The sequence below is a fragment of the Musca autumnalis genome, unplaced genomic scaffold, assembly GCF_047663935.1.
Source record: "Musca autumnalis isolate F117 unplaced genomic scaffold, ASM4766393v1 scaffold_4, whole genome shotgun sequence".
In the NCBI taxonomy this organism is placed as follows: Eukaryota; Metazoa; Arthropoda; class Insecta; order Diptera; family Muscidae; genus Musca; species Musca autumnalis.
The window spans coordinates 26,396,343-26,468,431 of NW_027411977.1; the positions used below are offsets into that span (position 1 = coordinate 26,396,343).

General features: G+C 36.6%; 1 protein-coding gene across 1 annotated transcript; it reads right to left on the minus strand.

The window, feature by feature from the left end:
- Positions 1-981: 981 nt before the first annotated feature.
- On the minus strand, positions 982-42,467 carry l(3)mbn (lethal (3) malignant blood neoplasm). The gene is made up of 6 exons (XM_073979930.1): positions 41,646-42,467; positions 41,439-41,559; positions 13,589-13,726; positions 4,839-5,102; positions 1,762-1,881; positions 982-1,684 (listed from the first exon to the last, which is right to left on the minus strand). Exons 1-6 carry the CDS (start codon positions 41,676-41,678, stop codon positions 1,239-1,241), a joined length of 1,122 nt encoding a protein of 373 aa, XP_073836031.1. The 5' UTR covers positions 41,679-42,467; the 3' UTR covers positions 982-1,238.
- Positions 42,468-72,089: the final 29,622 nt, after the last annotated feature.

Consider the following 72,089-nt stretch of genomic DNA (forward strand, 5'->3'; position numbering starts at 1 on the left):
CTTACTGATTACCCTGTGAGAGGAAAAAATTATTTTTCGGAATGAAAGCCGCAATTGAGAACGCCAAAGGATCCCATAGCTGAAATTTCTGAGTTATCACATAATGAATCGATATTGTCACGTTTTCATTGTCCTTTATCAGTTTTACCCGTTACTTTCTCATGTTTTTATATTTCGGTAAATTTCGCATAATCTATTAACTATATATGACATTCGGATGGTTATGCTTCTGAATTAGGGCAACATTAATTCGTTGTTGGTCAACGACAGATTCATCCCGCCATAACTCAGAAGTCTGACAAACGGCGAATCTTTTTTCTAGGATTTATTATATACTCAATGAGGGCTTTATTTGTAGATATTCTAATAACCGGATCTGTCCGCAGGAACAGATATAGTTTATGTGTATCCGAGTTTTCTACACAATCAATAGCATCTACGAAATTGAATGAACTACATAATCATAGAGTTTTCATGAGAAAGGATCGGTTAAAAGTGATAAAGGTCAATGAAAACATGACAATATCGATTTCTTGTCCTAGTGGAAAAAGCCTACATATAAAATTTTTCCAGCAACATTTTCGTAGAATATTTTCATGCACGAAATGTCATCGTGTGCTAATTTTTCAGTTCCATAAAACATTGCTATTTTTCAATGTAAGATTCGCAGGAAACAGTATTGATATGTTCGAATGTATTCATTTTTAGTGGTATAGGAATTTACTCTCGGATTCGACCCGGAGCCGGAGTCGTGAAAAAACTCGCATGGAGTCGGAGTCGAGCCAAAAATACCTCGACTCTGAAACCCTGGTTTTGAGTCCTGGAAGTAAGATTTATTATATAAGAACCTCTTACACTTGCATCGAAAAGTCTTTATCAAACACAAAACCCACTATATCTTGTTTGAAGAATTTTCTCTCGCATCAAAACTTCCATTCTTGTGATTCAATCGATTTGTATAAAAACGCCTAATAAAATATATTGCTCAACTGTTTACAGTTGTCGTCCATTTTGTAATTCGTTTTTGTATATTTTTCGTAAATAATTTAATAACTAACGACTACAACAACACTAAAAAATAATAAATTAAAAATAATAAAAAAACGCATTATACAAAATGTTTCTGAACACAAATTCACAATGAAAATTATATCGGCTGTGTGTGTATTTGTTTGTTTGTGATGTGATTTCAACTAAGTCCTTTGGATAGACGAATAAATGTTGTGCTGTTCCTCCGACTATTTGTCATAGAACCAAATAAATTCATATTCCTTCAAGGTGTTCTCCTTTGGCAGATTATCCTTTTCAGTTCTCTTGCGCCAGTTGATACGTGGCTGGTAGCCATTTTCATTAGCCACGTACTCAATGGTACGTTCAACGTCGTCATCGCCAATGGCAAAGTAATTACCCTCTTTGTTACCGTTGCGTTTTCCAGTCTCCTCGTGACCGTGATAGTCTAGGATATATTTGAAATGATATAAATCACCATCACCGCCACCGACAACGACGCTGCCGCTACCACTGGCAGCGTTTGATGTTTTGGGGTTGAAATTGGCATTGACTCCTTTGCCTCCAGCAAGGGAATTACCTCCACTGCCTCCGGTTGGTGTTGAAGCTTTGGAGGGTGTTTTGCCAGGACTTCCAATTGGAATTTGTGGTTTCGAAGGAGCCTTACCAGATGGCACTGCGGTATTAAAAGAAATAAATTATGGTAAAACATTATAGTAAATTATAAAATATCCTTTTTTATGGCAAACTTACCACTGGATGGTTTCACCACAACACCCTTTGAACCCATGGCAGCTGGCAATACCTTATTGACAATCAAATCCATAATATCCTTTTCCATGGTTGCTGCCTTTGCTGTCTTTGTAGTTGTGCCTATGAAATAAACAAATAATTACAAATCTATTATCCTGTGTATCCTTTTTGGTGGTGCTTATGAAAACTACTTAGATTGTTTGTGCCTCCGCTAAGCAGTGGTGTTAGTTGTGTAGTGTTGGGAATAGACGCAACTTTACGTGCAATTATTGTAACAGCAACAGGAGTTGTAAAGGGAGTCTTAACAATTGTGGACTTGGGTTTGCTAGAAACCTCGGAAACCTTATTTACGGTATGTGAATTGGCTGTGGAAGTATCAAAGTGTGGTGTTGTTTTGCTTTGGCTAGGTGCCACTTTAGTGGGTTGTATTGTTTTTGTTTGACCTTGACTTGGTGTTGTTTTTGTAGTTGCTGTATTTGTTTCGCCAAATCCTTTTGTGGCAACCGTTTGTGGTGTTGTGGTTTGTGTGGATTCTACTTTCGTTGCTTTGGTTGGTTTGTTAAATCCTGTGGATTGCGTGTGTATGGGTGCCTTGGTTTGTGTAGATGCTACTTTTGTTGCTGTTGTTGTGAATTCAGTGTGTGGGGGTGTATTGGGTTGTGTAGTTCCTACTTTTATTGCTGTTGTTGGTTTGCTAAATCCTGTGGACACAGTGCTAACGGGTGCTTTGGTTTGTGTTTGTGTTACTTTTGTTGGTGTACTTGTTTTACCAAATCCTGTGGAAGGAAAACATTGTGTTGGGTAATGTGTAAGAATTGGTTTAGATCAGAGTACATTAACCAGGTGAAAGAGGTTATATATTATAATTTCTTGCTAAATGAAAGAAGCTTACACCTGGGCAATTTTTGTGACCTGAACTTCTATATTTCAACAAGTAAACAAGTGTCAGTCGGCTTTGCCGACAGATATATACCCTCATCCAATATGAAGCGAAACTTTCACCTCCGGACAGATCGAATATATTTAGGATCTCTCCAGAGACCCTTTTGGCCCTTTTTGGACATTTGAACTTGCCGACAAAAATGTGGATTAGGAATTAACTGCACTAAGACACAAATGTTGAACTCTTGTAGGGCAGGTACCCTTAGGGAGGACCCATATGGGCCATTTTAGAATTTAAACTAAATGTTGGTAAAATATTAGGAAATCCAATGTTTTGACCAAATTGGTTGCCTAGCATTTTAGTGACATTTTTTTAATATTTGGGAAATGTACCGAAAGTTGTGGACCGATATTGACCATGAAACTAAGTTTGGACCAAATCGGTTGAACAGTTAGAGAGTTATCGTTCTCTCCGACCGCCACATTTGGTGACATAGTGGTTTTTACACCTGTTTACCCAAGAAATATGGACTTGCCCCTGAAAAAACTTTTACCGTCGTAATGGAGGTCGCGAATGCAAATCGCTTCAACAAAAATCAAAATGATTCGAGAGCAGGCCTTAAAGCAAACTTATCCGAAATTTTGTGTGAGAGGCACGTACCAGAAGGAGTAGACAAATATAGTCCATATTCGAACATAATCTATATCTGGTAGATATTTTAGGATGTGCAAAGTATAGATTACATCGGTCACTCCCTTCAAGAGTTATCGTGCGCACAAATTTTCCGAACATTTTGGAACGTTTGTGAGGGAGGTACCGGAAGGAGTGGACCGATATAACCCATCTTCCAACTTAAACTAAGTTTGGACAAAATATTACGAAAGCCAAATTTTGGACAGAATCGGTTCATCCGTTCGAGAGTTATCGTGCGCACCAGCCAGCCAGACAGACAGACGGACATTGCTAAATCAACTCCAAATTGTCTGAAACACATTTCGTCGAAACATACTTTGGGTCTAAAACCATTATTTCGATGAGGCACATTTTGCCCGTACGAAAGTGTATATACCCTTTTTAGCCTAAAGACTGAGGGTATAAAAACGGTAAAACGTAGGAACAAATCATAACGACCAATCCTCTATAGAATTTTCACAGCTACAATATTTTCTTTAACCCTATTTCGATAGGACTTGCGGTTTCCAAGAAAAATCGCTAAAACCTAAATAAACCCTAAAAATGTGAACTTTTTTTATTTTTCTCATCTATGAACATTGTAGTTTCAGAATACGCAAAAACTTCCCAGGTGTAAGCTTCTTTCATTTAAAGTTGGATCTAGAGCACCGTGGGGGTTGTTCGGAAATTAAGAATTATCCTTATTTTTTATATTTGAAAACCACTTTTTAACTCAGAAATGAATTAAAAAGTGGTTTTCGATTTCCTTTAGTTTTTGCTGTGGTGCTGGTCCTCAGCAAAACATTTTAGGAATTTATTTTATACAAATTTTATACAAATTTTAAAAAAATTAAGAAAAAATAGTAATCATTCAAATCCCACCAGGACTTTAAATTTTTGTAATTAATCGTAGTTTAATACAAAAAAATCAAGAAAATCGAAGAGTACAATCATTGTTAAAAATTGAATTGAAATACTAAATCGCGAAAATTTCATCTATGTCCACTGTGCATTTTTCTCTATTTCTTATTATATAGCTGATATAACAACAGAAAATACAAAAATACAATTTTGTTTTTAATTGGACCAATATTAAAGAAGTTATGAGTATTTCTTTGCATATAGTTTTAACAGAATTCATCCTTTTAATGGCGAGTTAACTCTGGAATCGTTAGTGAAAAAAATCGGAAAACAAACTAGAATGTTTTGCTGATGAGCAGCATCAGCAAAATTTCAGCATCCGATTTCACTCAGAAATCCCCATTTATACATATTTTGGTTCACCTTATGTGCCACCTCGTGAGTGTACCTTGTAAGATGATGGAAATAATGTGGTGAGAAATTTGTGAATGAAATTGCGTCAGGAGAGGCGATGTGTTTAAGTTAAGGGAGAACATGCTTAGAGTGGTCTCCTATGGACAACGAATGAATTTCAATTTGTTGTAAAAATTTTTCAGAACATTTTCTATATTTTTTAAAATTTTCTTTCGATTCCTTGACAGTGTTGAAAATGATGACTCACCTGCAGTGTTTGGTTTTCCAGCGTTTGTTTTTGGCACAATAGCCTTTGAGCCTGAATTTGTGCCAGAACTAGGTAACTCTTTCGATAGCGTTCTGATTCCAGTCTTCGGTGTTTCTCCAGATCCTGCTGGTTCTTTATTACCATTAGTCAGGAAACAACCGGAGCAGGCTTCATTGTAAAAATTATGCCGAGCCAAGTCTTGCTTTGGTTTTTCCGTTGTTGTAGTTGGTGAAGCTTTAGGTTTCACATCGATATTCACAGTTTCTGTAATAAAAATTGAATTGGGATTTTATTAACACTATGCGACAAAAAGTTTTTTAACAATATTTTTACACCGCAAAAAAAAAACCAGTAATTCCGGTGGAACACTGTGACTAAAACCTTTAAAATATCGAAAATAAATTGGTAGATTCTATGGGGGCTATATCAAACCGTGGATCTGTACCGACCATTCTCAGCGTGATTGTTTTGTACTCGCACCGGATAATGCCACTAAAAACCTGAAAGTACCGAAATCAGGCCGTACAGTCCTATATCAAAAAGTGGGCCTGTAGTGACAAATCTCTGGGAGAAAGTTCTGTAGCCTCAAAGAAGACAAAATACTAATTTTAACCCATTTCGGTGTGCTAATAAATATTAAATGACTAAAACTATTAAAATACAAAATTCGCTAGGTAAGACCTACATCAAACAAGTAAGAAAGGCGTTAAGTTCGGCCGGGCCGAACTTGTTATACCCTCCACCACGAGTTGTATTAAAGTAAAATGGAACAATTAATTTCCTTTCGTTACTGAAAAAGATTAATAACCAAATTTCAGCAAATTTGGTCAATCTATACCGACAAATTCCTGCGAAAAGTTTATAGACTCAAAGAAGACTAGTTACCAAATTTCCGATATTTCGGTAAGAAAAAATTCCAAAAATCAAGAGGTATGCTTCTATGATGGATAAATTAAGACGTGAATCTATACTAATAATACTAATTTCAGGAATACTTTATAACCCCCTGAAAGACTAAATACCCAAATTCAGTCATTTCGGACGTCATAACCTTTGGAATTACGAAAATCGGGAGGTACCGTTAGCTATATTAAGGCGCGGACCTATACCGACAAATTTCATATGGGATTTTTTTTTGCCCCAAATGAAGACTAAATACCAAAATTTATGTAATTCGGTGGAATATTGACGCAATAACCTTCAAAATACCGAAAATCGGGAGGTACCGTTCAAGGCCTATGTGAAGGAAAGTTGAATACCCCAACGAACACTAAATACCAAATTTCAGCCACTCGATGGATTATTGTGGTCATAACATTCAAAATATTGAAATTCGGGAGGTACCGTTCTATGGGGTCATAATAAGGCGTGGACCTGTACCGAAAAATTTCTTGGGGAAATTTCAGCCATTTCGGAGGAATATTGAGGCCACAATATTTAAAATGCCTAAAATCGGGAGGTACCGTTCTACGGTGGCTTTATGAAGGCGTGGACCTATACCGACAAAATTCTGGGTAACAGTTTTATACCCACAGCGAAGACTAAATACCAAATTTTAGCCATTTCGGAGAAATATTGAGGCCACAACCTTCAAAATACCGAAAATTGGGAGGTACCTTTCTATGGGGACTATATGAAGGCGTGGACCTATACCGACAAATTTCATATGGAAAGTTTTATACCAAAAAATATGACTAAACACCAAATTTCAGCCAATTCGGGGGAATATTGAGGAAACAACCTTAAAAATACCGAAAATCGGGATATACTGTTCAAAGGGGGCTATACGAAGGCGTGGACCTATACCCACAAATTCCAAATAGAAAGTTTTATTCCCCCTAATAAAGACTAAATATCAAATTTCCGCCATTTCTGTAGAATATTGAGGCCACAACCTTCAAAATACCGAAAATCGGGAGGTACCGTTCTATGGGGGCCATATGAAGGCGTGGACCCATACCGGCAGATTTTAGGTGGAAAGTTCTATACACCCAACGATAACTTAATACCAAATTTCAACCAATTTGATGGGATAATGAAGCTAAAACCTTCAAAATACCTAAAATCGGGAGGTACCGTTCTATGGGGGCTAGATCAAGACGTGAACCGATACCGACAAAATTCTGGGGGAAAGTTTTATACCCCTAAAGAAGACTACGTACCAAATTTCAGCCATTTTGGTAGGATAATGAAGCTAAAACCTTCAAAATACCGAAATTCGGGAGGCACTATTCTATGGGGGCTATATGAAGGTGTGGACCGATACCTACCATTTTGGTAAGATAATTAAAATTCTTTAGTTCGACTCAAATTGTAGGGTAATCATTTTTTTGTTTAATTTGCTGGATGGGCTTATTAACCTGTTTATCGATACAGAGTCGGCGGAAAAGGGAACTGATGAAGTTGTTTGGTGACAACTGAAACTATAGTATTCCCTACCCTCCGCCCGCAAGTAATCAATTTCATATCCACTGTAAAACATTTTGTTGTTATTCAAATACTTGAATACAACAAAATATGGACTAAAGCTTAAATAAACACAAAGATGTAAAATTCTGCAGTCCAACAATAAAAAACGCCAACAACTAAGATAATGAAGCTAAAACCTTAAAAATACCGAAAATCGGGAGGTACCGATATATCCCATAACGTGGACCGATATATCCCATTTTCAATACCAACCATCCTGCAACTAATAAAAACTTCTGTACCAAAATTGCGAGCTGTATCTTGATTTCAACAGACAGACGGACGGACATGGTCAAATCGACATAGAATTTTATGCTGATCAATAATATATATACTTTATGGGGTCTCCGACGAATATTTCGATGTGTTACAAACGGAATGACAAATTTAATTATACCCTCCATATGGTGGAGGGTATAAAAATGGACCTGTACTAATAATTTTCTGGGGGGAATGTTTTGTAGCCCTAAGGAAGACTAAATACCAAATTTCAGAAATTTCGGTTAGATAATAACAAAAATCCCTAGAAAATAACAAAAATCGGGCCGTACCCTCCTATATGAGCTATTATATCAAAACGTGGACCTGTTCTGACAATTTTATGACAGAAAATTTTGAAGCCCAAAAGAGACTTAATACCAAATTTTTGCCATTTTAACTCCTAACAACACCTAGGGGTAGGCCAACGTAACACTCCGAAATTACATGCACAAACAAATTTAGCTATTTCAGTTAATGAAGCTAAAATCTTCTAAATACCGGAAACCGGAAGCTATCGTTCAATAAGGGCTATCTATATGCATATATGTAGCCCCAAAGAAGACCAAAAAATATATGTCATTCATTTCAGTGCGATAATGAGGCTATCAAAACGTGGTCCCGTACTGACTAATTTCTGGGGAAAAAATTTATACCCTAAAGAGGTGACAGGTAAATGCGTATTCCTCAATGAAAAAGTTGGCAATATCAGTTAAGAGGTAGTTTACACTATCTATCAATGTCGTATGACACGAAATAAAAACATTCCATATTTACCCACGGAGGCAATGTGGAGACGTAGTTTTTTATTTTTTTTTAAATTGCGTAAGGAAAATCTCTAATATTACACATATTAGCGAATATATAACGATGGAAAATTTCATGTCATATGACATTTACATATAGTGTAAACTACCCTTAAATAGGAATTCTGCCTATTTTACATGTGGGAAGATACCTGACGCCAAGATCGTACAATCATTCGCTTACGTTATAATCTCAATGCCATTTGGTGTTCCCTATGGGGCTTGGACTTCTTGTTCCTGAATTCCAGGTACGAATGGCATCCACACGGCGAAGTTTGAAACGTTGGATAATCATGTTCTGCAAAGACGTCGCTCAGAAAATTTTAGGTACGGCTCTCATTGACAACTAAACGATATTGTCTGAACAAAAACAGGGTAAATGCAAAACGGACCATGAAAGCCCGACAATATCGATTAGTTGTCATTGAAAGTCGTACCTAAAATTTTCTGAGCGACATTTTTGCAGAATATGTCGAAGCTGAAAAATGTCATCTTGTTGTACTTTTTTGCGGTTCTTGAAATAAAGGACGAAAAGGACACGGAAGGAAAAGTGTTAGAAGGTCGAAATGTTCTACAAAAAGATCCCCATTAGATTTGACTGAAGACATGTCATATCCAAAATAAGCCAAAACAATAGCGAACAAAGATATAACGCTAATTTCTAATGGCTTATAGGATCTCCAGTGAAAAATTCGTCACGCCATAACTCAAAAGTTCGATTCACGGCGGATGTGCCCTCAAGGGCTTTCACCCCCAAAAGGAATTTTCCACCCCCAGACCTCGAGCTCCATTTTGTTGCACAGTGTTATTCGACGTTTGAACCTTGGGCGGAGAGTTGTCGGTTCAATGTCCTCAAATGCTTTTGATAATTTGAGTGCCACCAACACTGTCCTATCACGCGGCTTGTTCTTGTTGAGTTCACAACTAATATGTGTGGAGATGACGTGCAGGGGTGTTGTTGTGCTGTGCGACAGGTTTAGAACTTTAGTGAGGCTCCCGGTTCATCCAGCTGTTTCAGTATTACCATGGAGATTCCATACGGGCCCAACGCTTTGATTTAGCATTCCTGATGGCATTCGCAGCTTAATCCATTGTGAATTGTGGTGGTTCTTACTCGGCAGGAAGAGATCTAGTGCGACGTGGCACCCTTCTCTTCGCGCTGTCACTTCCGTGCTGCTTGAAAAACCAGTCGATTAACAATCAACGTAACGTCGCCAAACATGACTGAGGTACTTTTTTATTTCTGTCCATGGTTCGAGAGGGACTTATCCATTGCCAACAATTCACTTAATCCGGTTGCAATGTTGCAACTCCTCAGATGATTTAGCCACTTGCTCCGCTTTGCTCAGCAATCATCTTGTTAACTTCTAGCTCCCTGACTCTTGAGACCCTGGGGTTAACTCGACGAAGCTCATCACACTCATTTGCTAATTTCGTTGCCTCCACAGGAAAATTTGGTCTCATTTCAGGTATTCGACAAGCAGGTATATGGAGAGCGGCTGCAGCAGTGATGATGTCTCGGAACGGTCTTTCTGTCACCCGAATATCGAGTGGAAAGATGTCTGAAGCGGTGATTAGTGAACTCTCCGAAAGGCCAATTAGCTTCCCATAATTGATAAAAGTGCTGCATTCACAGATGATGAAATCGAACGGTCTACTGATGGAGATAATAACGGGGAGATGGTGTCATATCTGGCGAATGCCAGAATTCATGAAGAGTATTATAATCCCCCAAGACAAGACGGTTATAACCTTCCACAAGCGGGCTAGTGTTGGGCCTATAACCTGGTGTACTTATCGATTGAATAAATATGCAAAGCAGCTCTACCTACGCGTACATTCCATGTACGGGTCATTAAGGACAGGCTTAAGCGAAATAGTTGTTGTTGATCTTGGTTTCCTGCACCACTGCGACCATGATATTCTTCCGACTCATAAAATCTACTATGTTCTCGATCTTACCTCAAAGTCCTTTGCATTTGCAGGGATTGGAACAGCAATGACTGGTGTTAAGTGCTGCGTGTGCGGGTGCTGTAGAGGGAACGGCGGGGGCGTTTCGAATTCTGATGATGACGACTCACGGGAAGCTGTCACATGGACGAGTCCAGAGTAACACCTGAGATGCAGCCACTCCCGGGATCTATTGCATCTCACGGCCGCCGTGGGGTTGCATGTTGTCCTTGTGATAATGACTACCTACTTACTTAACTGGCCCCTTAAAAAACATTTGTTCCATTGGGCGAACTAAGAAAAGATTTCCATTTCCCTCTATTTGTTGCTTCGCACTCTGGAATACCGCGCCTTTTCATCTCTTCATCCACTTGTTTGCGCCATCTATTCTTTGTCCTGTCAATTCTGCGTGCACCGCCAAGCGGTTCGTATTTATACGCCTTTTTAGCGGGTTTATCTTCGCTCATTATTATGATATGGCCTACACAACGCAATCGCTGCATCTCGATACGTTTACCTATATTGATGTCGTTGTATAGCAGATACAGCTCGTGGTTCATGCAAAGTTGATAATCGCCGTCAACGCAGATTGGTCCGTAGATCTTTCGAAGAAATTTTCTCTCAAACACACCGCAATGGACGCATTGCGCGTCGACACCATTAACTTAGTCTTCTCACCGTTTACCGCCAGAACCACTTTAGCAGATTCTCCTTCGACCTTCATAAAGGTATCGGTTACTTCTATTACTGATCGTCCCATGATGTCTATATCATTAGCATAAGCAAGTTACATGTGGCTATTGGTGTAGATTGTGCCACTTCTTTTGACGTTTGCCTCTCGTATAACCATTTCCAGCAGGATGTTGAAGAGATCCTTGTCTGAAACCTCTTTTGGTACAAAACTCTTCGGAGGGGTTCTTTCCTATTTTAACTGAGGACCTCGTGTCAGTTAAAGTCATTTTACAAAGCCGGATGAGCTTCGATGTCGATCTGCATCTCTTGGGGATTGCAGGATTTACCGCAGGGTAAATATCTTGTCAATGGTGGACCACATTGGCATCGTCCAATTATCTCGTTGATCATAGGCTTTAGTCGTTCGGACAATATCCCTGACACGATCTTGTAGACAATAGCAAGTAGACTTATGCCCCTATAGTTAGAGCATACAGTTTTATCTCCCTTCTTGTGGACGGGGCACAGGATACTCAGGTTCCAATCGTCGGGTACTCGTTCTTCCTGCCAGATGGTGCTAACTAGCTGATGAATACACCTTATCAGCGTGTCGCCTCCGCTTTTAAACAGCTCGGCTGGTAGGCCATCGGCTCCTGCTGCCTTATTATTCTTCAGCCGATTTATTGCTGTCTTTACCTCAACTTGGCTGGGCGGTATACATTCAATACCATCTTCTGTGATTGGGTCTGTGGTATCTTCGTCGTCTTCGCTGCTATTGGATACCAGCAGATTGGAGAAATGTTCCTTCCATATCCTGAGCACGCTATCTGTATCTTTTACCAGATTACCTTGCTGGTCTCTGCAGGAGGATGTGCCTGTACCGAAGCCATCTGTTTGATGTTTCATTTTTTGGTAGAATTTTCGTACTTCATTCTGGCTCCTGTACATCTCGATTTTTTACACTCCCGCTTTTCCATTTCTCTCTTTTTCCTGCGGAAAAGACGTTTCTCCTCTCTCCTTTTCTCCCGATACCTCTCTCATGCGCTACGCGTTGCTACTGGTTGTAAAGCAGCCCTATATGCCGCATTTTTCTCTTCGGTAGCAGCACGACACTCCTGCTCATACCATGAATTCCTTTGTGGAGGTCTCTGGCATCCAAGTATGGATTTTGCGGCTGTTTGCATGGAGTGGGCAATATTTTGCCATTGTGTTGCTATGTTATCGGGACAAGGAGTGCTGTGGCTATCTGTTGTGTTTGCAGCCTATCGATGTCCAACTTCCGCGTTGTGTCTGTTCGTGCTTTATTTGCGACGTTTAGACGGGTACGTACCTTTGCTGCAACAAGGCAGTGGTCCGAATCAATGTTTGCGCCTCGGAACGATCGTACATCCAACAAGCTCGATGAATGTCTTCCATCTTGCTTGTTCTTTGATCTGGAGAGAGCCAGGTGCCCTTATGAATATCAAGATGATTAAATCTGGTACTGCTAACTACCATGTTTTTTGCAGCTGCAAAGTCTATCAGTCTGACAATGGCATTGTCAGATGTTTCACTGTGGAGACTGAAATTCCCGACTGTTGGCCCAAAGATATTCTCCTTTCCAATTCTGGCATAAAAATCGCCTAGAATAATTGTCACGGGCAGGGCAACGGTCATATGTTTCTGCTAAGCGCTCGTAAAATATATCTTTGGTCTGTTCGTTCTTTTCTTCAGAGGGAGCTTTTATTCGAATTGCAGCAAGTCTTTCATTCACTGGGGTGAAGCTGGATACCAGATGTTTTAGTCTCCGACTAACTACAAATCCGCAACCAAACCCATGCTTTACGTCATGGCAGCTATATTACAGTGCGTCACCTTTAGGTGTTGTTGTGATGCCTTTCCCGTTCCATCGTATTTCCTGTATGGCAGTAGTATCGGCCTTGTACTTTTCAAGTACATCTGCCAATGCGTAAACTGCACCTTCCCTATAAAGAGTGCGAACATTCAAGGTGCAGATTCGCAGATCATGGTCCTTAAAACGTTTGCGGGGTTCGTTAACTTAAGAGGGTTTTTGTTTCTTTTCTTTCGTTTTTTCTAGCGGAGGGTTACTAACCCGTCGCCCAAACCCAAGTTTTTAACGTTCTTATGGGTGATAAAAGCACAGTAAGAATTATATTTTTTGAAAAGATAACTGAAAGAATGGACCCACTTAGTTAGTGGACTTGGGATTTGACCTGCTGACTAGCCATTTTAGTTGATCACCGTAAGATGTTTTAACAGCTTTGGGACCATTATGTTAGGAAGCATGCACTTGAACGCGAGAACATTATATCGTTGCCAGACTACAAGGACTATATTTGATAAAAATCCAAAATGATCCTCGAACAAAACTAAAACCCTTAAATGTACCCTTAGTCCGTCGACCACAAATTATTTTAAACGCTGTTGGTCTTCATTTTAATTTTGCATACTTATGGTCGTGTATTAGAGTAAACCGTAAAGCTGAAGGTATAAATGAAGATAGCCACATGTTCGTTACATTTAACGTATTTAACTTTGTACGTGTAAATAAATAGGACGCTTCAAAGAATTGTTTTCATTCTTCAGTGTACTTACTTGGTGGCGATTCATAGGGATAACTCTTCATGGCCAATATACGAAATCTGCCCTGTTCATCTGTGGCATAGACGGTCACATGGTAAATGCCATCGGCAGTTATGAAACCAAATTCACCCATAACAATGCCTTTCTCATCTGCAAAAGAATGGAAGAAGACAACAACAACAACCATCAATAAATAAAATAATTTATGAAAATCAACACGCTCACACATGCTCCATTATGAATGTTAAAACAAATAAACGATAAATTTCATAACATTTATATTAGATATTCAAAACTACATAAAGTATTCTATGGTTTGGATAAATTTAAACTAAACCAGATGGACCTGCTTCAATTTTCGAACTGTCTCTAATTGCCATAGAAATGGTTATTGTTTAAGGTTTAAATTAGGTGATATGTTCTGGCATGGACAACATGCTATACAGCTCTGCACATAAATATGTTTGTATATATGTACCGGTGTAGCGAGCGCATTTCTAGTTCTTATGATTATAAAAACTTTATTTGATTTTCTATGGCCGTTATTTATGAATATTAGAGGATTTTGACAACTTAAGTGGAATAGTCGTTTATAAAGATTCGTGTTTGGATACAACTAAAGCAAATATAATACAGAAACCAGCGTTTTTTTTTGTTATAATTTCGATTGACATTTAATTTTTTAAGCATAATCATTTTCGAATTATGCATCCATAATAATCATAAAACTAAACATAATATGTAGTATATAATCATTTTCTTAATTAAATTATATTCATAAATAATGTACGTACGTGTTTCACAACCATCACACATATATTTTTGAACTATTAATAGTATTGTATATTTGAATAATTTTTCTAACGGTAGCAGAATAATCACAATATCATAAAAATCACTAAAATCATAATAAGATCATTATGATTATTGAGTTTGTTTATAACTATGACTATTGTGAAAATTTGTAGTACGAAATACAATGCAGAATTTCGAAAGTAGAAGAACTGAATATCGAAATGTAGATGCACGGGGCACAATGGTTCAGAAATCGCCAATTTGTTATCGTCACCGATTGTTAATTTCTATACTGAAGCTAAGGAAACCAAAAATTAGGTTAAAATATTGGAAGGTTTGGGCGTGGCGTGCTCCTAAAAACGCTCATTTTTCCCCATTTCGGAAAATAAATATTTTCTGTAAATTTCCGGAGAAAGAAATAGCAATTTGCCGGAAACAATATATTGCACGGTGCTCTTGAAACAATTTTAAATGGAAGGTGCTTACACCTCGGAAGTTTTTGCGGATACTGAAACTACAATGTTCATAGATGAGAAAAATCAAAAAACAAAAAAAAAAAAAAAATAGCCGTAGCGCTTTTTAAATAAATCGCGATTTAAGTTGACATTTTTAGGGGTTGTTTAGGTTTTCACGATTTTGTTTAGAAACCGGAAGTCCTATCAAAATGGTACTGAAGAAAATGTTGTAGCTATGAAAATTCTCTACAAGATCGACCTTTACGGTATTTTCGTAGTTTTTAGCATTTTTGAGATATAGAAGTTCAAATTGGGACAATTCAAATTCAATTCAATTCTGTATCGCCCCCTTATAAAACAATGTCATGAAAGGTGCGCCTTAACTGACTTTTGATGAAAACCGCTTACACAAGGAAAGTTTTTGTGAATTCTGAAACAGCAGTGTTCATAGATGAAAAAAATCCAAAAACAAGAAAAAATCGCTGTAGGGATTTTTAAATAAATCGCGGGAAAATTCACATTTTTAGGTGTTTTTTAGGTTTTCACGATTTTGCTAGACAACCGCAAGTCCAATCGAAATGGAGCTAAAGAGAATGTTGTAGCATTGAAAATTCTCTAGAGGGTTGACGTTTATCATTTGTTCCCAGCCTGTATCATTTTTGAGATAAAGAAGCACAGTTTACATTTTTAGGTTTTTTTGTTAGGGTTTCGCAATTTTGCTTGAATACGGAAAGTCTTATCGATATGCGACCTGAGAAAATCTTAAAGCTGTGAAAATTCTCTACAAGACTGTCTTAAGTAACCTATCCTAAGTTGTAACATTTTTTTAGATATATGAGTTTAAGTTGGGAATTTGCAGTCATGACATTGTTTTATAAAGGGGCGATACAGAATTGGATTGAATTTGAATTGTCCCAATTTGAACTTCTATATCTCAAAAACGGTATAACCGTCGAGAATACCATAAAAGTCAATCTTGTAGAGAATTTTCATAGCTACAATGTTATCTTTAGTCCAGTTTTGATAGGACTTGCGGTTTCTAAGCAAACTCGTGAACCACTGAAATATGTAGATGGTAACCACTGAAATAAGTAGATACTGAGTAGATTCTGACTACTTATTTCAGTGGTAACAAAATAACCAGATATTTCGCGCGACATGCCCTTGTTAAAATAATGGGTGGGAAAGGAGGTTTGTAATGAGGATTTTTGCTGGGGTTTATTCTTTTTTTTGTTTTTTTTTTCATTTATTCTATTTTTGTTAGATAAGCTGTCTTTAAGAAACGCTTTGTGAAATTACCGTAGCGTTTACACAAATTACCGTAGCGTTTTATTTTTCCTCAGGTACCAAATTTTAGTGAAATTCCATCTTTAGTGGAGTTGAACTTTTGGGAACAGTATGGAACAAGGTTTGGTATTCACAGAAAGATGCCCTAAAATATCCTCTTTCAGCCCTTATATACTTTTGTACCAGTCCAGTTCCGTCCGTTAAAAACTTTTTTAAATTTATTAAAATTACATGGGTAAAATACGTGTTTTTCCATACCGTTTCCCATTTAATTATCACGGTGCGCCTGAACCAACTTTAAATGGAAGCTGCTTACCCCTGGAAACTATTTTCATAGCTGAGAAAAATAAAAAAAATCCCCAGATCGTTTTTTAAATATATCGCGGTCAAAGTTGACATTTGTCTGTTTTCCTATCGAAATAGGACTAAAGAAAGTGTTGTAGCAATGAAAATTCTTCACAAGATTGACCTTCATGATATCTTCGTAGGGCTTACCATTTTTGAGATAAGGAAGTGTGAATTGAATTTGTATATGAGTGTTAGGAAAAAATTTTAATTTTTTATTTATTTTTTTTTATTTTTTATATTCGTTGGTAGTCTTGGTCCATCTTCATCTCAAATGAACATTGATCTCTCCGATCCCCGTGGTGTCACCCGTTTAAGGTAGTTAGCTAATATTTGCCTATAAGAATGGTAAAAGCTGCAGTAGCCATGACACTAAGATTGTTTTATCCTCAGCATTTATGCTAACGAGGGAGGGTACATACACTTTCATGCGGATAAAATGTGCCGCATTGAAATAATGGTTTTAGACCCCAAGTATGTTTGGACAAAATCCGTTTCAGACAATTTGGGGTCGATTTAGCAATGTCCCTCCGTCTCGAAGGGATTAAACGATTTGGTCCAAAATTTGGCTTTAGTAATATTTTGTTTAAACTTGGTTTAAGTTCAAAGATGGGCCATATCGGTTCACACCTTGTGTACCATCCCCTCAAAAGTTAAATATTTTTCACAAAAATTATGCGCACGACAACTCTCTCCTTCGGGTACCGGTCCACTCCTTCTGGTACCTCCCACACAAAATTTCGGAAAAGTGCAGATTATTTGATTTTTGCTTTAATAACTCCATTACGACGGTACAAGTTTTTTCAGAGGCAAGTTTTTACTGCCTGAGAAAATGAACTCAAAGCAGTAAAACCAGCGATGTGTAGTGGCTGGTTTGCACGACAACTCTCGAACGAATACTACGTTGGTCACACTTCGCATATCATAACATTTCTTCGAATATTGGATAAAATTCGAAGGTGGTGCTTATAGGTCCAAATCTTCCAGTCCCTCCCCCACAAGAGTTCGAAAATATTCCCTAAAATAGCACGTGTGATAACTCATAAACGGAGTAACCGATTTGGTCCAGACTTTGGATATCGAAATATTGTGTCCAAACTTAGTTTATGTCTAAAAGTGTTCCTTATCGGCAACTTGGGGTACAATCCACACAAATGTTTCACATTTTTGTTGGAGTGCGGTTAAGGGTCTGTTCGAGGATCCTTTGGAAATTTTTACCGAAGGTACTCTTGGTAGCCCTGATTACAGCGATATGATGTTTTTCGTGGGCAAGTCCATGTTTCCTTATATAATGGTCCAAAGACCCACTTCCAAAATGGACTATTGTCTATTCCTTTAGGTACTTTTGAGCTTTATTTCAAATACAAGGTGACGCAAAAGTAATCCTCCTATCAGAAAATGCTATAATTTTTGCGATTGGCCCCTAATGTCAGTTCTGTTTTGACATTTCTGTTGTAAACACATGCGAAATACACGTTGATAAACAATGTTACGCTACACTGCTCCAGAACGCGGAATATTGGTGACTATTTATTTGATCAATAATCGGTCGGTGACTTTGGCACAACGTGAATTTTGTCGCAGACGTTTAGCCGCTCGCTTCGAAGAGACTGGCACAACACAAGATGCTGCCAGGCATGGCAGACCCCGGAGTATCCGTTCTGCAGAGAATATTGCTGCTGTAGCCGAGGATGTCACGGAAGCGCCTTCGACATAGACCAGACGACGTGCCACGCAAATTGGTATCAGTTGACGGTCTTTACAGCGAATTTTGGTACGATATTTGAAGGTGTTTCCGTACAAAGTCCAGACGGTGCATCAGCTGTTAAACGCTGACCGCCAATCGCGTCTAACATACGGTCAATCCATCCCTAATCACCACCAAGAGGACGATGATTTTTCATTAAAAATAATCATGAGTGATGAGGCGCTCCAGACTTCATTTTGTGGGGCTTTTTGAAGTCGCGGGTTTATGTCAACAAGCCTCAGACTCTTTCAGCTCTTAAAGACAATATCCGCCAAGAATGTTAGGACCTATCGCCGGAAGTTTTGGCCAAAGTGATGTAAAATGCCATAAAAAGGGCTCAAATGACAATAAACTGTGGCGGCGGTCATTTATCTGATATCATATTCTCGACTTGATGTAAAAAATTAAAAGACCAAATAAAAATAATCCACAAGAAAAATTAAAGTTTCTCATTTGTACATATTTTTGTGGCAAGTTCATACGCCCAAAATTCTGAAAACCCCCTATATACATATGTACATTTTTCGGGAGAGAAGTGTTTAAATTCACACATGCTGATGGTATATCTCTGTTGGCATAGCCGACTGATACTTTTTTAACCGTTCTGGAAGATATTAATGCTAAAGTTGAGAGGGAAATATTTTGTCCCTCGGTCGACAAGCATTCTTACTTACGTACTTAGTTGGCCATCTACAGAATATTTATCATGTAAGCCCAACTAAGAAATTATTTCCATTCCTCTCTATTTGTCTTTTTTAAAACTGTATACTTAAACCAAAATAGTATCTGTTGTCCGATTATTTTTGTTATTTCTGAGCTGATGGTGTTTGTTGTGTTTGTGGCGGTACCGAGGTAGTCTTTAAGTATCTCAAAATTATAGTTGGAAGTTGGTGGGCAACTATAATTTTGAGATTCTTTGGTCAGAGTTGTGTGGACACGTCGATACCATCAACTTGTTGGCTGTTTATAGCCAGACCCACTTTACCAGATTCTCTTTCGACGATTTCAAATGTAATGTCCACTTATTTTCTGATCGACCCATGTTGTCAATGTTGTCGTCATAGCCCATTAATATGTGTCCATTTTCACTTTCCAGATTCTTTTTTGGCGATTTCAAATGTAACGTCCACTTATATTCTGATAGACCCATGATGTCCATATCGTCGGCATAACCCAATAATATGTGTCCATTGGTGTATATTGTGCTATTTCTTTTTTACGTTTACATCTCGTATAACCTTTTAAAGCAGAATGTTGAATAGGTCACACGAAAACTTGTTTCCTTGTCTGAAACCTCTTTTGGTACTAAACCGTTTGGAGAGGTTCTTTACTATTTTAACTGAAGAAATTGTAACATCTTAGAAAGATTACATGTGAACGTATGGGGCTGATTTATAATGGATCTGCGTCTCTTTGTTCTTAGGACTCTCGAATGCTGCTTTATAATCAACCTGCATCTCTATTTTATTTTCCGGAATTTGCCGCAGTGTAAATATTTGGTCAATGATGGATTTTCCAGGTCAAAGTCGCATTAATATGGTCAATTATTTCAGTGATCACAGACTTTAGTTGTTAACACAACATTCCAGAGACACCCTTATATGCAATGGGTAGTAGATTTATGCCCCTATAGTTTGAGAACGTAGTCTTATCTCCTTTCTTGTGGAAAGCACACAGCCTGTGTGACACAGGAAGCTTAGGTTACAGACGTCGGTTATGCTTTCGTTCTGTCAGATGGTGCTAATTGGCTGATGCATACACCTTATCAACGTGTAGTCTGTGGTTTTTAACAGCTCGGTTGGTAAGCCGTCGGCTCCTGCTGCCTTATTATTCTTCAGCAGGTTAATTGCTATCTTCACCTCATCTTAGCTGGACGGTACACACTTAATAGCATCTTCTAATGTCTCAGAATGCTGGTCTCTACAGAAGGATGTGCCTGTACCAAAGCCATCTGTTTATTTTTCCACTTTTGGTAGAATTTTTGGACGTCACTCCCACTTTTTCATTTCTCTTTTTTTCCTGTGAAAAAGAGATTTCTCATTTCTTCAATCCTCACGATACCTCTCTCGTGCGCTACGCGTTGCTACTGATTGTAGAGGCCCTATATACCGCATTATTATTTTCGGTAACAGAGCGGCAGTCCTGTAATACTATGGAGATATTTGGTAATACAAGTATAGATTTTGCGACTGTTTGCATGGAGTGAGCAATAAGTTGCAAAGATGTTGTTATGTTATCGGAACGAGGTGTGCTTAAGCACTTGGGCCAGTTGAGTGGAATATGCTAGGCTATCTGTTGTGATTGCAGTTAACAGATGTCAAACTTCCGTGTTGTGTCTGTTCGTACTTTATTTGCTACGTTTAACCGGGTGTTTGCTCCAACATCCAACACAATTGATGAATGTCTTCCATCTATCACAACGTGATCAATTTGATTCTTTGTTTTTTGGTTTATTTACAGTTAGGTGACCTTATGAATGTCGAGATGCTTAAATCTGGGGCTGCTAACTACCATGTTTTTGCCGCTGCGAACTCTATTTGCCTCATTGCATTGTCAGACTTTTAGCTACGGACTTTTAGCAGGACAACGGTTATACATATGTTTCTTCTTGGCCTTCGTAAAAAATATTTTTGTTTTGCTCGCCACTTTAGCATCTAAACATATTTTGAGATCACATCATGGTTAAATTTTTATTGGTCATCGTGAATTTTTGAGGGCGTTCGGGCAATTGAAGCTTGAAAGATGACTTGTCCACGAAAAATTTTGAACTTTTTGAATGTGATACCCGAGTTTGTCTAATACAGACCCTCCTGAACATTGATGTACGTTTGGGGAAAAGTTATCATGCTCACCAGTCATTTTATTCATTGCTTTTTAAAGCATTTGAGTCGTTATCTCAGGAAGTATAAACTTGTCCCCCAAAAAGTTGTACTGTCGTTAAGGGACCCGCGAGAGTTATTGTGCGCTCCAGGCAGCCGAAGTGTTTTCCCTAAAAAATAGTGCTAGTTGGAATTATATGGGGCTTTTCAGTTTTTGGGCCAATTTCTTAGGAAGTAGGGATTCGGAAAAAAATGTACCGTTTTAACTGGGGCCGCAAACACAACATGTTGCCAATAATTTAAAACGAACCGAGGCGAGTCCTTAACTGGGAGGTACCGAAGGACTGGACCGATATAGTCCATGAATAAATTAAATAATACTATGTGCAAATTTTGGACCAATCAAAAACTCCCTGCCAGACTTATCTTGCGGATTTGCCATTTTTACGCCATTATCTCAGGAAGTATGAATTTGGCCCCGAAAAATTCAAGTTGACATTTTTAGAGCTTTTTTAGGTTTTCAAGATTTTGCTTGGAAACCGCAAGTCATATTGAAATGGGACTATAGAAGATGTTGTAGCTATGAAAATTCTCTACAATATTGACCCTTATGTTAGGTTTTACCGTTATTGAGATAAAGAAGTTCAAATTGGAACAATGCATTGACTGTAAAACCTACGAAATTATCATAAGGGTCAATCATGTAGAGAATTTTCATAGCTACAATATTTTCTTTTTTTCCCAAAATCGTGAAAACCTAAAAAACCCCTAAAAATGTCAACTTGTTTCGCGATTTATTTAAAAGCGCTCCGGCAATTTTTTTTTTTTTGTTTTTTGATTTTTCTCATCTATGAACATTGTAGTTTCAGAATCCGCAAAAACTTCTCAGGTGTAAGCACCTAACATTTAAAGTTGCTTCAAGAGCACCGTGTGGATCGACTATATATTTTCAGATTACGTCCAAACCGACTTGGAGTCTAAACCAATTATTTCAATGAGGTTCATTTTTGGTCGTGTCAAAGTGTATATACCCTCTTTAGCCTAAAGACAGAGGGTATACAAATGGAAATGGGGACGTAAAATATCACAGATCAAAACCATTCAAAATTGTGTTGGATACAAAAAAAAAAAAAAAAAAAAAAAAAAACAGAGTACAAGCTCTGAATGTATAAAATTAGAATATTCGTATTTAAATTTAAATACTGGCACAATTCTGCAACAATTGTTAATGTCTTATCGTTAAGAATATAACAAAAAAAATTCAAAACAGATGCCTACTCTTCGAACTTTCTTTGTTTACTTGTTACGAATTAATAACCCAATTAGTCAAGACCTGTGACAATTGTCGAGCAATAAAAATTAATTACACAAATAGAAGCTGCGCAGATCCTATTCATAACAAAAGATTAAATTAATGGAAACAATTGTGAACTAGATAAACCAGTCAAATCAACATCAAATGATAATATATTGTTGTGGGTGTGATTTATGCTAATCATTGTTTTCAAAATATACTGAGACTCGGCAGCTTAACAAGAATTAACTTAAAATAAATGTTTATGTTCAGATAAAGTGGCGTGAATATAAGAGCTGTGAATTTGCTATAAAATACACATTTAATGGGTATAAAATGGTTGTATAATTCTTTAAATTTATGTATCGTTAAATTCAGGTTATATTAATATCATTTGATGTTTAAACAAAATATAAAATGGAAATTTCCCATATATATCCTGTGAAATGTATGGTTATATAATGGCTAAATCAATGAGCATCACCAATTCTCTGGTCTATCCAGACAAACCTGCTATTTGCAAGTAGTTTCTGTCACTTAGTAACTGCGCCTTGTAGAAGAAGGAGGGGAAAAAGCAAAAATAGTTTTCTTAACCATCACCTTAATTGTGGTAATCATCTTGGTAATATTATTGCTGTCGAATTAAATCAGTAGTGCGATTCTCTAAATCATTTTTTGAGTTACCGACAAAAATCGGTAAAATTTATATAATTATAATTTCTGTTATTAACGATATTGTTCGGTAAGTTAACGACCAATGAAAAGTAGTCGCAAAGTTCTACCGACAGCAACAGTGTTCAAAACTTTTATTTGAACTTTTTATTCATAATTTTGCGTTTTAATGTTACCGATTTTGGTCTTTTTTTAATTTTGCCTGTTAGGGCTAAGATCATTTTTTAATGATTTCTATTAATTTTCTCGTTTAGAGTTATTGTATAAAAACACATTTGCATTTGAAAACCCAAAAGTTCTAGGGCAGAGAAGCCATTCCACAGTCGATATGTCTGAAGAGCTGCCCAACTTACAGTGTAAACGGTCACATAATTTGGTGGCTGTGTGGGTTCCACTCCTTGGCTTTCCGTTTTCAATTGCAAAGAATTTCGATCATCAAGCTTAACTCTAAACGAGAAAATTAATATAAATCAGGTCTTGCTTATAGATTTGTAGACAAAAAAATGTAAGCAATGGACTAAGATATATCAGAAATTAATTCACTTGGAAACCAAACAGTGTTTAAAATTATAATTAATTGCATTCAATACAGGTTTAAGCCAAATTAACTGATTACTATGAATAGAAATAGCTGAATTATATTACCATAGCAGCTAATTAATTTGATTTATTTAAGCGACACTTGAGAACTTTTTGGGTAATTTTTAATTTTCTCATAATGTCGAAAACGTAAAACTGATAAAAAAAGTATTAACCATCATGAGCGAGGAACTATCGTATAGACATATGGCACGGTGCGCCTTAAGGGATTATCCCTAGCGGTGACGACCAAAAAAAAATCATTTATCATGAATTTGTTCTATGAAACTATCAATATTTTTAAGTAGTTCTTTCTTTCATCTGAAGGAACACATTTTATACTACTTTTTGAATTGTTGTTGTTGAAAAATATTGCATAGTCTTGTGGTAAATGGCTACTTGCGAAACCCTTTTTTGTAAAAGCGTTTTGCGGTGCCTACGATAGCTCGAAAAAGAATGGACCGACCTACACTTATTTTTGTGGTCGTTTTTAGAACCTAATAAGAACAGAAAACAGAACAAGAATTTTAAAACATCTATTAAAAAAATTGCGAACTGTCAAAACCAAAATTTCGATTTTAACCATGGTACAATTACCCAGGTAGTGGTATCACACCAGCTGATCGAATATGAAAAGTCAAATGCCTTTATAAAAAATAATTTTTGTTGTAATATCCCCAACAAAACAAAGAAAGTTTTGACATAATATATTCAAAATTTTACGATGCCATGATTTTACCGAAAAAATTTACGGTTTTTGTAAAAAAACGGGCAAAACATTTAAAAAAATCTGTCTCGATTAAGGACAAGCTTTTTATGTATTTAATAAGCTCACTAAACCCTATGAAGATCAATCAATTCGTTTTCAAGCTGTCGTTGGCACCGACTTAAAATTTTATTTTGAGAAACACGCGTTTTAAGCTTCCATGATACATACCAATCACAATAAATTGTTGCCTTCCAATCCTCATGTCTCAGTCAATTTTGCTCCGATCGACTTGAAATTTTTGCGACATACTACATGTACTTCGAAATAAGCGGATAAAATATTTTTCGATTTTTTTGAAAGTGATAAGTAGAGGTAACCGCTTAACTATTTTTAAAAACGTCAATTTCTATCGAAATGGGTTTAGAGAAAATGTCGTGGCTGAAAATTGAAAAGATTGACCTTTATGATTAGTTCCTTGGTCTTACCATTTCCGAGATATGAAAGTTCCAATTAGGATAATATACTAATTCTTTTGCATGCTTCCTGAAAATGGTAGTCATGACATTGTTTTATAAGCTGGCGATGGAGTCAGTGCATTGTCCCAATTCGAATTTCTATATCTCAAAAATGCTAACGCTTAGGAAAAAAATTATAAAGATCAATCTTGCACAGAATTTTAACAGCTACAAAATGTTCTCTAGTCCTATTTTGATAGGACATGCCGTTTCCATGCAAAATCGTGAAAAATCCAAAAATGGGACCTGAACTTCTATATCTCGAAAATGGTCAACTCTAGGAGAGAATCATAAAAGCCAATCTTGTAGAGAATTTTCACAGCTACAAAATTTCCGTTAGTACAATTCCGATTGAACGTGAGGTTTTCAAACAAAATCCAGAAACATAAAAACCCCACAAAAGTGATCTTTGAACTCGATTTATTTAAAAATCCCTCCGACGTTTTTCTTTGGTTTTTATACCCTCAGCCTTTAGGCTATGAAGGGTATACACACTTTTATACGGGCAAAATGTGCCTCATCGAAATAATGGTTTTAGACCCCAAGTATGTTTGGACGAAATGTGTTTCAGACAATTTGGAGTCGATTGAGCAATGTCCGTCCGTCTGTCTGTCTGTCTGGCTGGCTGGAGCGCACGATAACTCTCGAAGGGATGAACCGATTCGGTTCAAATTTTGGCTTTCGTAATATTTTGTCCAAACTTAGTTTAAGTTCGAAGATGAGCTATATCGGTCCACTCCTTCCGGTACCTCCCCCACAAAAGTTCGAAAATGTTCGGAAAATTTGTACGCACGATAACTCTTGAAGGGTGTAACCGATTTGGTCCATACTTTGCCCATCGTGGAGCGTGTACCAGACTTAGATCAGGTTTTAATATGGACTCAATCGGTCCACTCCGTCAGGTACCTCCCACACAAAATTTTGGAAAAGTTCAGTTTAGGAACATCTCTCGAATCGCTTTGATTTTTGCTTTAGCAACTTGTATTCACTGCCCTCCATACGACGGTATAAGTTTCATCAGGGGCAAGTCCATACTTCCTGAGAAAATAGCCTGAAAGTTGCAAAAAACCCCTATGACACCGTGTGAGGAGGTTGGAGGGCAAAATAACTCTCGAACAGGTCTGCCGATTCGGTCCAAAGTTTGGCCTTAGTAATATTTTGTCCAAACATAGTTTAAGTTCGAAGATAAGCCATATCGGTCCACTCCTTCAGGTACCTCCCCCCACAAAAGTTCAAAAATGTTCGGAAAAATTGTGCGTAGGATAACTCTTGAAGAGAGTGGCCGAATTGGTCCATACTTTACACATCCTAATATATCTACCAGATATAGAACAAGTTCAAATATGGACTATATTTGTCCACTCCATCCGGTACCTCCCACTCAAAATTTCGGATACATGTTCACTTTAAGACCTGCTTTCGAATCACTTTGATTTTTGTTGAAGCAACTTGCATTGCTGCTTCAATTTCGATGGTAAAAGTTGTTTTAGGGGCAAGTTCATACTTCTTGAGCAAACATCCCTGAAGTTCTACAAAACCCATATGGTACTATATGTAGTGGCTGGAGATCCATTCTTTTTAGTATCTCCTCCGCAAAACTTTTGATATTAAATACTTATAAACATTTTTGTCAGTTCAAACGCCCAACATTTTTAAAACTCCCTAAATACATGGGTTTTTTGGAAAAAAATTGTTTCAATATACACATGCTGAGGGTATATCTCTGTCGGCAAAGCCGACTGATACTTTTTTGATTTTCTCATATATGTACATTGTAGTTTCGGAATCGGCAACAACTTCCCTCATTTCGATAATATATTAGCACAATGACAAAGTATTGCCCACTCCATGAAAAAAAAAGAGTATGGCCAAGGTATGACCAAGAGTGTCGTGCTATCCCTCTGGAGGGGATATACGGTAAGAATTGTTTTATGCTAAATAGGCTAGGGGAAACAAAACAATCTCCAAAACAACATAAAATCCCACCAATTTATGGATTAAAAATCAAAATTTTTGTCTGAAAATTGGTAAAATTTTTAATATAGATCTTATAGCGTTCTTGCTGGAAAGCACGTACCGCCAACATAAGACAAATTTGGAAGAAGATTTCTTCATCTTGCCAGTGATGCCAATTATTTTAATGTACGTGGTCAGATAACAGAGTTATACGCTAATATATCCATAGAAACCCTATTCTAGGGCAGCTTTAGTCAGCGACCCGCCATTTGTAGTCTGGCACTAGATGTGATGGCCAAAATCACAAATTTGCAGATTATAACTTGCGCTAGTGTGAGTGGAAACGTAAACAATGCATTAACCGAACAAATGTGTTTAATTATTCCCGAGGTGGGCATCGTGACTAAAACCTTAGTCAAACTTAAGTATATGATCGAATGGGCATTACAAAATACACTAAGAAAATATGCAGCTAACTAGAATTCCACAACACGCTAAAGCACTATTTTTTAATGAAAATTAAGCTATTACCTCAATACCAAATATTACAAAACAAAAAAAAAAAAATACTTGCAATTAAAATATAGGTTGTACTCACAACAAAAAATATTAGTCAAATGTTCCGACTTTTGAAGCTATTCTTAAGAAGATCGCGTTCGAATGAAACAAAAACTAATATATTATTAAACAGCTCCATGTCATAGCTGTCAGAGTTGCCAGATGTTGTACCAAAATTTTGACACTCATTTTTTATTTTTGGCCAATGGGTGGATCCACTGAACCAAAACATGGACGTACATATTTGACAATTTTTGGTGGATGAGTTTTGTAACCACTGGAAACCATAAATGTCAAAATACAGCTAGTTCCGTCAAAAATTCAGATAAAATCTTAAAAATACATATTAAAATGATATAGCCCATATTTGAATTTGACCTGCTTATGTAAAAAACACTCGGGTGCAAAATTATTGCTTTCTAGCTCAATTATTGTGGAGAGTAGAGTGATTACGAATTGACTCAGAATTTTATCCTGATCGAGAATATATATACTTTATAAGGTCACAAATGATTATTTCAATCCGTTACAAACCGAAAAGTAAATTTAATATACTCCCCATACTATGGTGGAGGGTATAATAAGTTAGAGTGTGAAAAATCGAGATGTATAAGTAGCCATAATTAAGTCTGAAAATTCTACAAATGAGTAAATGATCAAACTGATGAACGAGTAACGTATTTTTTCTAAATGCAGAAAGCGTGGTCTAGATATGGATAGAGCATTGTTCACTCTTTTGATATCTAATACTTAAAAAGAGGACGAATATGCCTCCAACCCAATTCTAGAAGATGGTAGTGTATACCGGAAAGACAGGTAAATTTGCGCTGAAGTTGTCAAAACTGTCGTCCCACAAATCAGCAATAGTGTGCCACCAGCTTTGCGCTGAGGGCATTGAGATCCCAATTCCATGTTAGTCAGGAATTCACAACGCTATATACAAGGAAGCTGCTCGGATGAAGGAGTACTTTGTCAGCACAATTTGAATATCTGACCTCTTGAGGACCAAAGAATACATGTGTAGAAATTAAGTTATCTGCGCTCAATGTGAAAGATGGGAAAGCTCGAACAAACGCAGATTAACTCTATGTTGTCTTAGATGCGGTTTCTCTTTCATCTCACTCATGTCTCCCATTACTTCATTTAGAAGAGATGCATGAAGATTGCGTAAAATATGTTCATTAATTTTTTACTCATGGACTGCTCACTGGTTCAGTAGTCAACGAGCTAAAGACGTCGAAGAACTGACGACGTAGTCAGGGGTGTAGTCAAATTGTCAATTAAATGTGAAAAATCGTCAATATGTTCTAAACTAGGATTGTTGGTCATTTAATATAAATGTTTTTAGCAAATTGTTATGTCGTTGATACTCTTCAGAGTAGATATTCCGCGACAGCCATAAATCTGCAACAATCTTCACGTTTTACCACTTTTTACTCGAAAAGCTTTTTCAGATACCATAAAATTTATATGAGAACTGTCCACAACTATTGCTATTTTTGCCACTTTCACTATTTTTAAAGGAAACCAAACCAATAAATATAGATCTAAACAAAATCAGTTTTCGCGAGGTCAGAACATTTCCTCCTTGCAAACAATTACCGGCGTAGCCTATCTTCTACTCCAGCCCACTTATTACAACATATGGTCTGTTCCCGAACCTGCAAGAATCTACTATAAATTTGAAAACCATAACGAGTTTTTGTTTATGGGAACACAATCGTTAATTGCTTTCAATACAAATTTCATAGTATCAGAACGCAAAAATGATAATAACTTATGAAGAATTGTCAAAACCAATCAGATTACAGCAAAAATGCTACTATGAGACATGTATCCCCTCAACATCCCGAAGGGACAAGGGAGACTGCTCTTATATAAGCTCAATGATATGGGACCTACTTTTATCCGAACGGCATGTCTTACGACACCCTTGTAGAGAAGGTTTTCATGGCTGAAATACTCAGAAAATGGGTGCAATATTACTCTGAAAGAATTTGCCACAGCCGAAAATGGTAATGTTCTGGTGAGGGATTTATTGATTTAAATCCATTTTTGACGGGGTTTAGTCATATATTTAGTCTTCTCCGCTGTCCGACAGTATCTGTGAAAAAATGATCAAAATGCCGTTTTAATGATGAAATTTTGCATTTTAAAATCGTAATTTTAGACCACAAAATCGTCAAATCGTCATTTTTCATCTTTGCTAAAAAATCGTCAAAATGGCGATAAATCGTCAAATTCGGCAACACTGGTCGGACTCCAAATTTTGTCCGATGCAGTTTTTAGGGTTGTCCGAGGATTGTTTTGATATTTTCATCGGAGGTAAACTTTGTTATTATGATTACCTTACATAATGTCTCAAATACTCTTAAAACTCTATTGTGGATGGTTGGACCAATAACTTTCGAAAAGAGTGCCTGATATTCGTCGTTCTACGATTGTCTTGAATTTTTCATCGCAGGTAGTCCATGTGTTTCAGATTATAACGATATTTTTTTCATGGGAAAGTAAGTGCTTCCTGACATAATGGTCCAAATAGCTCCTGCGCAAAATTTTAATACTTCTGCGTAGTCTTTGTGGTCATTGTTACAAAAATTACTTACTTACTTAGTTGGCCCATTACAGAACATTTGTTCCATAGACCGAACTAAGAAAAGATCTCCATTCCTCTCTGTTTTTCGCTTAACTTTTTGGAATACCGCGCCTTTTCATTTCTTCATCCACTTGTATGCTCCATCGAAGCTTAGCCCTGCCGATTCTGCGTGCACCGCCATGTGGCATGTATTCATACGCCTTTTTAACGGGTTCATCATCGCTCATTCTCATGATATGGCCTAGCCAACGCAATCGTTGCATCTCGATACGTTTAACTATATGCATGTCTTTGTAAAGCTTATATAGCCCGTTGTTCATACGACGTCGATATTCACCGTCAACGCAAATCGGCCCGTAGATCTTTCGAAGAATTTTCCTCTCAAACACACCAAGCACTGCCTTATCTGCTTGCGCAAGTACCCATGCTTCGGAGCCATACATTAGCACGGGTAGTATCAGCGTTTTGTATAGTGTTATTTTTGTTTGACGAGATGTGGCTTTGTTTTTAAATTGCTTACTTAGACCATAGTAGCATCTGTTGGCCAATACAATTCTTCTTCTTATTTCACAACTGATGTTGTTTGTTGTGTTTATGGCAGTGCCGAGGTAGACGAAGTCTTTAACTACCTCAAAATTGTAGGTACCAACTTCCACAGTTGGTCCGAGCTCTATGGACGCTTTGCGCGTCGACACCATCAATTTGGTCTTTTCGCCGTTTACCGCCAGACCCACTTTCGCAGATTCTGCTTCGACCTTCCTAAAGGTATCAGTTACTTCCTTTACTGATCGTCCCATGATGTCTATGTCATCAGCATAGGCAAGTAACATGTGGCTATTGGTGTAAATTGTGCCATTTCTTTTGACATTTGCATCTCGTATTACCTTTTCCAGCAAAATGTTGAATAGCACTGTGCAACATTTTTAAGGTGATCTTGTGCAAACAATTCGAACTGAAGATTTTTTGAAAGTACAGACCCAAACGCCAAGAAACCCTAGTTGGGTTTTGTTGTGTCAGATCCAGCTCGGATTTTATGGCCCCATCTAAACATGGTTAAATATTGAGTTTTTAAAGAAATTCGGGGCTATATCTTTGAAACCAATGCGAATCTTCTTCTGGCCTCTGAAGCAAATTTGTAGATAAGGACAAGAAAACAATATTTGGAGAAATAATTAACTCGAAAAACTACATTTATTGCCTCAAATTTCAAAATATATGCAAAAATACCACAATTTTTATACATTTCGCACCGTATCTCCAAAACCGTTAATTTTTTCTGAATATTTCCTTTTGGAAAAATATTCCCTGGAATGTAATACACAACTCTTCAGAACATGTCATTGTTGTAAAATGCCTCTATCCCGTTGTTTTCAGTACATTTCTCAACGACGATTTAATAAAAATGTCAATAATGTAGTAAAATCCGAAATGCGAGAATAAACTGTTGGTGTGAACTGTGTTTAAAATACTTGTTGTAAAAGATATGATGCAAAATACCGCTGAAACAACATGAAGTAAGCATTTTAGAGTTTCAGAATGTTCTAAAGAATTGTTGAGTACTTTGTTTGGAAGATTTTTGCAAAAGGTTACTTGGTTCAACTCCCAATAGTTTAGCCGATAGTGACCAGAATTTCAGCAATTATGTAAAATTTTCTATATTTTATAGATTTTGATGCCCTATATGGAATTTTTCTTATGTGGTATGTTCAAAGGATAAATTCTACTAGTTTAGATCTACAAAATACAGCAAGGCCAAATTCCTATTCGTTTCTGAGATAAAGGCCTGATAAATGCAAAAAAGTGTAGATTTAGCCCGGTTTAGATGAGGCCATAAAATCCGAACTGGATCTGACAGGACAAAACCCAACTAGGGTTTTTGTAGTCTAAATATGTACTTTCAAAAAATTAATACTAGAAGTTGTTTGCATTTTCAGTGTTGCATAGTGTAGGTCACACGAAAGGCTGTCTCCTTGTCTGAAACCTCTTTTGGTACAAAATTCTTCGGAGAGGTTCTTTCCAATTTTAACTGAGGACCTAGTATCAGTTAAAGTCATCTTACAATGCCGGATGAGCTTTGCGGGGATACCAAATTCAGACATTGCGTGGAATACCTTTGATCGGAAGGGACTGTCGAATGCTGCTTTATAATCGACAAAAAGGTAAAATGTGTCGATCTGCATCTCTTGGGTCTTCTCTAGGATTTGCCGCAGGGTAAATATCTGGTCAATGGTGGACTTGCCAGGTCTAAAGCCACATTGGTATGGTCCAATTATTTCGTTGACCATTGGCTTTAGTCGTTCGCACAATATCCCTGACACTATCTTATAGGCAATAGGGAGAAGACTTATGCCCCTATAGTTGGAGCATACAGTCTTATCTCCTTTCTTGTGGACGGGACATAGGATGCTCAGGTTCCAATCGTCGGATACGCGTTCTTCCTGCCAGATGGTGCTAACTAGCTGATGCATACACCTTATCAGCGCGTCGCCTCCGGTTTTAAACAGCTCGGCTGGTAATCCATCGGCTCGGTTACAAAAATTATTCATCATAATTTTTTGCACCATAAACCGATTCTTCACGTAAAAATAAGTAGTCCGGAAGCACTTGCACTTATGATTAAACATTTTGTTGGACAGTAGTCAAATACTGTTAGATCAGTTCTACGTCAGTATGAGAGATAGGAAAAGTTTTTAATTACTGCTAATAACATAGGTGCCATAAATGTACGTTTAAACAGTGTATTAGCTAAGTGTCATGTTGCTAATTAGTTTTAGAATCCAGATTTCACTAAAACTTACTGCCACTACTGCCATGGCTAACATATTGCATATTTTTTGATATATGACAACTTTTCATAATAAAAATACAATGCTAATTAACATTAATAATATAAGCTAAATACGAAACAACGCTAAAAATAAATGCCGCTAATTTTCTTCTCATTGCATTCAAAATTCTACAAATCGAGTCATCAAAAATTGCATTGAAATGCATGAATTGCATTCAATTGTAATTGATATTCAAACATTTATGGTGGTCCAACATAAGACATCGAACGATTACATAATAGACACGTAATTGGCAAAACATGAATTAGTGACATTTCCGTTAATAGAATCGAAAAGATATTCATCCATCCACTTAGAATTTAATTGGCATTTAGTAATGTTTGTACAGGTGTTAGCGCCGAAGATAAATTAATGAAATAAAATCTTATTATTTTTATTAGAAGATGAATCTAAATGGTCAGCAGAGATCAGAAGCAGGGGTAGAGAAGATGCTAAAGAAGATGTGATTTATATTGAAGCACTCGAGAGTCTTGCCGCTGGCGATATAATGCAGACTTTGTTCTAAGTTGATCAAATTTTAAATATCAACATGATTTACAACAACAACATCAACTAGTGCTGAAGTTTCATTGACAAGCACAGGTTCTGATGATCATTTTGTTGCACAACATTTTCTATTAGGAGGAGTTTTATGACCAATGATATGCTTAATAACTAAAAAGTAGATTTTAATATAATGCTGTCGCGATTAGCTCAGTTAATATTAAAATATGATGTTTGAACAATGGGGAAAAATTACAATTTTATTCTAGCCTTTAGTATACCCTCTGTCTTTAGGGTAAAGAATTATGTCTCATTGAAATAATGGTTTTAAACTCTAGTGTTTGGTTTACATTCGGCATAGTTGCGTGATTTCGCTCGAAATCAATCAAAATTTACCATGATCTTGCGGCCGACCATACGATACCCTACACCACTACCCTGCGAGTTAGCTTTCAGCAAATCAAAGTTTCTTTTGGACAAATAAGCTCATTGTAAGAAATAAATTTTTAGAGTCTGCAACCTTATCACATTAGGTTTAAATAACAATATAATAATTGTTCCACAAACATCACAGAAGGGACAGGGCGTGCAACACGATTCATATTACAGCCATAGTATGGGGCCTAATGTTTATCGCCGAGTCCGAAAGGCATGTCTTAAAACACCACCTGTAGAGAAGTTGTACATGGTTGAAATACTCTGAAAATGTGGCCAACTTTACTGAGGGGTATTTGGCCATCGTTGGAAAATTGATGTTTGTTGGCTGGGAATCGAACGCCCGACCTTCAGCGTGCAAGGCGGGTGTGCAAACAATTGTACCATGGTGGCACCAATAAGTAATTTTAGAACGGACATTTAGTCGGGACCTAATTTTTTGCATATTTTGACATATTTGCTACACCATATGTAAGACTTTGTATCCTAAATATCCCATCGAATTGGCGGAAATTTATCGGTACAGGTCCAGGTCTTCATATAGCTCCCATAGAACCGTACCTGCCGATATCCGGTATTTTGAAGGTTGTGGCCTCAATATCAAACTGAAATGTCTGACATTTTGTATTCAGTCTTCGTTGGAGGTAAAAAACTTTCCACTTGAAATTTGTCGTTATATGTCCACGTCTTCATATAGCTCCCATAACCAGAACCTACCGATTTTCTGTACTTTGAAGGTTATGGTCTCAATATCCCTCCGAATTGGCTAGAATTTGGTATTAAGTCTTCATTGGGGGTATTAAATTTTCCATCTGAAATTTGTCGGTATATAGCTCCCATACAACGAAAGCTCCCCATTTTCGACATTTTGAAGACTGTGGCTCTGGTTACAGATTTCTCTATTTTATTGACTTGTCTGATGTGAATTTCAAACAGAAAAATGTACACATAAACATTTTAGAAGATATTATTGAAATACGAGTATATGTAGCATACGAAAATATGTGAAATACAGAAATTTTCAGTATGCAAAAATAATATTTGCATATGCATAATTTATACATTTCGCATATTTTTGCATATGTGATATATTTCGATTGGAATTTAATTAGAAGCCCAAAATATGCAAATTTTACAAAAATAGGTGTTGCATAAAAATCCGCTGTCTACATATCATTGAGCTGATATTAATCGGGGTGCTCTCATTTATATGAGAGAAGGCTCCCTTGTCCCTGATGGGATGTTTGTGGGACAATTATATACAGTACATTTTAAGAAATATTCTTAAATTTGAAAATTGGGGTTGTTTATCAATTTCTGCTACATCTTTAAATTTTGGACAATTGGACAGGTAATATGATAGGGTTCCACGTAATTTGTAAGAACTGGGAATTTGTCTGTCATGATAGAGACAATTTGTAGCATGGGAGGAAGATGTGGTTCTCTTCACAAAACTCATTATATCTTAGGTAGTACGTCCGTTACCAAGCACATATATTATTGCAATTTTCATCAGAGGAAAGATCGGTAGTTAATTTTTCATATATAGGCGACTTTGCCTGTATATGGCCTCCAGGGATTCAAATATGGACCAAAAATAAAATGTTTTTATTTAGCATACAAAAGTAATGGTCCATTGCACCCGCTAAATAATATCAGATAATAATCAAAAATTGTAGGCATCTTCTTCGACCTTAACCCCTACCTCGTACAACATTTCGTGACTATTGATCTATAATTGCGACCTCTAGTATGCTTTTGATTGCATTACAAGCAAAGCACTGGATATATTAGGCTGTGACTCTGTTATCTGACCACATAAATCAACATAATTGGCATTAATTGAAAGGTAAAGAGTTGTCCTTCCAAATATTATTTATGTGGGCGGAACGTGTGGTCCTGGAATAAAGATATTACCGGTATATTAAAAATTTTCACAATTTTCACACAAAAGTTGTGGTCCATTTAACCCTCTAAACATCATCCGATCACCATCTCAATTTGCAAGCTTCTTCTTTGTCATATAATCTTACATTATTTAAAATTTCAAGGTGATCGGACTATAATTGCGACATTCAGAGCCGCTACAAAATCGGATAACAATTTTGTTTTTAGTCCATTTCACCCGCTAAATATTTCTCGATCATCACCAATAAGAATAGAGATCTATTCTGGCCTGAACCCGACCTCCATACAAAATTTCGTGACGATCGGTCCATAATTGCGGCCTGGAGCGTGTTTACAATTTATAATGGACAGACGGACGGACAGACACACATCTCAAAATCGCTTTATCTCGTCGAGATATGAAGATTGGTATACCACATTGGGTGTCTCCGACGAATATTTCGCGGTGTTACATGACTTTTTACCAAAACAAATTTCCACATTGTGGTGTAGGGTATAAATAGTTAATTTCTGTAAAGAATATCTGTGTACAACATCTTTATTTAAGCTTCGCGAAGAATATTTTATAGTTTTCTTCGTTTTTTTGCGGTTTCATCGCGCAAAAACTTTTGACAGCAAATTAAGACTACGGCCAGAATTCGCCTTTTTTGTATCACCCATGGTGCAAGAAAGAAGGTGATACCATAATGCCAACTGATGTCTTCATTTGCTGTTAAAACATATTTTTAATAGAAAATAATTAACATTTATTTCACTTCTATCAAGAATTTGTGTTTACAGCATCTTTATTTAACCTTATCGAAGAATATTTTACCGTGTTCTTCAACATTTTGGGGATATTTCGCGCAAAAAATGACGGCCTGAATACGCCTATTGTATCACCTTGTTAAATTCGCCTTGGTATCACCTTTCTAAATTCGCCTTGATTACAATATTAATTTCTCATTGGGTTTTTATATCCTCAACCATAAGATGGGGGATATATTAAGTTTGTCATTCCGTTTGTAACTACTCGAAATAATCATGGTAGACTCCACAAACTATATATATTATTGATCAGCGTGCAATTCTACATCGATATTGCCATGTCCGTCTGTCTGCCCATCTGTGGAAATCACTCTAGCGTCCGAACGGATTGAAATAGGTGGATGACATTTTGGTAAAATCTATTATATGTACGTAGGACTTTTGGTATTGAAAGCGGGCTATGTAGGTCCACGTTTTCGTATAGCCTCCATACAAAGTGACGCGTCGTCGTTTTAATGAATTTTTAAGATATCTGTCCCATTTGACCACCGAATCGGTTGTAATTTGGTAATTAGGCTAAAAATATTTCTACCAAAGTTTGTTTATATAGGTCCACGTTTTGGTATAGCCCCCATATAACACCCCGTATATAGTACGCGTCACTTTACGATATTTTGAATGCATTAGTCCCATTTGACCACAGAATCGGTTGTAACTTTACATTTTGTGTTTCCAGAGGCTAAGAAACATTTCTATCATAAAATGTTTACATAGGTCCACGTTTTGATGTAGTCCCCATAGAACGGTACCTCCCGATTTTTGGTATATTGAAGGTTGTGGCCTCAATATTCCTCCGATATTGCTGAAATTTGGTATTTAGTCTTCGTTGGGCTTGCAAAATATTCCACCTGAAATTTGTGGGTATAGGTCCACGCCTTCATATTGCTCCCATTGAAATGCATGTCCCGGTTTTCGGTATTTTGAAGATTGTGGCCTCAATATTCCTCCGAAATGGCTGAAATTTGCTATTTAGTCTTTGTTGGGCATGCAAAACTTTCTACCTGATATTTGTGGGTATTACCCCCATAGAACGGTAACTCCAGATTTCCGGCATTTTAAAGGTTTTGGCCTCAATATTCCTCCGAAATGGCTGAAATTTGGTATTTATTCTTCATTTGGAGTATAAAACTTTCCATATGCAATTTGTCGGCGTAGATCCGCGGAACCTCCCGATTTTCGGTATTTTGAAGGTTGTGGCCTCAATATTGATCCGACATGGCTGAAATTTGGTAATTACTCTTCGTTGGTCGTATAAAACGTTCCCCCCGAAATTTGTACCTACAGGTCCACGCCTTTACATAGCCCCAATAGAACGGTACCTCCCGATTCTCGGTATTTTGAAGGTTGTGGATTCAATATTCCTCCGAAATGGCTGAAATTTGGTATATTCAACTTTCCCCACTAAATTTGTGGGTATAGTCCACGCCTTCATATAACCCCCATAACATCCCAATTTTCGGTATTTTGAAGGTTGTCTCCTCAATATTCCTACGAAATTGCTGAAATTTGGTATTTAGTCTTCGTTGTTCGTATGAAACTTTCCCCCAGAAATGTGTACCTACAGGATCACGGTATTTTCGGTATTTTGAAAATTAGCCACAGGTTTTACAGAATTTGCTGGAATTTAGTATTTATTCTTCTTCATAAACGAAAGGAAACTAATTGTTCTGTTTTGCTTCAATACAACTCGTGGTGGAGGGTATAACAAATTCGGCCGGCCCCCGTTTTTGTATAGCTCCATATAATGGTACCTGAAGGTTTAGCTAAATTAAAGTGAACTACCCGCCATTTGACATTTGAGGTTCACTGCAGTTACGAAACTTCTACACAAAAAAATGTTCCAAGTTGCTGCTATTGCCCCCATACAACGCTACCGCTCGATTGTCAGTATTTTGAGGGTTTTAGATACATTTTGATTGAATAACCCGTAATTTGAGATTTGAAGTTTCCAAGAAGTTTCTAAAATACATATTGCATTGGCTCATGGGAGAAAACATTACCAACATCTAGCATTTCAAGTTCGAACAAGTAAAAAAGTATCAGTCGGCTTTGTCGACAGAGATATCCCCTCAGCTTATGTCAATTTAAACATTTATCTACGGACAGATCGAATGTATTTAAGATCTTTTCGCAATTTTGTGACCATTTTTGAACATTTGATCTTGCCAACAGAAATGTGGATTAGGATTAAAGTGCAAAAGTGTTGCGGAGGAAGTGGATCTTATTTTGGGAGTCATATGGACCAGAATGCCAGGAAGCATGGACTTGTCCACGGAAAACATAATATCGCGACGAACAGCATCGGTATACATTTCCAAAGGATTTTCGAACAGACTCTAAACTGCACTTAAACACAAATGTTGAACTCTTGTGGGGAGGTACCGTAACAAGATGGCCGATATGGACCGTTTTAGAAGTTAAACTAACTTTGGACAAAATATAAGAAGATCCAAATTTTGGATCAAATTGGTTGCACCGTTCAGGATATATCGTGCATACCACTTTAGTGACATTTTAAATATTGAGGGGAAGCACCGGAAGTGGTGGACCGGTGTTGTATTGACCGGTGTATAAAGGAAGTATGGAGCTGTCCCTACAAAAAACTTTTACCGTCGTAATTGAGGCAGCGAATGCAAGTTGCTTCAACAAAAATCAAAGCGATTCGAGAGCAGATCTTAAAGTGAACTAATCCAAAATTTTGTGTGGGAGATACTCGAAGGAGTAGACAAATATAGTCCATATTCGAACCTGATCTATATCTGGTAGATATATAAGAATGTGTAAAGTATGAACAAAATCGGCCACTCCCTTCAATAGTTATCTTGCGCACAACTTTTCCAAACATTTTTGAAATTTGTGGAGGAGGTACCTGAAGGAGTGGACTGATATGGTTTATCTTCGAACTCAAACTAAGTTTGGACAACATATTTTGAAGGCCAAATTATTGACCGACTCGGCAGATCCGTTCGAGGATTATCTTGAGCTCCAACGACTACACACGGTGTCATAGGGTTTTTTTTGCAATTTTCAGGCTGTTTTCCAGGGATGTTTGGACTTGCCCCTGATAAAACTTGTACCGTCGTATGGGGGAGAGTGAATGCAAGTTGCAACAACAAAAATCAAAGCGATTCGAGAGCAGGTCCTAAACCGAACTTTTTTTTCCGAATTTTCGAATTTTTGTGGGAGAGGCACCTTCCGGAAGAAGGAGTTGACCGATATAACCCACCTTCGAAATTAAACTAAGTTAAAAGAGTTATCGTGCCCTCCAGCCAGCCAGACAGACAGACGCACGTACATGCCTAAATCGTCTCCAAATTGTCTGAAACGGATTTCGTCCAAACATACAACCATTATTTTGATGAGGCACTTTTTGGCCGTATGAATATGTATGTATTACCCTCGTTAGCATAAATATTGAGGGTATAACAAGTAAAAAAGTATCAGTCGGCTTTGCCGACAGAGATATACCCTCAGCCTGTGTAATTTTTTTCAAAAAAACGTATGTATTTAAGGGGGTTTTCAAGATTTTGGGCGTTTGAACCGACAAAAGTATGGATAGGATTAAAGTTCAAAAATTTGCGAGGATTTCGATAGATAGGGCCTTTTTTAACACTAGCCTACAAAGAACATAATATCGCTGTAAACAGGGCAACCTTCGGTAAAAATGTTTAAAAGTTTATCGAACCACATAACGATTGGACAGATAGAGCCTTAATTTGAACATAAACTAAGTTTCGACAATATTTAGAGATGCAAAGTTTGGACCAAATCGGTCGCACGTACCCTTTTAGCGAATATTATCGAACTTTTGTGGGGGAGGTACCGGAAGGAGTAGACCTATAAGCACCACCTTCGAATTTCATCTAATATTCGAAAAAATATTACAATATCCAAAGTGTGGACGAACGCAGTATTCGGTTCGAGTTCTCCACCCACTACATATGGTGCCATAGAGGTTTTTACAACTTTCGGGCTGTTTTCTTAAAAAGTATGAACTTGCCCCTGAAAAACTTTTACTGCCGTAATTGAGGCAGCGAATGCTAGTTGCTTCAACAAAAATCAAAGCGATTCGAGAGCAGGTTTTAAAGTGAACTTTTCCAAAATTTTGTGTGGTAGGTACCTGATCTCTATTTGGTAGATATATTAGGATGTATAAAGTATGAACCAAATCGACCACTCCCTTCAAGAATTATCGTGCGCACAATTTTTTCCAAACATTTTGAACATTTGTGGGGGAGGTACCTGAAGGAGTGGACTGGTATTGCTTATCTTCGAAATTAAACTAAGTTTGGACAAAATATTTCGAAGGCCAAATTTTGGACCGTTTGTTATCTTCAGCTCCAACCACAACACACAGTGACATAGGCGACAGTAGTATAGGCGACAGTATATACAAGTACAACAAAAATCAAAGCGATTGGAGAGCAGGTCCTAAAGTGAACTTTTCCGAAAGTTTCTGTGGGAAGTACCCGAAGGAGTGGACCGATTGAGTCCATGTTGGAACCTCATATAAGTCTGGTGGAAATTTCACGATGTGCAAAGTATGAAGCAAATCAGTTACTCGCTTCAAGAGTTATCGTGCGTAATAACTCTCGGAAAAACTAACTGTACATACATATTTAAGTAACTAAATATCTCCCACTGTGTAAATTCTTAGAATATAATACCAGGCGGTATGGACATTTAACAAATATTGACAAAATATCTTTATGCAATATTTGCCGCCAACCAGTTAACAGATTATAATTATGGATATACACAGATATGTGGCAGGCCAAACAGGCTGCCAGCAGCATGACTTGGTCATAACTGATCTTTGCATTGAATTGGTCATCAATGTTTTGTTTTTTGCTATTATGATGACACTAAACTAAACGTCTGCTATTCACTTTAACCTATTGCCCAATACAGCCATTACAATGCTAATGCTTCGGCTGATGATGATGATGATGATGAAGGCGCATGGTGGCATGTCACAATCATTTAGACCGGTAAGAGATTTGCAAAATACATTATATATGGCACAAATGGCCTTCATTGATAGCATACGAACCTCTTTGTTCACTCCGATGTTGCTGTTCATCAATGGTGAAACCGAATTTGTAGGGACGCACCGTTGTTGATTGAGCTGAGCATTGCAGCAGCAGATTACTGCAGCACACTGCCACAATGAACTTGAATGAGAAACGAAGAAATTTGAGAGGATAATTAGATGATTTTTTTGTAGATATTTTTGATTTGATTTGATTATTACACTTACAACACTGGCAGCGATTTTATAAAGCCTTGTCATAATGCCGGCTTAATTGTAAAGAACTAATTAAATTGTTTTAAAATTTCCTCTTTGTTTCTTATACTTTTTTCAAATTTAATTCCAAGTCGTAAACATAAATTTGTAATAATAATCACTATTCTTATTTTGTTTTTGTTGTAGTCTAGGTTTCACAAATCTGCCTCACTTTTTGTTTATTTATTTTTTTGATTGCATTCAGTTTGTTTTTGTAATTTCTTTTTATTATTTTTGTTATTGTTGATTTTTGTGTTGTCTCGTTTTTCCTTTGGAAGCTGGCCACTTGTGAAACACACCTTACGACAGCCGTCTCGATATTGACTGGGCTCAAAGCATTAGGTAAACATTTTAAAACATTGGAATCGTAAAACCGTGTTTATAGCCTCTTAACAAAAATTCTCCTCACACAGCACCAACACCATCACCACCTCTAACACTTTAGGACCAGAAGTGCTTAAAGTTGTTGAGATTCTGTATCTCTGTGATTCTGGCGGCAGATGCTACCGCCTAACCCAACTCGATGTTGTCTGTTCTTGGCATAATGTCAGGGTGCTCTAATGTTTTAGCATTAAAATTCACGCACACATCGACAATTTCGCATGCGATCGATGTCTCCGATGTTGTCACAATGAAATGATAATTCATTGAGTACGTCGTCCGCTTGGCTCACAGAACGTTGTGAGAATTTTTGTTTTAAGAAATGAAATCGAAATATTTGCAAATTCCCAGCGTATTTTCTTTCTCTCTTCCATTTGGGTAATTAATTTATTCAGTGAATTGCGAATATCACCTGCTTCATTTCTTAGCCTTGTTGGGATTTTTTAATTTTGCATTCGTTTATAAATAGGTTTATCTCTTTTTTATGTCTATAATTATGAATTAATTAGCTTTCGTTGGATAATAGCAAATAAAGCTCTTAAATGTTTTATAATTATGAATTAATTAGCTTTCGTTGGATAATAGAAAAGAAAGCTCGTACATGTTTTAAATATAGCATCCATCCATATGTATAACCGGGCTTAATGTTTGTCGTACACATACACATTTTTGGTATTTTTTTTTTTCTTTTGGCGTTTGTGGGGTAGGTACCAAAAACAGGGCCTAATTATTGCAGTGCAAGACCCAATCAATGCAGTCCACCAAATAAAAATTACGGCATAGGAACAAAGACCATAACAGTTTTAGCGCAAGAGGTGTATGAAAGAAATATTGGGACATTCAGGGAACAACATCTCAGGACAAGTAAACTTAAAATGCATTAACACGCAAAAGAATAGGACTTTTGCGTAGGAGTATAATTATACCCTCAGAATTTTTGATAACGAGGTACATATACTTTCATACGGGCAAAATGTGGCTAATCGAAATAATTGTTTTAGACCCCAAGTATGTTTGAACGAAATCCGTTTCAGACAATTTGAAGTTGATTTCGCCATTTCCGTTCATCTGTCTGGCTGGCTGGAGATCACGATAACTCTCGAACGGATCAACCGATTCGGTTGATATCGGTCCACTCCTTCTGGTACCTCCCCCACAAAAGTTCGAAATTGTTTGGAAAATTTGTGCGCACGATAACTCTTGAAGGGAGTAACCGATTGGGTCCCAAAAGGTCTTAAAAACCGCCATGGCACCATATATAGTGGCTGAAAAGCATGTTAACTCTCGAACTGGTCAACTGATTTGGTCCAAAATTTGGCCTTCGTCGTATTATGTTCAAACTTTGATTCAGTTCGAAGATGGGCAATGCCGGTCCACAAAATCCGGTACTTCCCCTCAATATTAAAAAATTTCACTAAAATGGTATGCACCAATTTGGTCAAAAGTTTAGATCTCCTAATATTTTGCCCAAATTTAGTTTAACTTCTAAAATGGTCTCCTTAGGGTACCTCCCCCACAAAAGTTCAGCACTAGGGTCTGTTCGAAGATCCTTTGGAAATGTATACCGATGCTCTTCTTTGAGGTCCTGTTTACAGCGATATTATGTTGTCCGTGGATAAGTCCATGCTTCTTTGCATACTGGTCCCCCTGAAATGATTAGTTATCGAAGAGATATGACTCTTAAAATAAGATCCACTTCCATAATGGACCAAGTCGGTCCATTCTTTTAAGTACCTACTCCGCAACACTTTTGAACTTTAATCCGAATCCACATTTGTGTTGGCAAGTTCAAATGTCCAAAAAGGGCCACAAACTTCTGAAAAGACCATAAATACATTCAATCTGTCCGTAGATGAAAGTTTAAATTCACATATGCTGAGGGTATATCTCCGTCGGCAAAGTCGACTGATACTTTTTTTAATTGTTTTTAGAGCTTTCCGACCACTTTGTTATGTAGTATTGACATGCCCACGAATGCCATTATATCTCTGAAAACAGAACTACAAGTATTATTTTGGTAAAAATTTCACAACGATACTCGTACTGGGAATATACCAAAATATGAACATATGTATGGTAAAAACCAGATGTCCTTTACAATTCCATTTGAGCAAGTAAAAAAGTGTCAGTCGGCTTTGCCGACAGATATATACCCTCAGCCAATGTGAAGTGAAACTTTCACCTACGGACAGATCCAATGTATTTAAGGTCTCTTCAGAATTTTGTGGCCCTTTTTGGACATTTGAACTAGCCGACAAAAACGTAGATTAGGAATTAACCACACTAAGACACAAATGTTGAATTTATGTGGGAGAGGTACCCTTAGGGGGAACGATATGGGCCATTTTAGAAGTTAAACTAAATTTTGACAAAATATTAGCAGATCCAAAGTTTGGACCAAATTGGTTGCCCCATTCATGTGATATCGTCCTAGCATTTTAGTGTCATTTTTTAAATATTGGGGAGAAGTACCGGAAGTTGTGGACCGGTATTGCCCCATGAAACCAAATGTTGGACCAAATCGGTTGAACAGTAGTCGTGCTCTCCGACCACCACATGTGGTGACATAGGGGTTTTTTTACACCTTTCGGGCTGTTTTCCTAAGAAATATGGACTTGTCCCTGAAAAAAAACTTTTACCGTCGTAATGGAGGTAGCGCATGTAAAAAAAATATTTTCTAGCTTTTAATGCATTTATAAATAAAACACTCTAGCTTCATTTTTTTATTTTTAACTATTTAGTAAATACAATTTTTTACCACTGAGAACCCCATAAGCAAATTGCAGCCAATGTTGGCTGAAAATGCAGACAAAAACCTTGCGGTAACTTTATAGGGGGGCTATACCAAAACTATATCCACCTATGTCCACAATTTTTGGTGGGGATGTGCTTGTTGCAGCCAATTCGGGCTAAGTATGAAGATCATCAAAATACCTGAAATTGGGTGGTACCGTTATATGGGGGTTATAGGAAAAAATATATCCATATTGTTTTTGGTTTCATATTCATATTTTGCTATCCAAATCTGAAAAGTGTGCGAAACTTTAGTTCGATAGGTCAACTGCAACTGTGTTAAAAATGAGTTACTAGATGTTAATTAACTAAACAGATATGAAACAAAGCAAGTTAAATAAAACACTGTAAAAACAAACAATTATCAGTCGGCTTTGCCGTCGGAGATATGCCGTCAGTCTGTATAAGTTGAAACTTTCATCTACGGACATTTCGAATAGCAGCCACACAACCAAGATCCTTATGTATTTAAAGGGTTTTCTGAATTTGGGCGTATGAAGTTGTCGACAGAGATATGGATTTGAATTAAAACTTAAAAGTGTTGCGGAGGATGTACCACGTTGGCAGTGAATTTTGGGAGACATTCCTTTTCGATAGATATCGCGCCCACGAGTCATTTCAGTTGGTCAACGTGTACGAAGGCTGCACGGTAACCATCAATGGAAACGAGAATATTTACATACCATCAAAAATAGTTCTATTGTTTTCTTAAGTAGTCTACAGCATGATTTATACCCTTTTTCCACTCCGATTTTGTGCGACCCTCACTACGATTGGCACCTAGAAAACGCGGTAATTTGGTATTTCGACTTCTTGGAAGGTAAGAATTCTTCGTACCAAAAATTACTAAAATATGGCAATGTTTTGGTTTAGACCCCATACAATGAATTTTGACCATTTTTCGTAATTTTTGGGGGAAAACTTAAGAATTCCTTATTTTTTATTTTTGCCTTATTAAGGCGAGGGTCATTTATATTTTAATTGATATTTTAATCAATTCTCTTTCGAGTTGAGCTTATTAGACCCATTATATACATTGAAAAATTAGAAGTCTACCGAAGTCCCACGCATTCAACCATTACGCTACGTTTCACGGGTGGTTAAGCCGATCTTCAGGCGTATTGAATGTTGTTTTTGTGGCAGACGAAGGCAAAGCTTGGGAACTAGTATATATATCGCTCTTCATTAGATAAATGCATATGCGAAATTATGTCAGTTAATTGAAACTCCAAACTTTTCCTATCGTCCTGCTTGGTATGTAATCCCATTTTTCAATGTTCGCAAATACTATGGTAAGTCTTATTCCTACGTCATTAGTAATTGCTCTCCTATATCAGAAGATTTTTGATCATCAATTATAGTCTACTAAAGTTTTGACAAGTTGATGGTGGCTCAGAACGCTAAGACGCCGAATTCTTGTTTTTACACATTTGTTAAACTTCAACGTCCATGAAATAATTTTGGCCAGAAAATTTGAGTTTGAGACCATAGTGCCTTGTAATAATGGGATTATCTACTTTTACAGTCAGGGGCCTAATTTTCGCATCAGTTATCGAGTGAGTTTTTGTTCGAAGACAAATTACGATCGTTCGAAATTTTCGGAATCCCTTATACGATCGTAGTTATTTACAAAAGTTATCGATACATTGTCAGTTATCGGAACATTGGAAACATATGGTAAACACATAAAATACAAACAAGTTGTTGTGCTGCATGTTTCATGTAAAAAGAAATAAGAACATGAAAATTGTATAAAACAATAAAAAACTGTGAAAACTTAAAAGTAATGGTGACCCAAAATAAATTCTAGGGCGTAAAAATATAAAAATCACATTCAAGATTCCACTCGAAAGTGTATTCCATAACGGATGCCGTAATCCAAATACCAAAGATATCGATCGAAATAACTCGATCACGTATGCGAGAATTAGGCCCCAGGCTTTGCTTTTGGAAAGTCCCCAACCAAAGCTGTGATATTCGTCGTTGTAATTAAAATTGCAAAAATGAAATGTTGAGTTTTATTTGCGACTATTGTGATATCTTCGTTGTTTGATCCCCTACGACAACCTACTTTACATTGTTAGAAAGGTGATGTTTTCTACTTTCATTGTCAGATTTTGCTTTTGGTGGACCCTTTTAGAAGCTGAGATATTCGCTTTGGAAAAAAACTTTGACTTTTTCTCCAAATAAGTTTTTGGCCAATTCCGATCCCTAAATATTATTCGACCAACATCAATAGGCTTCTTCCCCTCTGGCGACGATCCGATCAAAATTGCGATCTGTAGCGTGATTACAAGGTTTAGATGGACAGACGGAGGGACACACATAGGTTGATCTCAGACGCAGCTCGTCGAGACGTACTCGTAGGTAAGGATATACGACCATTATCTCGATGCGTTGCAACCTTTTTGGCCAAAACCAACTTAGTATAGCAACTTTAATTTTCTTTATTTGACATTCAAAATAACTAAGGATTATTGTAGTACATTCTCGCAATTATGCAACCAATGGATTTAAATTACATTTTGTCTTATTCGTAAGCTATAACATTTATATAAAACAATGTACTTTTTGTATAATAACTGATGATGACAGATGATGTAATGGTGGGTTGCTAACCTAAGATCTCACCAAAAATTTCTATAGTCCATAAGGATGCACGTGGTGGAAACTGGTCTCAGGACACATGTTCCAGATCGGCTGCACCCTCACATTTGATTGGCATCTCGCCTAAAACTGAACTGGCATCAAATCGAGAGAAGCCATGAATGAATGAATTTATGACAATTATAAATGCCATGCTTCCTACTTAAAACCAGAAATATTATATTCGAAAATGATACCAGAAATTATTATATAGGACCACAGCCAAAGCTTGGACATATGTACATATATTGCAAGGAATGTGAAATGCTAAATCACACCCTGCTCGAAAGAAAAAGACATAACTCTTAGAAAATCGATTTATTTCCCTTCACAAAACATGAAATATGAAGCACATAAATTGCTAGCTCCTTAAATTTATGTGATGCCTTGTTCTATAACCAGATTCAAATTCAGCTTTGTTATTTGGAGGAAGATCATAAACTAATCATTTGCATATTTTAATAACCAGTATTCCCTTCCCTTTTAATAAATGATAATCAAAATCATAAACATATCACAATTTGGTTAAGTTCCACAAGAAATGCTTTGCAAGTTTTCACATAATTTTATTATTCTTTCAAATTGTATTTTGGCATGGCATTAAATTTATAAACTCTGGCACATTCCAGTTATGATGCGTACAAGAAAACAAAGATGTTATTTTCCGCACTTGTTAAAGTTCCTGATTTTTAGGCCAGAACAACATTTTCAATTTCAATCATTTAATCACATCAACATCATAATCTACCTCTACTACCAAAAAGCATAACATCTTTATCATCTCTCTGATCCAAGAATTCATCAGTGAACACAACAAACGAGCTTTCAAACAAGCTTCTCAACCATGTGGACAACAAATCATTTTGATTGATCTCACAGCTGATATGGACAACGAAATATTTTGACAAGGCTCAGCGTCATTAGTGTCAGAATACATACATTTGGGGGATGGGGGCTATCTTTCCAACAAAAAGTTTAATGTCATGATGCCGACATTCATTTATGCGGAAATTTGATTTTGACATTAACAAAAATATCCATTTCATATTTCTAGGTGATGACAATCGCAAAACGCACAAAACTTGTAACCTGCAAACCAGCGCTACCAAACCGCCAACCATCCATCCATTCCTACGCATGATTTATCGCACTTTAAGCCATCAGCCATTCAAACATCATATTTCACACGTTCTCACTTGTCGCTTATTTATGGTCTATCTATTCAAAATTATGCACATTTTAACGTACAAATCACAACTCAAGCATGCATCAATGCTTGCACGCATGCCTTGTCGTTTGAGTGGTAAACGATCAATGATGATGATGAAGATGCTGGTGGACTTTGTGGGGGCTATGCACATATGTAAATAACAACTGCAACCGGATCCAGTTGACAATGACTGTGGTTTCAAAGGTGATCTTGTGCAAACAATTCGAACTGAGGATTTTTTGAAAGTAGAGACTCAAACAACAAGAAACCCTAGTTGGGGTTTGTTTTGTCAGTTCCAGCTCGGATTTTATGGCCCTATCTAAACATTGTTAAATATTGAGTTTTTAAAGAAATTCGGGGCTATATCTCTGAAACCAATGCGAATCTTCTTCTGACCTCTGAAGCAAATTTGTAGATAAGGACAAGAATAAAATATTTGGAGAAATAGTGAACTCGAAAAACTACATTTATTGCCTCATATTTCAAAATATATGCAAAAATTCCCCAATTTTTATACATTTCACACCGTATCTCCGAAACCGTTATTTTTTCTGAATATTTTCTTTTGGAAAAATATTCCCCGGAATGTAATACACAACTCTTCACAACATGTCATTGTTGTAAAATGCCTCTATGCCGTTGTTTTCAGTACATTTTTCAACGACGATTTAATAAAATGTCAATAATGTAGTGAAATCCGAAATGCGAGAATAAACTGTTGGTGTGAACTGTGTTTGAAATACGTGTTGTAAAAGATATGATGCAAAATATCACTGAAACAACATGAGGTAAGCATTTTAGAGTTTCAGAATGTTCTAAAAAATTGTTGAGTACTTTATTCGGAAGATTTTATTAAATGGTTACTTGGTTCAATTCCCAATAGTTTAGCCGATATTGACCACAATTTTAGCAATTATGTAAAATTTTCTAAATTTTATAGATGTTGATGCCCTAGATGGAGTTTTTCTTATGTGTTTTTTTTTCAGAAGATAAGTTCTACCAGTTTAGGGCTACAATATTGCTAAAGACAGCAAGGCCAAATTCCTATTCCTGATAAATGCAAAAAAGTGTAGATTTAGCCCGGTTTAGATGAGGCCATAAAATCCGAACTGGATCTGACAGAACAAAACCCTACTAGTAGTCTACATATGTGCTTTAAAAAAATGCATACTAGAAGTTGTTTGCATTTTCAGTGTTGCATAGTGTTATTACGGAGAATTTTGGACATAGATTCAGGTTTTGATATAGCCCCCATATAACGGTACCACCCGATTTCAGGTATTTTGAAGTTTTTATCTACATTCTCGGCTTAATTGGCTGGAAAAAAATATTTAAAAAAATGTATTTACTAAAAAGTTAAAAATAAAAATGAAATAATTTAAAAATATTAAGTTACTGAATTTTATTTATACATGCACTAAAACTAGAAAATATTTTTTTTAGCCTCAATAAGTGTATTAACACAATCCCTGCTGAAGATGTTAAAAAAAAGTGAAAAGTGTGACCAATGTTACATCCGTCCTTCCGTTGTCATAATATTCTCTTCATAGACGTCCATCTTCAAAATGAAATATTCACCATCCGGCGCAGTGATATTTTTCCTTAAAACGGTTCACGAAAACCTGTGTTTTTTGTTCTAGAACCGGAACAAGTTAAGTTTTAACAAGCCAATTAATTCCATGTGATTGGCAAATCCATAAACTTTGAAAAATTTGGACATTTATTATATATTCCTAAAATAAATAAATAAAAATGGATAAAGAATCCAAGAATCCAAATAATATCTTAAAAAATCCACGAATTTAAAAAATATAGTTAAAAATATTAAAATCCACGAGTCCTGAAAACTATAGTTATAAAATCCAAGAGTTAAAAAATTCAGAACTTCTTAAAATGTTCTTAAAAAATCCGCGAGCTATAAAAAACATTCTTAAGAAATCCACGAGGTTAAAAATGTTCCTAAAAATCCGCGAGCTTTAACATATTTTTTTTAAAACCACGATCTTTAAAAAATTCTTAAAAAAAACACTAGCTTTAAAAATATTTTTAAAAAACACTAGCTTTAAGAATATATTATTAAAAAACCACGAGCTTTAAAATTGTTCTTAAAAAATCCACGAGCTTTAAAAATTTTATTAAAAATCGCGAGCTTAAACAAATATTTTTAAAAAGATCACGATCTATACAAAAATATTCTTAAAAATCTTTACAAAAATATTTTTAAAAAATCCACGATCATTAAAAAAATTCTCAAATAATCCACGATCATTAAAAAATATTCTTCAAAATCATTAAAAAATTCTTTAAAAATCCACGATCTTTAAAAAATATTTTTCAAAAATCCACGATCATTAAAAATACTCTTCAAAATCATTAAAAAATTCTTAAAAAATCCACGATCTTTAAAAAATATTTTTCAAAAATCCACGATCATTAAAAAATATTCTTCAAAATCATTAAAAAATTCTTAAAAAATCCACGATCTTTAAAAAATATTCTTCAAAATCATTAAAAAATTCTTAAAAAATCCACGATCTTTAAAAAATATTTTTCAAAAATCCACGATCATTAAAAAATATTCTTAAAAAATCCACAATCTTTAAAAATATTCTTAAAAATCCACGATCTTTAAAAAATATTCTTAAAAAATCCACGATCTTTAAAAAAACTATTCTTAAAAAATCCACGATCTTGAAAAAATATATTTTTAAAAAATCCACGATCTTTAAAAAATGTTCCTAAAAAACACGCTCAGTAAAAAAATTCTTAAAAAATCCAAGATCTTTAAAAAATATTCTTCAAAAATCCACAATCATTAAAAAATATTCTTAAGAAATCAAAGATCTTTAAAAATATTTAAAAAAACCTCGATCTTTATTCTTAAAAAATCCACGATCTTAAAAAATGTTCTTAAAAAAGCCACGATCTTTAAAACATATTCTTAAAAAATCCGGAAGCTTTTAAAATGTTCTTAAAAAATCCACAAACCCTGAAAAATATTTTTAAAAAATCCGCTAGCTTAAAAATGTTCTTAAAACTTCAACGAGCCCTGAAAAATATTCTTAAAAAATCCACGAGCCCTGAAAAATATTTTGAAAAGTCCACGAGATTTAAAAATGCTCATAAAGAATCCACGAGATTTAAAAATGTTCATAAAAAAATCCACGAGCTTTAAAAATGTTATTAAAAAATCAACGAGCTTTCAAAATGTTCTTAAAAAATCCACAAGCTTTAAAAATACTCTTAAAAATGCACGACCTTTAAAATTTTTCTTTAAAAATTCACGAGCTTTTAAAACGTTCTTAAGAAATCCTGGAGCTTTAAAATTGTTCCTAAATAAATATTCTTAAGAAATCAACCATATTTAAACATATCCGAGCTTTAAAAATGTTCTCAAGAAATCCAGGAGCTTTAAAAATGTTCTTAAAATATAATTAAGAAATTCACGAGCTTTAAAAATATTTTTCAAAAATCCGCGAGCTTTAAAAATAATTTTATAAAATCCACGAGATTCAAAAAAATATTCTTAAAAAAACCCACGAGATTTAAATAATATTCTTAAAAAAAATCCACGATCTTTAAAACATATTCTTTAAAATCCACGAGCTTTAAAAATGTTCTTAAAATCTGCGAGCTTAAAATTTAGTCTTTAAATATTCACGATCTTTACAAAAATATTCTTAAAAAAATCAGTGATTTAAAAAAAAATATTCTTAAAAAAGCACGAGCTATAAAAATATTCTTAAAAATACACGAGCTTTAAAAATGTTCTATTAAATATATTCGCGAGCTTTAAAAATATTTTTAGAAAATCCACGAGCTCTAAAAATATTCTTAACAAATCCACAACCTTTAAAAATATTTTTAAAAATCCAAGGTCTTTAAAAAATACTCTTAAAAAAATCTTTAAAAACTTAAAATATTCACAAAACGTTCTAAAGAAATCCACGAGCTAAAGAATGTTCTTAAAAAATCCAGGAGCCCTGAAAAATATTCTTAAAAGGGAGAGATTTGAAAATGTTCATAGAAAATCCACGAGTTTTCAAAATGTTCCTAAAAATCCATGAGCTCTTTAAATGTTTTTAAAAAATCCACGGCTTTAAAAATATTCCTAAAAATGCACGATCTTTAAAATGATCTTAAGAAATCCACGGTCTTTAAAAATGTTACTGACAAATTCGCCATCTACAAAATATACTTAAAAAATCCACGATATTTGAAAAATATTCGAACTTTAACAAGGTTCTCAAGAAATCCACGACCTTTAAAAAAGTTCTTGAAATATTATTAAGAAAACCACGAGCTTTAAAGATGTTATTAATAATGTTTTTCAAATATTCTTACAAATCCACGAGCTTTAAAAATGTTCTCAAAATATTATTAAAAAATCAACGAGCTTTAAAAATGTTTTTAAAAAGTCCACAAGCTTTAAAAATGTTTTTAAAAAAGTACACGAGCTTTAAAACTACTCTTAAGAAATCCACGACCTTAAACAATCACGAGCTTTAAAAATGTTTTTAAAAAGTCCACGAGCTTTCAAAATATTCTTAAGAAATCCACGAGCTTTTAAAATATTCTTAAGAAATCCACGAGCTTTAAAAATATTCTTGAGAAATCCACGAGCATTAAAATGTTCTTAAAAATACTCTTAAGAAATCAACGAGTCCTTAAAAGCTATTCTTTAAAAATCCACGATCTTAATACATATTATTGCTTAAGTCTGGAGTATTCCCGCATTGGCTTAAATTCATCACTTTCCTCTTTGCAGAGAAAAATGTTTACAAAATGCACTGACAGCTTGCAAAATTTATTGCTCGCTACCAATATCAATAAAAAAAATAGTCTTAAAAACTTCGCGAGCCCTGAAAAATATTTTTTTTTTTGATCCACAAGCCCTGGTAAGTATGCTTAGTAACTCCACGAGCCCTGAAAAATATTCTTAAAAGCTTCACGAGCCCTGAAAAATGTTGTTAACAAATCCACGATCCCTGACACTGTTAAAAATCCATGTTTATACTGTATGCATGTTTTTTTGACATCTAAATCACTGTCAATGGAAAATAAAAATACAACTGCACCAAAACCACAATTCAGTTTTAAAGTCGTACAATTGACTTGATCAGCGATTTATTTATGTATGGTGTGCTGCTGTTGTTGCTGCTGCTGATTTTGTTGTCGTTTTGTTTTATCGATAATCTTGTATTTTATTTAGTTAATGTGCCGCTAAACAACGAATAAAGCAGTTAACATATCTTTTGTTGATGTTCTCTCAGCTACGAGGAGTATTGACAAATTAAATTGCTTTCAATTGAGAAAAGAGGTAATTTAGCCTGAAGGCACAGTGTAGCTAGCAGCAACAGCATTTGCAAATAAATTATTGTACAAAATCGTATGTAAATTATGAACTCTTTAATAATGAAGTGAACATTGTAGTTATGTTTGCAAGAAATTAACTATTTAATTAAAAAAATGTTATTATTTGTATCTCTTTGAGATAAGTGGGACCAAAATTTATATGGAAGAAGATATGTTGTAGGCTTGAAATGTTTTACCTAAAATCTAGATATTTAAGTGAATAGATTTGCAAATAACTTTTAGAAAATCGTTTATCTTTCTACTTCTACCCTACCTGCTAAAGTGGGAAATAGTTGTAATACTATTTGTAACAATAATGTGTAACATAATCTCGGCCTATTGAATAGACTTCATTATAATCTTATCGAAATTATCTCTCTTTTTTGTTTGCAAAACGTTGGGCGCCACTCACTTTGCATTTATAGCAATCATACATATGTAGCTATTTCAAGTTGAGTATACTATGTTTGTTTATTATTATTTTTTTGTTTACCTACCCCACAATGGGTTAAAACGTTTACCAATATAGCTACATTTTGTTTAATCTTGTTTTACATGGCTGTCATTTGCATTAATGAATTAATTCAGCGTACCATTGATAGTCGTCCACAACTGCCATCAACATCACCATTAACCACTAACTAAGCTATTTTTATTTAATGCTAATCGTAATTATGATGTCGATAAAGATAATCGTTATTGTCATTACTAATGCCTACCTAAGCATGTACTGAGCTATGAATGGATGTGTGTGCATGTGATGTGAAAAAGACAATTTATTACCTGCTATTATGTTAATTATATTAACATATGGCTAGTTAATTTAATTTAAAGAAGAATACCTGCTTAGATTTCAATAACAAATGAGATTCTTGCAAAAATTGTAAACATCTTCTTTACATATTATTGTGTAATTTGTGCATTCTTAATGGTGGTGATACACGATTTGTATTCGTTTGAAGGTCACTGATGTTGCAGGAATTATTTAGTAAATATTTCCTGGTTACATAAAAATCGCATATTCATCATTGTATTGACATTTCGTTGAGGTTTAGAGATTTAGTGAAGATTAAAATTAATAACTAAGTTTTTCTGGTTCGATAGGGAATTGTATAGAAGAAATTTTTGAGATCGTGTTAGGCTATCATAGATTCCAAGTATTTCTTTAACATGCAAATGTCAAAAATGTATATTGGTCATGTCAAGGCGAAACTGATCCTTGGGCCACCTTTGACACAGGTAGCAGCACATGGCAGACTAGTTGGCACTGTAATGAGTAGGATTAGTTATTTAACCCTACAAAATATTTGATTTATCCTATCGAACAGTGTCCACACTTTATACCCACATAAAAGTAACCGGTATTCCCTATATCGGAAAATCCCATTTCTCAACAGTAATTGCCGTTATTGAACATTGAAAACATATACGAAGACAGAGTAAACATATTAGTCATGATTGATGAGCAACGCGTTGGCAGAATTGATTTGCGGGAGCTCTCCAATCGTTGCAATTTCAGGCTTTTTCTATGCTAACGACGACATTCGGTTAAACAACAACTCACCTGTATTAGAAAACTTAGTTAAACGGAATTTAATTAAAAACCCATTGTCATTAAATCATGTTTTAATATGGCAATGACCACCACCATATCTATGTTTCATTGGTAATTTTGTTTTGTTTTGATTGAAATTGAAATTGGAGAGATTGATTGTAATATTGACAATTCAATGGGGACAAATTTGGACTGGAACAACTTTTCACCATAGTCTGGTGGGAATGTGATGCGTATTTGTTTTTTTACAGACAATTAGTAATTGTTGAAATATTTGTCTTTACTCATAATTGGATTTGTTTATATTAATCACACTTTTGATTACAGGATAAATTTGTAGGCGTTTGTGTGGTATTTGGGTGGTTTTAAACAATTGATGTCGGATTAAAGTGTTAAGTTTTGTTAGATTTTATGATTGCCGAAGTTTGGGCTCAATTGGATTATGTTAACACGTGCCAAAGTTTCCATAGCAAATTGTGTGAGGCCAGGGCCCTATTCCACGAAACAACTTATCAACTTTTCATTTTGCACTTAGCAATATTTTTGACAATTCGCAATATTTTGCGTTTCACAGAACCCTTATTTTCGATAAGTGATAAGTTATTAATGATAAAGTGAGTTTGCTTAGTTTTCAAAAAAAAAATGTAGGTCTCTTTTTGATTTCTGTTCCACAAACGTTCTTTCTGCTAAGTGAAAAGTTGTAACGGCTCTTTCGTTTCACAGAAAACTGTGCACTTTGATTTTGCAGATCAAATTTTGATAAGTTTGCCTTAAATTTGCGAGGTAAAGGTTCTCTTTGCCAATGTACATTGTTTAAGCAAGTAAAGTTACGACGGGAGATTTTATTCAGGGGCAAGTCTATATATCTTGGGAAAACAGCCCGAAAGGTGTAAAAACCCCTATGTCACCATATGTGGCGGTCGGAGAGCACGATAACTCTCGAACAGTTCAACCGATTAGTTTCACTTCCGGTACTTCTACCCAATATTTAAAAAATTTCACTAAAATGCTGGGACGATATCACTTGAATGGGGCCACCGATTTGGTCCAAACTTTGGATCTCCTAATATTTTGTCAAAATTTAGTTTAACTTCTAAAATGGGCCATATCGGTCCTCCTAAGGGTACCTTCCCTAAAAAAGTTCAACATTTGTGTCTTAGTGGAGTTAATTCCAAATCCACATTTTTGTCGGCAAGTTCAAATGTCCAAAAAGGGCTGAAGAGACTTTAAATACATTCGATCTGTCCGTAGGTGAAAGTTTCACTTCACATTGGCTGAGGGTACATATATATGTATCTGTCGGCAAAGCCGACTGACACTATTTTACTTGTTTAAAATCAGTCTCATCTGCGCCCATGTTCCGACCGTAGATAAAGACGAACAGACCAAGGATATATTCTACGAGCGCCTAGAGAGAGCATATGACCGCCATGATATTAAGATTGTTCTAGGAGATTTTAATGCTAAAATTAGAAGGGAAAATATATTTGGTCCCACGGTCGGCAAGTTCAGCCTTCATGAGGTAACATCCGACAACGGAATGAGGCTGATTGATTTTGCTGCGGCAAAGAACATGGTCTTGAGCAGCACCAGGTTCCAACACATCGACATACACATGCATATCCCCTGATGGGAAAACAGATTGATCATGTTGTGAAAGACGGAAGACACTCGTCCAGTGTGTTAGATGTCCGATCGATTCGAGGTGCGAACATCGATTCGGACCTTTTCCTTGTAGCAGCCAAGGTACGCAATCGTCTTAATGTTGCGACAAAACTGCGATCTAACACATTACGAAATCAGGATGTCGAGAAGCTGCAAACACAACAGACAGCACGAGCCTACTCCGCTCAACTGACCCGCATGCTGGAAGACAGCACTCCTTGTCCCCTATAATATAGAAGCGCAGTGGTAAAGAATAGCCCACACCCTTTAGACTGCCGCAATATCTATACTTGGGTACCAAAAACCTCCACCTAAAAATTTATGGTACGATCAGGAGTGTCGTAAAGCTACAGATGAGAAGAACGCGGCATACAGAGCAACACTGCATTCATTAGCAACACGAAGCGCGAAAGAAAAATATCGGGAAAAGAGGAAAGATGAGAAGCGTAATTTCAGGAGAAAAAAACAAGGAGCAAGAAACTCGAGCTGTTCAGGAGTCAGAATGAAGTCCGAACATTTTACCAGAGTGTAAAACACCAGACTGAAGGATATGGTGCAGGCACATTCTCCTGCAAAGATGACGAAGGGAATCTGGTAACTGACACAGATAGCGTACTGAGGATTTGAAAGGAGCACATTATGAAGCTTTCGGTATCGAATATGGGTGGCATGAAGATACACCTGAACCAATGGTAAATGACAACGTTGAATGTCTACCACCTAGCCAAAGCGAGGTTAGGAAAGCTATTAATCGGCTGAAAAAAATAAGGCAGCAGGAACTGATGGACTTTCCGCCGAACTGTTCAAGACCGGTGGCGAAAAGCTAATTTGCGAAATTTACCAGGAAGAAAGCATACCCAACGATTGGAACCTCAGGCCGTACACAAGAAGACCTATGTCCCGTACACAAGAAAGGAGACAAGACGGTTCGTGCAAATCACAGAGGCTTAAGTCTCCTACCCATCGCATACAAAGTGCTATCGAGCATACTGTGTGAACATTTAAAACCCATGGTCAATGAAATAATCGGGTCATACCAATGCGATTTTGAACCTGGTAAGTCGACAATTGACCAAATCTTGACACTGCGCTAAATAAGGGAGAAGACCCACAAAAGACAGATCGACACATACCACCTGTTCGTCGACTATAGGGCCGCGTTCGACAGCCCAATTAGAGCAAAGGTATTTCAAATCATGCCTGAGTTTGGCATCCTTACACAACTAATTCCACTATGCAGGATGACATTGGTTGACACAAGATCAGCAGTTATAATAGGCAAGAACCTCTCCGAGCCTTTCAATGCAAAACGAGGTTTCAGACAAGGTGACATTCTATCGTGTGACCTATTTAACATCTTACTGGAAAAGGTCATATGAGATGCGAATCTATATACGGTCAGAAATGAAAACAGCACGATATACCATAAAGATGTAATGTTGCTTGCATACGCAGATGACAGAGACATAATAGGTAGATCAACGCGAGCCGTAACAACCACCTTTGCAAAAATTGAAAAAGCAAAAATTGAAATGGCAATCAACGGCGATAAGACAAAGTTTATGCTGTCAACACTCAAGTTGTCCAGCAGACTCGGACCAAATGTGAATGTTGATAATTACAAAATTGAGCTAGTACCTCAGCACCGCCATAAATAAAACTAACAATATACGTTTTGAAATAAAGAGAAGAATAATATTTGCCAACAGATGCTACTTTGGTCTAAGTAAACAGTTTAAAAGCAAAACCACCTCTCGTCAAACAAAACTTACACTCTACCAGACACTGATACTACCCGTACTTACATATGTATGGATCTGAAGCGTGGGTACTTGCGAAAGCAGATGAAGCAGAACTTGATGTGTTTGAGAGAAAAATTATTCGAAAGATTTATGGACCAATATGCGTTGATGGTGAATACCGACATCGATATAGTAAAATGTATCGAACTACAACGTTGGCTTGGCCATGTCAGCAGGATGGATAAGGATGCCCCCGCAGAAAAGGCATTTGAATACGAGCCACTCGACGGTATACGCCCCAAAGGGAAGGCCAAAACTCCGATGGAAAGATCCAGTTGAAGAAGATATCACAAAATATGGCATCCAAAATTGGAAAAATAAAGCAAAAGATCGGTGCGTTTGGAAATCTATTCTTAGTTCGGCTTATGAAACAAGACGTTCTGTTTAGTATAAAAGCCATCTGAGTAAGTAATATGAAAATCTGGATCGATTTAAATATAATTTCGCAAACCAAATGCGGTCACATTTTACAAACTGCATCAAAATTAAACGAAATTTGTTGCACCAAATACCTCAAATAGGGCGAAAATATACATGGGTTTTATATTTAAATCTGAATCGATTTTTATCAAAAGCAATAGCGTTCTTCTTATGGCTAAAAAATGACCTTCGCCAAATTTCAGCTGAATTGGACAATAAATGCGACCTGTACTTTGATCACAAAAATACATGGACAGACGGACGGGCGGACATGCATAAATCGATTCCGAAAGTGATTCGATGTATATCCCTAAATAGAACTATTGGTCTGTCTCGCTTCCTTTAGCATTTTTAATACAAGTGCAGAAAGACATAATACCCCTTACCGCAGAGTGGTGTAGGGTATAAAAACGAGCCCCGACGAGTCCTTAAACTGCACTCATTCCAAATTTTGTGTGGGGGCAAGAGATAGTACGACACCGACGTAGTCAGGGGGGCCCGGGGAAAATAAAACGATCTGAGACAAGCTGTAAAATTGCACTCTTCCTAAATTTTGTGTGGGAGGTACCCGAAGTACTGGACCGATATAGTCCATATACGATGTGCAAGTTTTACACCAATCAAAACCTTTCTGCGAGAGTTATCTTGCGGATTTGCCATTTTAGTCGGTGCCGTCATGGTTTCTTGGACCTTAGGCTATTGTCTTAGGAAGTATGGACTTGCCCCAGATAAAATTATACTGTCGTAAAAGGGACCGCAAGGACAACTTGCTGAAAAAAATCAAAACGTTCAGTTTGATATAATTCATATTCGAGTCTGATCTATGCCTGAAAGTAATATTACCATATACAATGTTATGACCAATTTGGTTACTCCCTTCGAGAGCTACCGTGCGCACCATTTTAGCGAAACATTTTGAACTTTTGTGGGGATGTACCGGATGAAGTGAAGTGTACCGGTAGTGGATACCAACTGATGTGAAAATTCTCTTTCCATAACCTGAGCAAGCTATTGATGTTTTTTGTTGGTCTCAATATACCTGTATTAAAGCTAACGGTTTGGTTGTTGTTGTTGTTGTAACAGTGTTTTATTATTATGTTTGTATGTTCGTTCTCCTGTTCAATCTGGCTCTGGGTCTATCTCCAGTTCCAGGAAAGTGGCTACTTCGATGGGATGTAACCACAGATCCATTGTAGTTAGATGAGTAGGTTTGGCGGGGCAGTTGAATAGGTGCTTAGTATTGTGCGGGCCCACGCCGCATACTGGGCAGATGTCTTGCACGGTGCGATCGATTCCCGCCCAATAGGAATTTAGGCGACTGCAATATCCCGAGCGTAATTGAGCCAAAACTATCCTGGTTTGTCGTGGCAGCTGACGCTCTTCAGCTGCGATAGATGTACTCCGATGACTGCATTCACACAATAATTGCTTATGGCTGTTCAAACCTGCCTGATATACATGTTGATCTAGAGGTTCTCTCCTATACTGTTAGACCTCCGTCACTAGAACATGATGGACGGTGGCCAGCAGATGGTGATTGTGATGGCTCTCACGGTAACACCCGATCAAGTACTGCAACAATAGCATATCATTATGTTGTCGTACTGGAAAAATCTTTGCCTCCTCATGTAGATGGTCCACTGTAGATTTGAGAAAACACCCTGTTGCTGTTCCCAGGGCGGCGTTCTGACAAATGTGAATCTTATCCTACTGCGTGTCACATAAATTCTTTATCTGCACCCCAAGTGCTGCCGGCTAGGGACTTGAGGACCTTGTTCCTACATTTCAGTTTATCAGTGGTGTCGTATCCCAGCAAACCAATCGTACCGACATCGTAACGAAAGCGGAACAAAATTCGGACAATACGTCCGATATCTGATCCAAAATCGTAACGATATCTGAACGAAAGTTGTATAAAGTGGTTGACATAATTTCGGAACGAAATGTCGGAGCGACATCGGATCCATTTCGGTCCGATTTCGTAACGAAATCTGAAGAAAATCCTTGGGAAATTCGGAGAGGAAATTTCTTTCCGACATTCGTTCCGAAATCGGAACGAAATCGGTACAAAATCTGAACTATTTCCTCTCCGAAAAATCATTTAGAAATCGGAACGAAATCTGAACGACTTTGCTTCCCAAATTGTTCAGACGTGTCGGACATCAGACATTTGGTTTGCTGGGATGTGATCCCCAAAATGTTGGTGCAGTTTCTGGTCGGAATTCTGATACCATCGACCCTGATATTCAACTCTCTTCTATATTGCGCCGTCCATGTGGTGAACAGAGTGGCCGTCGATTTAGTGGCGGATATCTGCATATTCCTCGCGTGGAAAAAAGTGGTAAGATCGGTTAAATAGGTTTTCAGTCTCTCACAGATGTCATCAGGGTAGGTACTTGACGCCAGGATCGTACAATCATCCGCATACGTTACGATCTCAATGCCGTCTGGAGGGGGCGGAATATAGGAAAGATAGAGGTTAAACAGATCCGGAGATATCATCCCTCCCTGGGGAACTCCCTGTTTCGCTCTACGGGGCTTGGATTTCTTGTTCCTGAATTCCACATACGACTGGCGATCACACATATAATTGCTTATCCTACGTTTCAAGCTTGGCCGTAGAGTTGTCTGCTCAATGTCCTCAAACAGCGTGGAGTGCCTGACAGTATCAAGGGCTTTTGATAAGTCAAGCGCCACCATAACTGTTCTATCACACGGCCGACCCAGGTTGATTCCTCGACAAATATGTGTGGAGATGGCGTGCAGCGCTGTTGTCGTGCTGTGCTGCTTACGGAATCCATGCTGATGATCGGCAACTTGATAGCTAAAAAAGCGAAATCGGCCTATACGATTCACCTCTGCTGGCATCCTTGCCTGTCTTCAGGGGACCATCCTGCCCATTTTCCAGACTTCGGGAAAAATAACTAGGGAACTTTAGTGAGATACCCCACTACCGGCTCATCCAGCAGTTTCAACATTACCAAGGAAATTCCGTTAGGGCCCAACGCTTTGGTTGTTGTTGTTGTTTTAGCGGCATTTAAACCTTCGTAGAAGCATAGATTTAATGCTGCGTTGGCAGCCGCTGGCCGAAACACTAAGGTTCCGGGCCAATCAGGTACGAAAGAATCCGCTGCCGTGGGATTGGTGTTTAGCTCTTCTGTAGAATTTTCGGACTTAACAGTTGATCCTGTACATTTAGATTTTTAAAAATGTTAACTTTTCATTTTTCTCCTTTTCTTGCTGAAAATACGTTTCTCCTTTCTTCTTTCCTCTCTACACTTTTCTTGTGCGCTACGTGCTGCTATTGACTGCCCCAAAAGTAGCATTCTACTTTTCGGTAGCAGGTCATACCATAGGTTACCATGGATTCCTCTGGCATACAAGTATGGATTTTGTGGCTGTTTGTATGGTATGGACAATACTTTCCACTGCGCTAATACAATGTTATCGGAACAAGGAGTATTTTGATTAAGCACCAGGGCAAGTTGAGTGGAATATGCTATGGATATCTGCTGCGATTGTGTCGTGTCGGTTTTTAATCGGGGGCGTGCCCTTGATGGAACAAATTAGTGTCGGAGTAAGGGTTTTTTTGATCCAAGTTTTTCCGCCGCGAAGGCTTTTAGTTTCATTTCAACGTCAGATATTTCATTGTAGATTTTGAGACCAAAGATGTTCTCCTTTCGAAATTGATCAGAAAAATTTTAATGTTATTGGCAGGACAAAGGTCATAAGTTTTTTTCCTAAGTGGTCGTAAAATAAATCTTTGGTCTGCTCGTCCTTGTCTTTGGTGGGGGCATGGGTACAGCTAAGACTGATGTTGAAGATTGTAAAACTGGCGTCCAGTTTATTCTTAGTTTTTTTTATAGTAGGATGTTTTTTATATAGGTGGGATATCGTTTTTATCGTTCTTATGGGTGAACGCGCGGCATATTTTGCTCAAAACTTTTAATGGGGTTGAAAGTTCGGGAGCTGTAGCCCTTTCAACCGGTTTGTCTTGTTCACTGTGCGCACGGTAACTCTAAAACAGATAAACTGATTTGGTACAAACTTTGCCCTCATAACACTGTGCAACATTTTTAAGGTGATGTTGTGCAAACAATTTGAGCTGAGGATTTTTTGAATGTACAGACCTAAACGATAAAAACCCTAGTTGGGTTTTGTTATGTCAGATCCAATTTGGATTTTATGGTCCCATCTAAACATGGTTAAATATTGACTTTTTAAAGAAATTTTGTGCTATATCTCTAAAACCTATGTGAATCTTCATCTCATCTCTGAAGCAAATTTGAAGATTAGGCCAACAATAAAATATTTGTGCAAATAACTCGAAAATCTACATTTATTGCCTCAAATTTTATAAAATTTCGAAAATTTCCATAATTTTTATACATTTCGCACCATATCTCCAAAACAGTTATTTTTTTTTTCTAATTATTTCCTGATTTTTTTCTAATTATAAACTGATTTGGTACAAACTATGTCCCTCATAACACTGTGCAACATTTTTAAGGTGATGTTGTGCAAACAATTTGAGCTGAGGATTTTTTGAATGTGCAGACCTAAACGACAAAAACCCCTAGTTGGGTTTTGTTATGGCAGATCCAGCTTGGATTTTATGGCCCCATCTAAACATGGTTAAATATTGACTTTTTAAAGAAATTTTGCGCTATATCTCTAAATCCTATGTGAATCTTCATCTCACCTCTGAAGCAAATTTGAAGATAAGGGCAAGAATAAAATATTTGTGCAAATAACTCGAAAATCTACATTTATTGCCTCAAATTTTATAAAATTTCGAAAATTTCCATAATTTTTATACATTTCGCACCATACCTCCAAAACAGTTATTTTTTTTCTACTTATTTCCTTTTGGAAAAATATTTGCTGGAATATAATACACAACTCTTCAGAACATGCCATTGTTGTAAAATGCATCTATCATGTTGTTTTCAGTATATTTTTCCACAACGATTTAATAAATATGTCAATATTGTTAAAGATATGATGCAAAATACCGCTGAAACAACATAAAGGAAGCATTTTAGAGTTTCAGAATCTTCTAAAGAATTGTTGAGAACATTATTTGGAAGATTTTTGCAAAGGGCTACTTGGTTCAACCCCCAATAGTTTAGCTGATACTGACCAGAATTTCAGAAATTATGTAAAATTTTCTATATTTTCTCGATATAGATGTTCTAGATGGAGTTTTTCTTATGAAGTCTATTGCCAAAGACAGCAAGGCCAAATTCCTGTTCGTTTCTGAGATAAAAGCCCGATAAATGTAAAAAACTGTAGTTATATACCGGTTTAGATAAGGCCAAAAAATCCGAACTGGATCTGACAAAACCCTACTAAGTTTTTTGTAGTCTCAATATGTATTTTCAAAAAATTCATACCAGAAGTTGTTTGCGTTTTCAGTGCTGCATAGTGTAATTAGTCAGTCCTGTGCAAATGCATATATGGTTAGGATGGTCGTAGAGAAAATCTGATTAGACAGAAACTCGAAATTAGGCCCAGAATTTTTTACATATTTTGCATATCGTGCATATTTTGACATATTTTTACATATTTGCATCAAATAAGCATATGCAAAACCATATACAAAAATATATACAAGTATTTGTGGTCTAAATATCCCACCGAAATGGCTGAAACTTAGTATTAAGTCTTCGTTATGGGTATGAAACTTTACATCTGAAATTTGTCCGCATTGGTTCACGTCTTCATATAGCCCCCATAGAACGGTACCTCGAGATTTTCGGTATTTTGAAAGTTGTAGCCTCAATATCCCATCGAAATGACTGAAATTTGGCATTTAGTCTTTGTTAGGAGTATAAAACTTTCCAACTGAAATTTGTCGGTATAGGTCCACGTCTTCATATAGCCCCCATAAAAGGGTACCTTCGGATTTCTGGTATTTTGATGGTTGTGGCCTCAATATCCCTCCGAAATGGCCGAAATTTGATATTAAGTCTTCCCTGGTGGTAAACAACTTTCCACCTAAAATTGCCGGTTTAGGTTCAGGACTTCATATAGCCCCCATAGAGCGATACCTCCCGATTTCCGGTATTATGAAGGTTGTGGCTGTGGTTATACATTTATCTATTTTATTGACTTGTCTGAAGATAATGTTAAACAAAAAAATTGTATACACAAACATTTTTGTACCTATTATTGAAATAATTGCTGCTTAAGAAAATATGTAAAATGCATTAATTTTGCATATGCACATATTTTTTGCATATGCAAAATTTATGCATTTTGCATAATTTTGCATATGTCATATGTTTCGATTGCAATTTAATCAGAAGCCAAAAATATGCCCAGTCCCAAAATTTGAATGAATCGGACCAAAAATAGGGGCTGCATAAAATTCCGCTGTCTACTCATAATATATTATCCAAACTTAGGACCACTTCTTTGTTACCTCTCTAATCCTTGCAATTCTGATTACAACGATGAAATTTGTTTTGTGCACAAATCCGTGTTTACTGAAATAATGAGCCAAAAGCACTAAAAAATCTTACGGCAACCAATTAAAATGGTTGACTGACGCTATAACTATCGAATGGAATGACATCTACAAAATTTTCGATTCCCACAACTGTTTTGCACTTTAACCCAATTTAGGCCACTTCTCGGATCGTTTCGACATTTTAATGGCGGGTTGTTGTTGTGGTCGTAGTTGTTGCCATCCATCTCAACAGACGGACCTTGGCAAATGGAAAGCGTTTTATTAATAAATCCAAACACTTATTTAATGTTTCGGATACAAATAAAATAAACAATTAATTAAATTTGAATTCATTGTGGAATGTCTAACATATACATGTTAATCTAAGTTATCTAGCCAGATTGCGAAACGGTGCAGATAAATTACTTAGCTTAAACAATCATTCGTGGAATGAAATTTGTACGCATGGTTTTAGGGATAAAAACAAATTATTATTGAATTTACGATATTAGCTATTGTTTAATTTAAGTGATCCTAAAAGTATGCAAAGAATTTGGTTTGAGTCTGACTTGAAGGAATGCATTTGGTTTTCGTCTACAACTTAAATTAAAAATAAATAAAAAAACTAGACTGGTATTAAGTAAATTTATTTGAATTATGTTATATTTTTTATAAATATGTACGTATCAGATATTGAAAAAAAAAGCAACAAAGGAATTTAGGGCCTGTTTATGTATGTCGATAAGAAAATAATTACGCAAGAAAAACTACCAAATTTGAGTGTGCTTTTCAAATTTGTTTTTTGTTTTGAAGCAAAAGCAAAGGAAAAAATATTTCCAAAACTAAGGTTTGGGTGTGTTTCATGCGCACACATTTTCGTTTCGAAATACATAAATTTAGTTGGCTGCAAATTAGGATTTTGTGTTTCCACAGAGTAAAAAACATTAAAAAAAAAACAAATTATTAGTGCGTGTTTAAGCAATTTCTGCCCGATTTCTGAAGGATTTAGCCACATTTTCAGTAGAATTGGGTTCGGTTTCGGTTTAGGCTTCGTACAAACAGTTCCCGTGGATCTCATGGACACATGTTAATCTTTTATAACTTCAACCTTTCAAAGAAATAACTGCAATGGAAAACGTAATCGGCGAGTGAACTTTTTCAACGGAAGGTAAAAATGAAGAATAAATTTCCTCATATTTTTACACGCTCTGTACGGGTATGTGATACAAAAAATATAATTCTAATAAAATAAACGCTTTTATATATCAACAAGTAAGAAAGTATCAGTTAGCTATGCCGATGTAGATATACCATCAGTCTCTGACCAAAAAGAAGCAAACACAATAATTAAGCCCTGTACAAAATATATTGATTTTGTATCACGAGTTTGTTTCAGAATATGTGGAATCTGCAGGTATCGTAACGTGTTGAGACTATACCAAATCATTGACATATCACGGTGCTCTTGAAGCAACTTTAAATGGAAGGTGCTTACACCTGGGAAGTTTTTCCAGATTCTGAAACTACAATGTTCATAGATGAGAAAAATCAAAAACCAAAAGAAAAAAATCGGCGGACCCTTTTTAAATAAATCGCGTTCAAGTTGACATTTTTAGGGTTTTTTTAGGTTTTCGCGATTTTTTGAAAACCGCCATTCCTAATGAAATGGAACTAAAGAAAATGTTGTAGCTACGAAAATGCTCTACAAGATTGGCCTCTATGATCATTTCGTAAGTTTTACCGTTATTGAGATATAGAAGTTCAAGTTGGGACAATGGATTGACTGTATCGCTACCTTATAAAACAATGTCATACATGGTGCGCCTTAAGTAACTGTAATGAAAACCGCTTACACCTGGATAGTTTATGCGGATTTTTAAACATTGATGTGAGAAAAATACAAAAATAAAAAAAAATCGCTCGAGGGATTTTTAAAAAAACCGTTGTCAGAGTTCACATTTTTAGGGTTTTCACGATTTAGGTTGAAAACTGCAAGTCCTTACGAAATAGGGCGAAAGAAAATATTTTAGCAGGTAAAATTCAGTACAAGATTGACCTGCATAATATTTTCGTACGTTTTACCGTGCTTGAGATATAGAAGTTCAGATCATTCGGATTTTTTTCTCAGGTCTTCATGATTTTGCTTCAAAACCGCAAGTCCTATCGGAATGGGACTAAAGTAAATCTTGTAGCTGTGAAAATGCTCTACAAGATTGGCTTTCGTATTTTATACCCTCCACCATAGTATGGAGGGTATATTAAGTTTGTCATTCCGTTTGTAACACATCGAACTAATCATTTGCGGCCCTATAAAGTATATATATTCTTGATCAGAATAAAAATCTAAGACCATCTAGCCATGTCCGTCTGTTGTAATCACTCTAGCGTCCGCAATAATTGAGATAGAGTGCTGAAATTTTGCACCCGGAGGCTCTTTTTTCCATAGGCAGGTCAAGTTCGAAGATGGGCCCCCATACAACGGTACCTCCGGATTTGAGGTATTTTGACGTTATTCGCCACATTTGCAGACCGAATTAGCTATAATTTGGCACTTAGGGTTCTTAGTGATCAAAAAAATTATTTCCCAAAGGATATGGGCATAGTTCCATGTTGTAGTATAGTCCCCATATAAAGGTACCTCCCGATTTTCGGTATTTTTAGAATATTAGCCACAATTTTTAACCGAACTATCTGCAATTCGCCATTTGAGGTTCCCAGTGGTCAAGAAACATCTCCACGAAACATCGTCAACATAGGTCCATGTTTTGGTATAGCCCCCATAAATCGGTACCTCCCGATTTTCGGTATTTTGAGAATTTTAGTTACAATTTTTAACCGAACTAGCTGTAATTTGCCATTTGAGGTTCTCAGTGGTCATGAAATATCTCCACGAAACATCGTCAACATAGGTCCATGTTTTGGTATAGCCCCCATATAACGGTACCTCCCGATTTTCGGTATTTTGAGTATTTTAGTTACAATTTTTAACCGAACAAGCTGTAATTTGACATTTGAGGTTCTTAGTGGTCATGAAACATATCCACGAAACATCGTCAATATAGGTCCATGTTTTGGTATAGCCCCCATATATCGGTACCACCCGATTTTCGGTATTTTGAGAATTTTAGCTACAATTTTTAACCGAACTAGCTGTAATTTGCCATTTGAGGTTCTCAGTGGTCATGAAACATCTCGATCAAATTCGTCAACATAGGTCCATGTTTTGGTATAGCCCCCATATAACGGTACCTCCAGATTTTCGGTATTTTGAGCATTTTAGCTGCAATTTTTAACTGAACTAGCTGCAATGATCGGTATTTTGAGAATTTTAGCTACAATTTTGTCTATTAAAAAATAATCGTCAATATACATAGGTCCATGTTTTGGTATGCCCCCCATATAACTGTACCTCCCGGTTTGCGGGAATTTTCAGTGGTCACGAAATTTCATCACTAAAATTCGTCAACATGGGTCCATTTTTGAGGGCCTAAATTGTTTTGATGAAACTACCCTCAATTTGACTCTTGCAGTTCCCTGCAGCTATAATATTTTTCCGCCAAAAAATTTAAAGATAGGTTGACCCTTTGATATAACCGTGTAGGTGGTACCTTTCACCTAGCTGAACACATTTTTTTAGATTAGATAAGATAACAATGTGCAACAAAATGGAGGTTAAAGTCTGGGGCACGGAAAATTCCTCTTGGGGAAGAAAGGCCTTGGTGAGTATATTATGAACCCCGAAGGACAGATCCGCCGTGAGTCGAACTTCCGCGTTATGGCGTGAATTATCGTTATATCTTTGTTCACTGTTGCTTAAGTGCTCTACAAAAACAACAAACAAAGAATTAGCATTATCATGACGGCTTACAGGGTATCTTGCAAAAACTTCATCACGCCATAACGCGGAAGTTCGACTCACGTCATCTGTCCTTCGGGGTTTTTCTGTAACCAAGGTCTTTCATCTCCAAAAGGAATTATCTCTGCCCCTACATTTGTGTTCACAGTGTATTTCAAGCAATAGTGGGAGGCAATAAGATTCTACCCATTGTCGAAAAGTTGTTCCACCTAATTAAATTGTGAAAGGACCCCCCAAATTATTCATTTTATTATTATTCCCAAAAAAAAAAAAAAAATATCTACCGTCGTAAGGAGGAGGAGGGAATGGACCGACATAGTGCATTACGGAAGTGGATCTTAATTGAGAGTCATATCTTTTCGATAGATATCGCGCCCACTAGTCATTTCAGTTGATTATCGTACATCTGTTGGCCCGGTATGCCACGAAGCATGGCCTTGTCAACGGAAAACATAATATGGCTGTAAACATGACCACAAAGAACATCATCCGTATAAATTTCCAAAGAATCTCTGAACAGACCCTAAACTGCACTTGGACACAAATGTTGAACTTTTGTGGGGGAGGTATCCAAAGAGAGGACCTATTTGCACCATTTTAGAAGTAAAAGTATGTTTGGACAGAATAAGACGTAGGCCAAATTTTGAACCAAGTCGGTTTATCAGTTCGAGAGTTACTGTGCTCTCCAGCTACTACATATGGTGCCATAGGCGACAACTTTTGGCCTGTTTTCCCAAGAAGTATGGACTTGCCACTGCAAAAACTTTTACCGTCGTAATTGAGACAGCGATTGCAAGTTGCTTCAACAAAAATCAAAGTTAGTCAAAAGCAGGTATTAAAGTGAACTTATCCGAAATGTTGTGTGGGAGGTACCCGAAAGAATGGGCAAATATAGTCCATATTCAAACCTGATCTATATCTGGAAGATATACAATATTTCCGGACATTTTTGAATTTTTGTGGGGGAGGTACCTGAAGGAGTGAACCGATATGCCTTCGTAATATTTTGTCCAAACATAGTTTAAGTTCGAACATAAGCCATATCGGTCCACTCCTTCCGGTACCTCCCCCAAAAAAGTTCCACAATGTTCGGAAAATTTGTGGGCATGACAACCCTTGAAGGGAGTAAACGATTTGGTCCATACTTTGCACATCGTTAAATTTATACCAGACTTAGTTGAGGTTCCAATATGGACGAAACCGGCCCACACCTTCGAGTACCTCCCACACAAAATGTCGGATAAGTTTAGCTTAGGACCTGCTCTCGAATCGCAACAACTTGTATTCACTTCCCCCATACAACGGTACAAGTTTCATCAGGGGCAAGTCCATGTATCCTGAGAAAACGGCGGAAATGTGCAAAAAAAACCCTAGGACACCTTGTGTAGTGGTTGGAGCGAAATATAACTCTCGAACGGATCTGTCGATTCGGTCCCAAATTTGGCCTTCGAAATATTTTATGAAAACATAGTTTAAATTCGAAGATGGGCTAAATCGGTTCACTCCTTCAGGTACCTCACCCACAAAACTTCAAAAATTTTCGAAATTTTGCGGACGATAACTCTTGAAGGGAGTGACCGATGTAATCTATACTTTGCACATCCTAATATATCTACCTCTCACACAAAATTTCGGATAAGTTCACTTTAAGACCTGCTCTCTAATCACTTTGATTTTTGTTGAAGTGCTTTGCATTCCCTACCTCCATTACGACGGTAAAAGTTTTTTCAGGGGCAAGTCCCTATTTCTTAGGAAAACATCCCGAAAGATGTACAAAAATCCCTATGTCATCATATACGGCGGTCTCTCCGACCGATAACTCTCAAACTGTTCAACCGATTTGGTCTAACATTTGGTCTTCGTCATATTATATCCAAACATAGTTTCGTGGGCAATACCGGTCCACAACTTTCGGTACTTCTCCCCAATATTTAAAAAAAATGTCACTAAAGGGCTTGGACGATATCACTTGAATGGGGCATCCAATTTGGTCCAAACTTTGGATCTCCTAATATTTTATCAAAGTTAAGTTTAACTTCTAAAATGGCCCATATCGGTACTCCCTAATTGTACCTGCCCTACAAAAGTTCAACATTTGTGTCTTAGTGCAGTTAATTGCTAATCCACATTTTTGTCGGCAAGTTCTAATGTCCAAAACGGGCCACAAAATTCTGAAGAGACCTAAAATAGATTCGATCTGTCCGTAGATGAAAGTTTCACTTCAAATGGCTGAGAGTATATCCCTGTCGGCAAAGCCGACTGACACTTTTTTAATTGTTT